General features: G+C 47.0%; 5 protein-coding genes and 1 pseudogene across 5 annotated transcripts; all 6 read left to right on the top strand.

Moving 5' to 3' along the window:
* The first annotated feature begins 1,242 nt into the window (after nucleotides 1–1,242).
* LOC124694954 lies at nucleotides 1,243–1,963 on the top strand (annotated as a pseudogene).
* A 408-nt stretch (nucleotides 1,964–2,371) lies between these two features.
* LOC124696564 (L10-interacting MYB domain-containing protein-like) lies at nucleotides 2,372–4,174 on the top strand. The gene is made up of 4 exons (XM_047229275.1): nucleotides 2,372–2,790; nucleotides 2,863–2,935; nucleotides 3,025–3,546; nucleotides 3,915–4,174. The coding sequence occupies exons 1-3, from the start codon at nucleotides 2,473–2,475 to the stop codon at nucleotides 3,543–3,545; spliced, it is 912 nt and encodes a 303-aa protein (XP_047085231.1). The 5' UTR covers nucleotides 2,372–2,472; the 3' UTR covers nucleotide 3,546; nucleotides 3,915–4,174.
* Nucleotides 4,175–15,567: 11,393 nt separating this feature from the next.
* LOC124694955 lies at nucleotides 15,568–23,338 on the top strand. Its single transcript, XM_047227875.1, has 11 exons — nucleotides 15,568–15,684; nucleotides 16,532–16,602; nucleotides 17,447–18,627; nucleotides 19,044–19,223; nucleotides 19,725–19,904; nucleotides 20,320–20,380; nucleotides 20,911–21,132; nucleotides 21,345–21,466; nucleotides 21,739–21,990; nucleotides 22,099–22,457; nucleotides 22,576–23,338. The coding sequence occupies exons 1-11, from the start codon at nucleotides 15,568–15,570 to the stop codon at nucleotides 22,918–22,920; spliced, it is 3,090 nt and encodes a 1,029-aa protein (XP_047083831.1). The 3' UTR covers nucleotides 22,921–23,338.
* Nucleotides 23,339–23,853: 515 nt separating this feature from the next.
* LOC124694956 lies at nucleotides 23,854–25,071 on the top strand. The gene has a single exon (XM_047227876.1). It carries the CDS (start codon nucleotides 23,854–23,856, stop codon nucleotides 25,069–25,071), a length of 1,218 nt encoding a protein of 405 aa, XP_047083832.1.
* A 22,988-nt stretch (nucleotides 25,072–48,059) lies between these two features.
* On the top strand, nucleotides 48,060–49,295 carry LOC124694958. Its single transcript, XM_047227878.1, has one exon. The coding sequence runs from the start codon at nucleotides 48,060–48,062 to the stop codon at nucleotides 49,293–49,295; it is 1,236 nt and encodes a 411-aa protein (XP_047083834.1).
* Nucleotides 49,296–54,652: 5,357 nt separating this feature from the next.
* On the top strand, nucleotides 54,653–55,903 carry LOC124694959. The gene has a single exon (XM_047227879.1). It carries the CDS (start codon nucleotides 54,653–54,655, stop codon nucleotides 55,901–55,903), a length of 1,251 nt encoding a protein of 416 aa, XP_047083835.1.
* The last annotated feature ends 15,580 nt before the right edge of the window (nucleotides 55,904–71,483 follow it).

Genomic DNA, 71,483 nt, shown 5'->3' on the forward strand with positions numbered 1-71,483 from the left:
AAGCTAGAGGTACTGCTGGATCGATTGAGCTCACAAATTGTGGCTATCTAGTGGATTTCAGGACACCAAATGTGGAGTTGGTTGCAGAGAATTTCATAAATAACTTAAACAAATGACTTAGCTGTTCTAGGTTTGTAGCTCTATGAATATATTCGTAGCTAGATGCTACACACCTCACCGCACCTGAAGATTCCAACTTCAGGACCGGCTATGTGCCTCAGGTCGAGCTAGAACTGCGGTAGTATTTCCTGACAAGGCAAGGATAAAAGATAGTTTGATGTCTAGATTAGTGACGATGTCATGGTACGAATGTGCACAATACTTGCCGGATGGAGTTTAGCTTGATTCTGTTTGTCGAAATCCCTTCATCATTGTTTGCTTATCGTCTTGTGACTGTTATTGCTGCAGAGGTTGTCGAGATCAAGGCCAGCCTGTGTCCCAAGATCCAGGTTTCTGCTCAGGACTGCCGGGTGAAGAAGGGTGGTGCTTTCACCGGTGAAATCAGGTTAGTATCCAGTTTACAGAGTTTAACACTTATTTACTCCTTGTTGGTTGGCAGAGTTTAACATTGGCAGCGGCACTATATTGGCACACCGTGCACTCTTTATTCAGTCCTCTGTTGGTTTTCACTTTTCTTCCCATGCGAATTCGTGGAGTTAAACTTGCAAAATAGATTCAGGACATGCATTGTTACCTTTTCCACTTTACATACATGATTACTTGTAGATTGGATTTTTGTATCGCTGGTGCTTACTGTATCTGGTCTGTTCATAGAAAAAAGGTTGTAGATTGGTAGCATTCTCTAATTTAATAGGTGCCTGCTAATGAATATAGTTTCTGTGCCTTATTGTTGGTTTCAGTTTAATACTTGGTTCATCCAGTGATATTTGTATTTATTTATTTTGGTCATCTCCTGTTTGCATCATCTCATGTTTGCATCATTCTCATGTTTGCATCATTCTTTGTCCTGTATACAACACTAGGCTTTAGTGAAAATTTCTGTAATTACTTGCAGATTAGCCTTGGTGCTTACTGTATCTGGTCTGTTCATAGAAAAGGAATAGTAGTAATACTTGCAGATTAGCATTAGTATGGGTATATGATCAAATTAACACACTGTGTAATACTTTAGTGAAAGTTTCTGTAATTACTTGCATATTAGCCTTGCTTACATACATGATTAGCCTTGTTTCTATAATGCTTTATTACATGCTTTTATACATTGCAGTCGACTTGCTAGTGATGGATTCTAGAATGGATAGAATTGGGAAGTTCATGTTGCAAGAAGAGGAAGATGACGATGAACTCTTCTTAGTTTGCTTCCTGCTCTATACTCTTCTATCTATGAGGAAAAGCGTCCAGTCCACACATCTTCTTTATCCGGTACTGAGCTGGTTAAGGAAATATTAGAAGGACATGAGAGTTGGTCTAAGGTTGAATTCCGGATGGAGCCTGAAATTTTCGGAGTCGTCTCGGATTATCTTAAGAGAGAGCGTCTATTGGAAGGCACAACAAGAGTAGATGTTGATGAGCAGTTGGGAATGTTCATGTATATGATCTCCCACAATGCTACCAATCAAGATTTGCAAAAAAAAGTTTCAACATAGTGTCTGAAAATGTAGTCCATAGGAAAGTCGAATGAAATTATCAACTTGATTCCACTTTTAGTCCAGAGATTTGTGAAGGTTCCAACTTCTCTCCAGCCTCACCCAAAGATAATGTCCAACCCACGGTTCTGGCCTTACTTTCAGGTTAACCACTATACATATATCTACTTCATCAATCTTTTTCAGACTTGTCCATAACTATTTTCTAAAATACCATGTTTTCTGTTTTTAATATGCAGAATTGCATTGGGGCAATCGATGGAACACATATCCCCATAACTATTGCTGAAGCAATAGCTGCGCCATATAGGAATAGAAAAGGAACCCTTTCTCAAAACATGATGGTCACCTATTGATGCACTTCTTCGAAACTATATCGAAAGGGCCATCGGAGTTTTGAAGAAGCGCTTTCCTCTTTTGAAAGTGGGCAATCATTATCCTATTGAATCTCAAATTAGGATCCATGCTGCATGTATTGTATTCCACAACATCATTAGATGTCAGAATGGAGATGAGGACTGGTTGGATCACCAACCACCACTTATTCCACCAGAAACGTATGTTGACGTTCCGGACGGAGATGATGCCCACCACCAACATCAAGCGGACTTAAAACAATGGAAATAATCTTAGAGATCAGATTGCGCTTCAGATGTGGGCTGATTATAACAATTAGTTGGATATGATCATTTGGCTGTATTAAGATGTGTAATTTATTTTTATTGTTGAACCTTTGGCTGTATTCTCTTGTTGAACCTCTGGATGTTAGTTGTGTGTTATTTGTTTGTGTTATACAAGACCATATTGTTATTAGTTGTGTGTTATTTGACTATGTTATATCATTTGTTGGTTTAATATTGTAGCTATGGTAAAAGAAACATCAAGAGCATCTTGGTCCCATTCATATGAGAGAGGTTTCGCTGAGCTACTAGTAGAGCACAATGTTCCAGTCTACAAAGGTCAGAATGGTTGGGTAGCAGAAGGGTGGAAGAGCATCGTATCAAAATTCAATCTCAAGTTTCCATCTGCTCAGTTCACAAAGCAGCAGATCCAGGAGAAAGAAAAGGACATGAAAGCCAATTACAAAGCAGTTCGAGATGCTCGGAAACAGAGTGGTACAGGCTGGGATGATTCGCTGAGTATGATAATTGCCGAGCCAATAATCTGGGAAAAACTGAAGAAGGTAAAAATAATTGCATTCCAATGCAGCTTTTGTTTTATGCAACATATTGATGCTGACCATGCTTTTTCATAGGACTATCCAAGGGTGAAGAGGTATGAAGGAAAGCCATTTTTGTTGTTCCCTATACTGGCTTCACTCTATGAAGGTATAGTTTCTTGTGCCACTCTATAAAATATAATTACTTTCTAGTTTATCGTGTGTTTATCTTGTGCTTAACTAGTTTGAATGGAGCAGGTAGTATTGCTACAGGAGATCTGAACTTTCTATCAATTCCTAGTGTGGACCTGACAAGTGATGTTGTTTCGCCCACCGACTCGTCTACAAATCAACATGGAATGTTAAATTCCTTCTCTACCACTCATGATGCTGGTCAATCCTCTAATATGCATGGTCAAGAGGCTGAACCGACAACAAGTGCTAGCTCTGGACAGAAAGTAGATGAGCCTGTGAAGAAGAAAAGGAAACAGAGTCAGATAGCTCAAGTACTTGAAGACTACGTGGACTTCAAAAAGCAACAAAGTCAGACATTTGTCGAAGAAATGAAGGAACCGAAGCAGAAAGACCAGTTCACCATTGCAAGTTGTGTGGCGATACTAGAAACAATAAAGGAAGAGGAACTTTCAATTGCAGAGAAGTTAAAGGCGCTGCGGCTTTTCAAATGCCAGCTCAATCGAGAGATTTTTCTCAATACAAAGGACCCAATCCTTCGGACTTTTTGGTTGAAAGAAGAAATCTCAGCGATGGAGAAAGCATAAGGTGCGAATTCTAAAACTTGTTTCGCTGATTGGTTGCGAGCATTAAGATCACAATAGTTGTTGTTTTGATCTGAAATCATGTGGTTTATTTCTTTTAAACTTGCCACCTGATTAATTGACTATGCAATTTGAAGGAAAAAATTAACCTTTTAGCTGATCCTCACTTTTTATGCCACTGTACAATATTTATGCCGCTGTACAATATTTAATATTTCAAGAATTAGCCCGTGCTACCTTGTAAGCTACCGAATAGGTGAGATGCCACCACAAATGGACACTCATATTTTATAACCACTTCTCAAAACTGTAATCTCGCTTTCCTGAGATATGCAAATTGATTTGACCGAGATGCTTCGATCCCTCTGCGCAGTATCTGGAGCTAATTCAACATGCAGAATGGCTATATGTTGCTATTCATTGTGTGTCCTGTGATGGTGTCGATGACGATCAGAATGTTTACAATTATGTTTGTGTGCCTTGTGATGGTTTTAATTCAAGACGCATTGAATGTTCTAAACGTATGATGTCGTGCCGGTTGTTTAAACTTATGTTTATTTGCCTTGAGACGTGTAGATTGATGTTTGCTTATGTTGTCGTGGTTGACTATGTTAGTTATTGCTAGTTATTTATGTATTTCAGAATCTGAGCATTCCTTGAATTTTCGGTATTAATTTGTATGCCTGAATTTTCGTATTTCCTGCGAAAGAATGCACTAATTTGACTTTATTTTCGAATTTTGCATCTCCTCTACTGTTCCCGTCCGTTCCCTTGCTCTGCTCTCCAAACAGCAATCGTTGTTGTTCCCGAGCGGGAGGGGAAAGCGGGGGTTCCCCGGTGCCCAGGGAAATTCCTATTGGGGGATTCGTTCCCTGGTTTAATTTGCCCCTACAACCAAACGAGCCCTAAAGCAATCACCTTTACCTTCCGCACCGCTAAAACTGAAAAAGACTAAAACTTGACGTAGCAATCATTCACCCCCCCCTCTTGTTCGCTACGATCCATTCAATTTCTTTAATGGTTTCCAATCAACATATTTCTATCCAAATATGACTGCTCCATTTATTGTGGCCATCACGTCTTTCCACCTATAGGGATCCCGCCAAACCTAACATAAAAGGTGTGCGCGGTAAAATACCAAAATTAATACTGTCACTACCTGTGCAAAAATATTACGTAAATATGCTTCAAAAATGCACTCATCAACTTCCCCAATGCTTTGCCTAAGGATAATTCTATTGTTTACTTTACACACTTTGCTTAATGCGATAATCTGTTGCTTGCAACTTAATACTAAAAGGGGTGCGGACGCTAACCGGAAGGTGGATTATTAGTCATAGACGCAGATATTGTAATACACAAATGAATCTCATAGTAGTCATCTTGTCATGTATGGTTTTTATTCTGTCAGTTGCCCAGCTGTAATTTGTTTTACCCAACATGTTATTTATCTTTATGAGAGATACCTCTAGTGAACTGTGGATCCCGATCCTTTCTTTTACACTGATAAAATCATCTACTACAAACACTTGTTATGTTTACTTACTGCAAACACTGTTCGCTTTAATTCCACTGCAAACAAATATCTCTTTCCACACTATATGGTTAATCCTTTGTTTTCAGTAAAACCGGTGAGATTGACAACCTCACTGTAAGTTGGGGCAAAGTATTTTGGTTGTGTTGTGTGCGGGTTCCACGTTGTTGCTGACGCCGACAGTGCGCCCTGCCAAAAGTCAGCTAGCAACACCTTCAGAAGTTATTTATTTCTCCTACCGGTCGATTCAACCTTGGTTTCTTACCGAGGAAAAACTTGCTACTGTGCTCATCATACCTTCCTCTTAGGGTTCCCCAACGGTGTGCTCTGCACTCATCACCGAGCGGCGATGCCGCGAGAGCTCCATTCCGATTGCTTTGTTTTCCTTTTTTTAATGTTATATTCAAAATTTTATGCATTCATGGATTGTTTTGCTTCATAGTAGAAAAATCAGGCAGGAGATGGTCGACAATGTTGATCAGGCGGTCCACGTCGGTTTGATTAGACGGTTGGCGACATGAGGTATTTGATCCCCTGGGGGACGCTCATCACGCACCACCGAAAGATTGTTAGAAGAAAAAAATATAAGAACAAATGTTTTAATGTTGTATAACCCTCTCTCACCAGAGGGTTTTAGTGATGGCGTGTATTTCACACGTTCGTTGGGCAACCCCAAGAGGAAGGTATGATGCGCACAGCAGCAAGTTTTCCCTCAGAAAGAAACCAAGGTTTATCGAACCAGGAGGAGCCAAGAAGCACGTTGAAGGTTGATGGCGGCGGGATGTAGTGCGGCGCAACACCAGGGATTCCGGCGCCAACGTGGAACCTGCACAACACAACCAAAGTACTTTGCCCCAACGAAACGAGTGAGGTTGTCAATCTCACCGGCTTGCTGTAACAAAGGATTAACCGTATTGTGTGGAAGATGATTGTTTGCAGAGAAAACAGTAAAAACAAGTATTGCAGACAGATTTGTATTTCAAGTATTAAAGAATGGACCGGGGTCCACAGCTCACTAGAGGTGTCTCTCCCATAAGATAAAAGCATGTTGGGTGAACAAATTACAGATCAGGCAATTGACAAATAGAGAGGGCATAACAATGCACATACATGTCATGATAAGTATAGTGAGATTTAATTGGGCATTACGACAAAGTACATAGACCGCCATCCAACCGCATCTATGCCTAAAAAGTCCACCTTCGGGTTATCGTCCGAACCCCTCCAGACATTAAGTTGCAAAGCAACAGACAATTGCATTAAGTATGGTGCGTAATGTAATCAACAACTACATCCTCGGACATAGCGCCAATGTTTTATCCCTAGTGGCAACAAGACACAGCACAACCTTAGAACTTTCCGTCACTCGTCCCGTGTGTCAATGCAGCATGAACCCACTATCGAGCATAAATACTCCCTCTTGGAGTTAAGAGCAAAAACTTGGCCGAGCCTCTACTAATAACGGAGAGCATGCAAGATCATAAACAACACATATGTAATAACTTGATAATTAACATAACATGGTATTCTCTATCCATCGGATCCCGACAAACACAACATAGAGTATTACAGATAGATGATCTTAATCATGTTAGGCAGCTCACAAGATCCAACAATGAAGCACAATGAGGAGAAGACAACCATCTAGCTACTGCTATGGACCCATAGTCCAGGGGTGAACTACTCACTCATCACTCCGGAGGCGACCATGGCGGTGTAGAGTCCTCCGGGAGATGAATCCCCTCTCGGCAGGGTGCCGGAGGAGATCTCCGGTAATCCCCCGAGATGGGATTGGCGGCGGCGGCGTCTCGCAAGGTTTTCCGTATCGTGGTTTTTCGCCTCGGGGTTTCGCGACGAAGGCTTTAAGTAGGCGGAAGGGCGGAGTCGGGGGCCGACGAGGGGCCCACACCACGAGGCAGCGCGGCCCCCTTGGCCGCGTCGCCTTGTGGTTTGGCCACCTCGTGGCCCCACTTCGTATGCTCTTCGGTCTTCCGGAAGGTTCGTGGCAAAATAGGCCCCCGGGTCTTCGTTTCGTCCAATTCCGAGAATATTTCGTTACTAGGATTTCTGAAACCAAAAACAGCAGAAAACAAAGAATCGGCACTTCGGCATCTTGTTAATAGGTTAGTTCCGGAAAATGCACGAATATGACATAAAGTGTGCATAAAACATGTAGGTATCATCAATAATATGGCATAGAACATAAGAAATTATCGATACGTCTGAGACGTATCAAGCATCCCCAAGCTTAGTTCTGCTCGTCCCGAGCAGGTAAAACGATAACAAAGATAATTTCTGAAGTGACATGGCATCATAACCTTGATCATACTATTTGTAAACATATGTAGTGGATGCAGCGATCAAAACAATGGTAATGTCATGAGTAAACAAGTGAATCATAAAGCAAAGACTTTTCATGAATAGTACTTCAAGACAAGCATCAATAAGTCTTGCATAAGAGTTAACTCATAAAGCAATAAATCAAAGTAAAGGTATTGAAGCAACACAAAGGAAGATTAAGTTTCAGCGGTTGCTTTCAACTTGTAACATGTATATCTCATGGATAGTTGTCAACATAGAGTAATATAACAAGTACAATATGCAAGTATGTAGGAATCAATGCACAGTTCACACAAGTGTTTGCTTCTTGAGGTGGAGAGAGATAGGTGAACTCGACTCAACATAAAAGTAAAAGAATGGTCCTTCAAAGAGGAAAGCATCGATTGCTATATTTGTGCTAGAGCTTTTTATTTTGAAAACATGAAACAATTTTGTCAACGGTAGTAATAAAGCATATGAGTTATGTAAATTATATCTTACAAGTTGCAAGCCTCATGCATAGTATACTAATAGTGCCCGCACCTTGTCCTAATTAGCTTGGACTACCGGATCTTTGCAATGCACATGTTTTAACCAAGTGTCACAATGGGGTACCTCCATGCCGCCTGTACAAAGGTCTAAGGAGAAAGCTCGCATTTTGGATTTCTCGCTTTTGATTATTCTCAACTTAGACATCCATACCGGGACAACATGGACAACAGATAATGGACTCCTCTTAAATGCATAAGCATGTGGCAACAATTATTATTCTCATATGAGATTGAGGATGTATGTCCAAAACTGAAACTTCCACCATGATTCATGGCTTTAGTTAGCGGCCCAATGTTCTTCTCTAACAATATGCATGCTCCAACCATTAAGGTGGTAGATCTCTCTTACTTCAGACAAGACGGACATGCATAGCAACTCACATGATATTCAACAAAGGATAGTTGATGGCGTCCCCGTAAGCATGGTTATCGCACAACAAGCAACTTAATAAGAGATAAAGTGCATAAGTACATATTCAATACCACAATAGTTTTTAAGCTATTTGTCCCATGAGCTATATATTGCAAAGGTGAATGATGAATTTTAAAGGTAGCACTCAAGCAATTTACTTTGGAATGGCGGAGAAATACCATGTAGTAGGTAGGTATGGTGGACACAAATGGCATAGTGGTTGGCTCAAGGATTTTGGATGCATGAGAAGTATTCCCTCTCGATACAAGGTTTAGGCTAGCAAGGTTATTTGAAACAAACACAAGGATGAACAGGTGCAGCAAAACTCACATAAAAGACATATTGTAAACATTATAAGACTCTACACCGTCTTCCTTGTTGTTCAAAACTCAATACTAGATGTTATCTAGACTCTAGAGAAACCAAATATGCAAACCAAATTATCAAGCTCTAAGTATTTCTTCATTAATGGGTGCAAAGTATATGATGCAAGAGCTTAAACATGAGCACAACAATTGCCAAGTATCAAATTATCCAAGACATTTTAGAGTTACTACATGTAGCATTTTCCAATTCCAACCATATAACAATTTAACGAAGAAGAAACTTCGCCATGAATACTATGAGTAGAGCCTAAGGACATATTTGTTCATATGCTACAGCGGAGCGTGTCTCTCTCCCATAAAGTGAATGCTAGGATCCATTTTATTCAAACAAAACAAAAAACAAAAACAAACCAACGCTCCAAGCAAAGTGCATAAGATGTGACGGAATAAAAATATAGTTTCGGGGAGGAACCTGATAATGTTGTCGATGAAGAAGGGGATGCCTTGGGCATCCCCAAGCTTAGACGCTTGAGTCTTCTTAGAATATGCAGGGGTGAACCACCGGGGCATCCCCAAGCTTAGAGCTTTCACTCTCCTTGATCATGTTGCATCATACTCCTCTCTTGATCCTTGAAAACTTCCTCCACACCAAACTCGAAACAACTCATTAGAGGGTTAGTGCACAATAAAAATTAACATGTTCAGAGGTGACACAATCATTCTTAACACTTCTGGACATTGCATAAAGCTACTGGACATTAATGGATCAAAGAAATTCATCCAACATAGCGAAAGAGGCAATGCGAAATAAAAGGCAGAATCTGTCAAAACAGAACAGTCCGTAAAGATGGATTTTATTAGGCCACCAGACTTGCTCAAATGAAAATTCTCAAATTGAATGAAAGTTGCGTACATATCTGAGGATCATGCACGTAAATTTTCTTAATTTTCTGAGCTACCTACAGGGAGGTAGACCCAGATTCGTGACAGCAAAGAAATCTGGAACTGCGCAGTAATCCAAATCTAGTACTTACTTTACTATCAAAGACTTTACTTGGCACAACAAAACATAAAACTAAGATAAGGAGAGGTTGCTACAGTAGTAAACAACTTCCAAGACACAAGTATAAAACAAAAATACTGTAGTAAAAACATGGGTTATCTCCCATAAGCGCTTTTCTTTAACGCCTTTCAGCTAGGCGCAGAAAGTGTATCAAGTGTTATCGCGAGATGAAGCATTGACATTACCTTGGGCTTTACCCTTACCTTTCTTGTCCCTACTCTTTGGCTTAGGTAATATATGACTAACCCCGGGTGTAGAGGTGAATTTTATGGTGCCTTCTCTCACGTCTATGACTGCTCCCAATAATTTCAGCAGGGATCTTCCGAGTGTGATTTGTCCTGTTCCTGCGCATTCAATGACAAGGTAATCAATGGATATTGTTATCCCAAGAATGGTTGTATGCACACCCGCAGCTACCCCTTTAGGAATTATAACAGAGTTATCAATAAGAGTTATTCCTTCTCCCCTTAAGTGAATTCCCAAAGTTTCAAAGATTTATGAATACCCTTAGGCATTAGGCAAAATTCAGTCATAATATCACAATTAGCACGAAGAGTTTGGTCACCTATGACAATTTTAATAGTAGGTTTCCACAATGAAGGTTCAGTAGTTCACTAAAACTTGATCAAGACGGTTACGAATGTATCCATAATTTTCATTTAAGCGAGATGCACTTGTCTCAAGAGTATTTAATCTATTATGAATGCTAATAAGGGCTGAATCAAAATTATTAGATGAATCATGTGATGCAACCAACTTCTTTATGGCATTAAAAGCTTGATCCCCATTACAATGGAGGAAATCTCCTCCCACTAGAGCATCCAAGGCATATCTATAGCGAATCATAAGACCAAAATAAAAATTACTAAGGAGCAAACTTAGAGTCATTTGAGGTTCAGTTTTACGATAAGAAGTAAAAATTCTAGACCAAGCATCCTTAAAACTCTCCTCATCCCCTTGTTTAAAAGTGAAGACTAATTCTTCAGGCGAAGAAGTAACAGGTTCAGAGCTAGACATGGTAACAAAAGTAACTAATTTTTTTGTATTTTTAATATAGAGTGCAAGACAATAAATAAAGCAAACTAGATAAAGTAAATGCAAGTAAACTAATTTTTTTGTGTGTTTGATATAGCAAACAAGATAGTAAATAAAGTAAAGCTAGCAACTAATTTTTTTGTGTTTTGATATAATGCAGCAAACAAAGTAGTAAATAAAATAAAGCAAAACAAAAACAAAGTAAAGAGGTTGAGAAGTGGAGACTCCCCTTGCAGCGTGTCTTGATCTCCCCGCAACGGCGCCGTAAAAGAGCTTGATGGCGTGTATTTCACACGTTCGTTGGGCAACCCCAAGAGGAAGGTATGATGCGCACAGCAGCAAGTTTTCCCTCGAAAGAAACCAAGGTTTATCGAACCAGGAGGAGCCAAGAAGCACGTTGAAGGTTGATGGCGGCGGGATGTAGTGCGGCGCAACACCGGGGATTCCGGCGCCAACGTGGAACCCGCACAACACAACCAAAGTACTTTGCCCCAACGAAACAGCTGAGGTTGTCAATCTCACCGGCTTGCCGTAACAAAGGATTAACCGTATTGTGTGGAAGATGATTGTTTGCAGAGAAAACAGTAAAAACAAGTATTGCAACGAGATTTGTATTTCAAGTATTAAAGAATGGACCGGGGTCCACAGCTCACTAGAGGTGTCTCTCCCATAAGATAAAAGCATGTTGGGTGAACAAATTACAGTCGGGCAATTGACAAATAGAGAGGACATAACAATGCACATACATGTCATGATAAGTATAGTGAGATTTAATTGGGCATTACGACAAAGTACATAGACCGCCATCCAACTGCATCTATGCCTAAAAAGTCCACCTTCGGGTTATCGTCTGAACCCCCTCCAAGTATTAAGTTGCAAAGCAACAGACAATTGCATTAAGTATGGTGCGTAATGTAATCAACAACTACATCCTCGGACATAGCGCCAATGTTTTATCCCTAGTGGCAACAAGCACAGCACAACCTTAGAACTTTCGTCACTCGTCCAGGTGTCAATGCAGGCATGAACCCACTATCGAGCATAAATACTCCCTCTTGGAGTTAAGAGCAAAAACTTGGCCAGAGCCTCTACTAATAACGGAGAGCATGCAAGATCATAAACAACACATATGTAATAACTTGATAATTAACATAACATGGTATTCTCTATCCATCGGATCCCGACAAACACAACATAGAGTATTACGGATAGATGATCTTGATCATGTTAGGCAGCTCACAAGATCCAACAATGAAGCACAATGAGGAGAAGACAACCATCTAGCTACTCGCTATGGACCCATAGTCCAGGGGTGAACTACTCACTCATCACTCCGGAGGCGACCATGGCGGTGTAGAGTCCTCCGGGAGATGAATCCCTCTCCGGCAGGGTGCCGGAGGAGATCTCCGGAATCCCCCGAGATGGGATTGGCGGCGGCGGCGTCTCGGAAGGTTTTCCGTATCGTGGTTTTTCGCCTCAGGGGTTTCGCGACGGAGGGTTTAAGTAGGCGGAAGGGCAGAGTCGGGGGGCTGACGAGGGGCCCACACCACAGGGCGGCGCGGGCCCCCCCTTGGCCGCGCCGCCTTGTGGTTTGGCCACCTCGTGGCCCCACTTCGTATGCTCTTCGGTCTTCTCGGAAGGTTCGTGGCAAAATAGGCCCCCGGGTCTTCGTTTCGTCCAATTCCGAGAATATTTCGTTACTAGGATTTCTGAAACCAAAAACAGCGAGAAAACAAGAATCGGCACTTCGGCATCTTGTTAATAGGTTAGTCCAGAAAATGCACGAATATGACATAAAGTGTGCATAAAACATGTAGGTATCATCAATAATATGGCATAGAACATAAGAAATTATCGATACGTCGGAGACGTATCATTTAGCTTCCGAGTGCACATAAATATACTATAAAAATAAGTTTTAACATGCCAAAATATTTTGAAAGAAAATTCGCGCGTACATCCGAACATTCTATATTCACATGGAAGTTTGCAGGAGACAAGAACATTTTATGTGCATGTGTAAAAAACAAAGAAATTTCTTGTAAATAGTTATTTTGGAGCATAAAAAATGTCTTTTTACACGAGACATAAAAATACTATTTTTTTTGAAAAACTTGTGTGCAAAAGAACATGCCCCAAGGTAGATGTTAATATTTTTTTCTTGTTTTTTGACATTTAATGTTTTTATTCAAATAATAGGTTTATATGGGAGCCGAATTGGATTTCCCTCTCCCACACTTTTTCTGAGAGAGTATAAACAAACACATTACCTAGCCAGTGCCTAGTGCCCAATGCCAAGATAGAAACTATATTGTTAAAATGGAAAAAAGATAAGCACAAACATTTTAATGTTTTAATACCTTCGTCACAGAAACTATATTTAAGTTTTATCTAAATTTAAATGTACTTCCAAAATACTACTAAACTATACTTCATCTCACACTTACTGAGAGAATAAAACAAACACATAACGTCTTAAACATAAGGCTTTAGCCCAACTCTAAATTAATAAATCAACCAACGGCACGTAAAAACGAGCTTATAGATAACTCAAAGGAAAATGCAACACAAACTAACAACCAATCGAAAAAGAGCACAACTTGAGACACCTAAAACACATCTAGGCATCGAGAACAGCTCCAGGAAGGCAGTGAGATTGGGGAGGCCACCAGAGTGTGTCGTCGTCTGCGCTTACTAGACATGACAATATCCAAAACCTTCGCCGCCTCCACCTCCTGAAAGGGACCCCTTGTCCCTGGCCTTGGATCGAAGCGCACCGTACCGTTGGGAGGTGAAGGAGTTCTCCCAAGAACACAACAGAACAACATGGGCTAGACTGCCAAGGGAGCAACCAGCGGAGAGACAGTGTGCTTCACCGAGATAATGAACAACACATGAGTAGCCACCACACTAGACCGAAACTGCAGGAAGAAGACACACCGAAGATGAAACAACGGAAGATGGCAGAGCCCACCCCACACGTGGATGAAAAGGACCACCACGACATGGACACACTCGCTCACCAGCCCATCGTCGCTGCCACCGTAAAGGGGAACCCTTTCCCCTTTTTCGTCCAGACTCGAGGACGTTGACCCACCAGCAAGCAGGGGCAATGGGGCCGCAGAGCAGGATGCCAGGCATCTGCTAGTCGACACAAGGAGAAGACTTTGCCGAATAGAGCAAGTCACCATGACCACCTTAGATGCCATTGTTCAATCCCTATCTACAGTCCCCAACACGACTCCTCCAAGAAGGGGTATGATGTCGCACTACCGTACCCCTAATCACGCGTGTTGTTCCTCCTTCTTCCTCCTCCCCTCTCTGAAAAACCCCAAATCCGATAAAGCCACCCCTTTTGCTGCGATCCACAACCTCCGTTGCCTCGCCGCCCGGACGACCGAGTACGATGGCCAACCCGAAACCACAACCATCGCCCGCCGCACGGCCAACGCCATCCAGACCACCCATGGCCGCTAGCTTCTAGAGCTCCCCCCAACACCTAGGAGACCGTCGGTGTAGAAAGCCCACCAAGCAGCCGCCATGGCCACGCCGACCCCGCATTGAGTTCCTCCACCGATTCCCCACGCGAGGAGCTAAGGACCTAGATCCCCGCTGCCCCCTTCACCGGTGTCGCGGGCTTTGGCTGGCAGCGCCTCTGGGGGCGGCGAGAAGGAGGGGAGGCGAAGGAAGAGAGCCAACGGCAGAGAGGATTAGGGTTCGCTCCCTCAGTCGCCAGGAGGAGACGACGCGAGGGGCGAAGCGTGTTTGGAAGGCGAACACATTTGCGTTGCCAAGATACCGCAAGGAGACATGTAGTAAGAAGTCGTTTGGAAGCCAGGCTTTCATTTCGTTTGTACCATTTTGAAATGAATACATGTATTCATTTCATTTACATTGTAATTCCGGAAATGGACACTTGTTTGGTTGCCACGAAAATTGCAAATGACAGCAGAATTCAATATTGAATTTGTAAATGGCTTCCATAGAGGAACGCAAATGACCGGTCTCAGCTCGGAATTGTGTTTACCCATGCCGCCATTTTGCTGGATTTGCTAAATAAAATGATGACCCAATTCTGTGACAACCAAACGTCCGACATATGGAATTCCAAAATAAATTTCAGGATTCTAGGCCCAAATCGATGGATACCAAACCACTTCTAACATTTAAACACTGAGGTAATTACTACTTGTCGATTCAATATCTATCTTATCCACACGTACAGTGGCGGCGAATCTCAATTGCGTGTAGGACCATGGAGTTCCACCATTTTGCTAGGCCAACTCCGATCAGACAGGACCCATCGGTAAAACCCATGGGCAAAAGCCGGCGCCTTCGCAATGCAGCACCAGCCGTTGTGACTGGTACCTGGTGGCAGCAGCAGCAGCTTGTCGCATGCAAGCAAGCCCAGGGCCGTCCGATCCACGCGTCCCGCCGGATGCGGCCTCGCGAACATGGCATCTGCCAGCCAGTTCACGCCGCTGCGGGCCCCACTCCCCGGTCCAGCAGCGTAGAACTAACGCGACCCACCGCGTCTCGTACGCCGCCGCCGTCGTCTGAGAATGACACCGCGGGCCCGCCGGCGCCGGACCCACCCGTCATCGGCGCGAGTGGAAAGCGGGCCGGTCCACTTTCCGTAAACGGGTATGTCGAGGCGGTCACGCAATGCCCAGGGACCCCTCAACATTTCCGCAACCGTCTCTCTTTCTCTCACAACAACCCAGAGCAGCTCAACTCCATTCACTCTCTCTCTGCGGCGATCGAGAGGGAGCGCGGCGGGATCCAATGGCGCAGGCGGCGATGCCCCCGGAGCCGAAGCTGCCCAACCCCTGCGCCGCTTTCCGCCCGCCGCCGCCGCCGCAGCCGCCCGCTCGCCGCCCCGGCGCCCCCGCGCGGCCCAAGGTGATCGATCGATCAACCCCGGCTTTCTCCGCCCCCCTCTTTCTCCTTTTCTTGGACGCATATCCTCGTCCCCCCACCCCCTGCCTGCTTCCCCGACCGTCGCCGCGCGCCGCGCGGAGGGCGTTGGTTAGGGCTTTCCGCCCGCGTACGGCCAGGAATGGACGGAAGGGGTTTTCTGTTCATGGAAGGAAGGGCTTCCCTGGGCTGGGGTTTTGTGTTGCCCCTACTACGTGTGCGGCGTCGGCTGCTCTCGAATCGATCGTCTCGCTACCCCCAATCTATACGGAACAGCTTCTCGCTTTCTCGGGGGTTTTCTTGTCCGTACACCGGTGCGGGACGATTTGGTGTAGCCTATAGTCAGAAAAGAAACAGCTTCTCTGTGGGACATTGTTCCCCGGCCCTGTGTTCTTTCCTCCATCCCGAGGTTAATTTCACCATCTACTACTTCACTGCGCTTGTCAGCTGCCCTGTTCCGAACTAAATATTGTACTGTGGGTACAGTAGCATTTAGCTCGATCTGCACTACCTATCTTGCCGGGGGTGCTACTGCTACCTTCATCTCTTGCTGCACTGTACTTGGTATCTTTCTTTGGTTAATTTGTTGCCTGTTATACATTGTACTTTGGGTGGTAGACTAGCATTTACTTCTGCACTATTGTACTTTGGGTAGAGTAGCATTTACTTCTGCGCTAGCTTATATTGTACTTTGGATGCAGCTGCCTAGCTAGTTTACCAACTGTCGCACTTGGATTAGGATTGCCATGCTTATATCATGCATGCCTTTCCCGGCTCCTAATAATGTTACAGGAATCGTGCAACATTGATTTATTTCTTTTTACTCTTGCAGGATGCACCTTGTGCAACCCCTGCTGGCGACAAAGGCCGTCCAGGGCAGTGCAACAAAGCTCCAGAGAACGTGTAAGTTATACAAGGAAATCAATTCCTTGTTTTCTTAAATAATGTCTTATGTTTTCCTTTTTCAAGGCGTACTCATTTAGCTTCTTCTTTACCTGCTCCCTTTGCTTGGAAAATCTTTGTCTGTGAACATACTAATTTCTACTTGCTTAACTTACAAGTTGCTTCACCGGAATTTGACTGTGTTAACAACAATTCTGTCATGGAGCTGATGAATCAGCTTATTGAGCTTACATCAGGATTTGGGTACACAAAAACCTCGGTCATGATCTAGATATGAGCTCAAGTGTTCAGTCCTGAAATGCTGGGCCAAGTGTTGATACTATCATCTCTTTTGTTTGCATGTTAATTAAGCTGTGCTTCATTTATGGTTCCTCTATCGCCGGGTTTATCGTCAAGCATGGTAAATGGAGTTATCTTTCAAAACCATGGCATGGTCATGATCTATTTGATTCATACATGCTTGAGCCGGATTATTGTGTGCTCAGCCTCGAGCAACAACGTTTTACCAGGGTCAATCTTTACCATGTATCTTGGAGTCTTGAATCTTGTCAGAAGGCACTAGATTTTGGCAAAATATTCGTCACCTTAACACTAAAGTACTCGAATAAATACCTTGAGGTTATATAACATCTGAACTAGGCAATGTGGAATTATTTAGGGTATGATATGTCATTTGTTTTATGGGAAGCTATGCTTTTGTTTGTTTAGGTTCTTGACATACTAGCAAGCCATTCATGTTATCTGGATTGCACTTAAATAACATTCTTGTCTTCTCCATTGCAATGTTTTTTTTTCTAGATGTATTTATTATAAAATTTATCGTAACTTCCTCTCTGTTTTACAGCGTGCAGAAGCCTTCTGGCGGGACATATTCAAGACCTGAAGCAAGAGTAAAGCTGATTCCTGCAGAAGAGATCACATATGTACGGCATGGAAAAACTTATGCTAGAACTGTTGGTTCAGATAAATTGGAGAAAAGACACCGCAGACGGAGTGTCACTCCTCCTCCCAGTTCACGTATAGTTTCCCTTGCGAGGTCGACACCACTTCCTCACAAGGCCACAGCGCCGCTTCCACCTCACAAGCCCACGTCACCACTTGCTCACAAGCCGACGTCGCCACTTGCTCACAAGCCGATGTCGCCACTTGCTCACAAGCCGACGTCGCCACTTGCTCACAAGCCGACGTCACCACTTGCTCACAAGCCAACGTCGCCACTTGCTCACAAGCCGATGTCGCCACTTTCTCACAAGCCGACGTCGCCACTTTCTCACAAGCCAACGTCGCCACTTGCTCACAAGCCGACGTCGCCATTTGCTCACAAGCCGACGTCGCCACTTGCTCACAAGCCGACGTCACCACTTGCTCACAAGCCTACGGCACCACCCCCACCTGTTGCCTCATGTATTTCTGTTAAGAGATCTGAGACAGCTGAAAACAACAGGCAAGTTGTTTCTCTCAAACGGACATCACCATTCTGCAAGGTTGTCCAGAGAGGTGCAGTTCCACCAGCTGTTTTGCGAAAAGAGTCAGAGATGAATCCCATCTCTCCTAGTTCTGTGCATGTGCTTCCTGCACATTCAACTAAGGTTGCTCTTGCTACAAAGGCAGAACCTTCTCCTAAGAGTGTCAGCACAGTTGATAACTTGTACTCTACAAGCAATCAGGCCACACTTGAATGTCAACGTCCAAAACGCAGTGCAGATCCTATTGTGGAAAAAGAACTTAATGTGAAACTTTCATTGCTGAGCCCAACATCTGTGCTTAGCATAAGTTCCAATGAGGTATGCCCAGATGCTAGATCAAGGCCTTCGTCCAGACCAAGTTTGTTTGATGGAAAATGCAAGCTGGCCTCACTGCAGCCTGAGATGAGCATGCCTCGAGCAAAATGCCCAGATTATACAACTCAAGCCACATGTGTTGAACAGTCTAATGATTTTGAAGCTGCTCCTTCCACTAAGGGTCATATCAGGGATGAACCACAAACAAACAAGGAAGCATATATTACCTGTAACATGTCTTCAGGTACAGTGAGGATCCTGATGGTAACCTTTTTATGTTTTTAATCTGAAAATCTAAGAAATACCATGATATTTGCACCTAGCTCCAATATTTGGATTTCTTATTTTCGGACTAACTTTGTCTACTATGTCGAGTATCCCTTCAGTCTTCATGAAAGGATACAAGAGCATTGCTTACTGTATTGCCCCAAACATTAGATCCAATGAAATAGAAGAATCATATAGGAAAAACAAACTGTTAACCCTTTAGATCTGTACATACCTTTCCATATGTGTATGGAGCTGTTTTATAGTTCAGTGCATGTATTTGTAAGGACAAATTTTGTAACACAAAATAACTGAATGATACTCTTCTGTCTATTGCTGAAATAGTTCTTTTGGAAAATTCTTCGTTATGACGTTTGATATTTTGGGAAACAGATGCCCCAGAAGTTTTACATAACAAACTGTACAAGAAACCAGATCAGTCAAAATCCACAACTCAAGCCCCACGTGTTGGACTGTCCAACGATTTTGAAGCTGGTCCATCCTCTAAGATCCATATCAAGAATGAGCCAGAAATAAATAATGAAGAATCACTTAGTTGTAACCTGTCTACAGGTACACACAGGTTTCTGATTTTTTCATATTTTTTCATCTACGTTTAAAATAAATACCATGCATGATATCTGCACCTAGTTCCAATATTTGAACTTCTGTTTTCAGACTTCTTTTGTTTACTATGTTGAGTATCTCTACATTCCTCATAAGAGTATTTTCCCTGAACATTAGATCCAAGAAAAACATAGTATCCATCCGGTCTCTTTTAATTGACTCGGATTTAGTACAACTTTGTAGATTATGGTCGTTACTTACAACTTTGTACTAAATTTGAGTCAATTAAAAAGGACCGGAGGGAGTAGATAGGAAACCCAACCTTTTATCCCTTTAAGACTTTTACGTATGTTTCCAATTTTTTAGAGTTTTTTTTGTAGTTCAGTGCATAAATTTGCAAGGACAGAATATCATAACACAAAATAATTACATGAGTCTTTCTTTATCTATTGCTGAGATAGTTCTCTTGGAAAATTCGTTATTGTGACATTTGGTGTCTGGAACCAGGTGCCCAAGCAATGGTACATACAGAACTGTACAATAAGCCATACCAACCAGAGTCCACAACTGCAGGCCCATGTGTTGAATTGTCTAATGATTTGGATGCTGTTCCTTCGACTAAATGCCATATCAGGAATGAGCGACAAACAAACCAGGAAGGATCAAATAGCTGTGACATGCCTTCAGGTACAGTGACGATCCTGACAGTAATATTTTTTCTATTTTTTTCAATGTATCTAAAATAATTGGCATGCATGATATTTGGTGCACTTAATTCCAATACTTTGGGTTTTCCTTTTTTTGACTTTTTTACTATGTTAAATATCCCTTCTGTCCTCATGAAAGGACCAAAGAGTATCGATTGCTTTTCGCCCTCAACGTTAGATCCAGGAAAACAGAGGAGTCAAATAGGAGAACCCAACTTTTAGCCTTTTTAGATTTGTACATCATGTTTCCCATACTTCTGTAGTATTGTTTAAAAGTTCAGTGCATGTCTTTAGAAGGATAGGATCAATGACACAACTGTATGTTCTTTTTGTCTCTTGCTGAAATATTTCTTGTACAAATTCGTCGTTAATGACATTTGGTATTTGGGAAACAGGCGCCTCATTAATTTTACATACAGAACCGCGCAAGACATGCCGACCAGACGCCTGCTGGAAGTAAGTACTTTAGTTTCACGCATTAGAATCTTGGAATTTAATTATCAGAATTGGTGGAATTTGTTTGCTGCATGAGTGTATTGATGTGAAATTTTTACCTGTCAAATTGAATGAAATTTTGTTTGGGACTGCTCAAGCGCAAAACTCAGTAACACCAGAAGTTTACCTGACAAAAGGGTGAAACACAACCCATGTGTGTGTGGCTTGAAACTTCTATACCATTTATACTGGACCTGCTATAAGCCTTTGAATCTTGTCTGATAGCCAGGTGATGACGGTTTATGTCTATACTGTTTATAATAAACCATTTATACTGTAGTTAATTAGCTGTATAGGCATCAATAAATTATGTCATCAGCTATATTATAGAAGAATGTTCATGTGCCAAGTGATACCGGTTTAAGCTTATTGAGATCGTCTGTGATTTCAAGGGGTTGAACTTCTAATCTAGTGCTGAATTAAGCCACAAGACGACCCTGTGGGGTTTTCACTTTAAGCTGAACACTCAGATTTGTATCTATTCTCTTTAGGGGCAAATTTGAAGTAACAGGAGAGCTAACGCACACTTGTGATGAGCTTGAAGCTCATTTCCCTCATGAAATTTTTATCAAAGTTTACGAAGCTTCAAAACAAATGCCTGAAGTCTTGAAGCTAGAGGCTCTACCTCTTTCTCATCTCTTGCCAAAAAAATTCAAGATGGAACCCCCTGATGCACATGATATTGGACTGTGCTTCATAAGCTCTCATGAAAGGTACACTCATCATCTTAGCTTCCACTTACATTAAATAAGCATCAGCAATGATAGACTAACTTGCAGCTATGCCAGATACCATATAAAAAGTCCCCACTTCTATTCCATACAACTAAATTCATGCAGCGGGGGACTTTTGGAGAATATCTAGAATTGTGTTCACAAGTATGAGCTAGCGTTATATAAGCCCATGTTTTCTATATTTATTGCAGGCCAAATAGAAACTTTGACCATCTCCTGGAGAAGATTTCTTCACATACTGGCTTGCGGGCTAACATCGGCATCACAGAGTTGCTAATATTTTCGTCCAAGTTGCTTACGGAAGATGATCAAAGTATGTCCACATGACTCTTACTAAGTGTTTTGGAAAAGGGTAAACCCCACACCACGGTTTTTTGGGTTAAAATCCACAGATAAATTCTACCACAGCTATTGCTGCTGTGTGGAAGATTTTAATTTGTAATGTTATGCTTGAAACTGCTTTATTTCATTTTCTTTCTGTGATCCGGATGTTTTGATAAGCTAGGAAATACCTGCTAAATGATTTCTGGAATGTTTGAAAAACTAGTATGCATGATCTAACTATTGTAGAGTTTGTTGTAACAGCAAAAGACGGAAAACTTTACTTTTGTGGAGTTTTCCGGAAGCATCTCAGAAAGAAGCAGCACCCAGCCAATAATGATACAGAGAAGGTGGAATGTAAGAAAAGTGGCATCATACTGGATTCAACTGGGGAGGAAGAGACAAGTGGGATTAACAAATGTATGCCCATGGTTAAAGCGCCTGATGCAAATGCTACCAGTAACGCAGCTCCCACTGTTTCTTTCTTCACTGGGTCTTGCAGTCCTGTCTCGGCAGGTAAAAACTTTTTTCGATTTTGTACATCTTGTTATCCAAGCAGTGCAGCTCCCATACTTACTTTTGTTGATTCGTGCTTTCTCACTGCATTTTCCTTGAATTATATAGGTTCTCCTTGTAAATCTGCTGCGAGAACTGCTGCTTGCGGAGGCCTTACGTTGGACTCGCCTCCAGGATTTCCTCTTGATGGCCCCCCTCCTGCGTTTACATCAGCACACCGCATGCTTCGTAGAGGGGAAACCGCAGAATCACAGATCGACTCTTGCAGCCTTATTTTGGATGATGTTCCTCCTGGGTTCACATCAGCACACCGCGGGTTACATTCCACTCTTTTCTCTGAGAAGTCTGCAATCAAATTCTCTCTGAATGTTACAAGGACTATTCAAACGCCGCCTGGGTTACCGGCATTCTCTAAGGCTAAGGATAAAATGACAGCGACTGGAAACATACATGTAAAGCATGATAAGGTGCAGCAATGTTCCAGTTCTTACTGCTTAGTTGTGCCTTAGTTATTCAAATAAAGTGCTTTTTTTCTTTGTTATGGCTTTCCTGTTAGTAAGAAGAAACTCATCTGTACTTGTGCAGGTTGACGTGCAAGTGGATGACGATTCCGAGGAGCGGCAGTTTCCGAAAATCAAGCGGCTCTCGGATATCCTGGGTTCCTCTTCTGCCTCCTCGAGCAACAACGACAGTATCTTGTCCAGACCTAGTAACTGCTCTGAAGTTTGCAGATCTGCTGCAGCTGTGCCAAGAGCGAGCAAGTTTCAAGAGGCGGGGCCTCCTGAGGTACAAAAACATTGCAGGAAGAGAGGCCAGCTGGAACTATCCGAGCCTTCTGGTGCCGAGGCGACCAAAAGGCTCAGGGTGAATGGACGCATCGCGCTGAACGGATCCGTGGACCGTCGTGTCCTCAATGGTGGCAAAAGATGATATGCAGCTACGCCTCCTCTTCAGGCCATGTGGCTAACGCATTTTCAGGTGGTATCGGTGGAACTGCTACTTCCAGACAGCGAGTAGTTTTATGTGTGTAGGTCGGTCTGGACAGCCAGTATTTTGGGTAGGAAACTGAAGCCTATTAGGTAGTGAATATGTCTAATGTTATGTCGAAATAAGTACTACCTCCGGCTCAGGCTGGAGAAGTATCGTTGTTGTTTTTGTAAAGTCTAAAGTGTCAAGTTTACGTGGTGCAAACTGGTGTTAACAGGATGTCAGACCGTCTGTGGTGCATGTATGTCTGAACTTTAACGACATCTGGTATATCCTCAACAAGGTGTGCGCATGACAGGCCCAAGCCTGACAGATAACGCTAACTGAAAAACAGATTCACACTAGAACGAGATTCCATCAATTTGTTTGTTTGTGAGAATCCATCCATTATTAGCTACTTTCAGTTTCACAGGAAGCTTGTAAGCAGTTGTTCAAAAATGAAAGTGAACAGATGATCCGAGAAGTCTAACTGAGTTTGCAAATTAAACTTGACCAAGATTTACAAAGTGTACTTTGATTCAGACTCGTTCACGCGCAAGGCTAAAGTATAGATCGAAACGTTGCTGGCAAGTCAGCCACCAGAAGAGAAGCACGGCTCGGATTCAAAACATGGAAACAACTGGGAGCATCAGTAGACATATTTTGTGTAGGCACAAAACATGGAAAGCCACCACCGCGTATTGAATTGGAAACCGATTCCAAACCCAAACCCAAACCCTCCGCCAATATTACGCGTGATTTCGATTATAAGTAGCTGAATGCCACTCCCCATCCGGCACCACTCCCTCTCCCGCCATCCAACCTAGCTTTCTCCCTCTCCCTCCCTCCCGCCATCCAAACTCCTCTACTTCCGCAGACCAGCTCCACGTCCGATCCATGGAGACGGACGGGCTCGAGGACTTCTACAAGCACCACCACTTCAAGCCTTCCAAGGAGGAGGCCGTCACCTACTTCCTGCCGCGCCTCCTCGCCGGCACGCCGCTGCCGCACGGCGCCGACGGCCTCATCCGCCGCGCCGACGTCTACGCCTGCGAGCCCAGGGACCTCGCCGCCCGGTTCGCGCCCGTGCCTAACGCCACCAGCACCGGCGACCGCTTCTTCTTCACGACCTGCAAGCGCAAGAGCGGGAACGACGCCCGGGTCGTCCGCCGCGCCGGGTCCGGCACATGGACCATCCAGACCACCGAGGACGTCTACCACGAGGGGGCCAAGGTCGGCGAGGCCAAGCAACTGTCGTTCAAGAAAGGGAAGACCACCACCGGCTGGGTCATGAAGGAGTACCGCTGCCTGCGTCCGGAGGCTGTCGTCGCCGACGGGGAGATGGTGCTCTGCAAGATCCATCTCGCTCAGCACGCGCCCGCCGCCGCCCGCCAAGAATCCGACGCGTACAAGCTGCTTCCTCAAGAACCAGCAGAGCCTGCACCCGCGCAACAATCGCACAAGAGGCCAGCGCCTACTGCCGCGGCCGCCGGTCCGCCCTGCTCCAAGAAGATGCGGATGGCAGCCCCCGTCCCGGAACCTGACTGCCCGAGCACGCACGCACAGAAGCTGTACGGTGTTTCCGTCCCAGCACCCGAGGAGATGGAGTACGAGGATTGTCCGGTGTGGTTCACGTCTGCCGCGCCCGTTTCATCGCCGGCTGCGTCCACGGAGGTGCCCCACGCGCCTGAAGCTGACGGCGACACGGGCCAGTTCTCGTGCACCATGGAAGAGCTTCTCGGGCCACAGCAACAACAGGAGCAAACTCTCCCCGTGGCCGTGGAAGATGAGGACTTCGACTGGGATTCACTTGACAGTGAATCAGAGCTCCACCTGCTGCTAAAGCCTTGGGATGATGATGACTGGGAGACAGCGCCACAAGAGGAGCAAACTACCCCGGTCGAGGCTGAGAAGAACAACATCCAACAGGTCGATACACACCAGCCTGCGCCATCAGCTAGCTGGGAGCTTCCAGAGGACCTGCGGAGCCTCTTGGCTGAGCACGACGACCAAGAAGCACTGCTCTACATGGGGTGCAGCTACAACACCGTAGCGGCGGCCTGCCTTCACGCTCCATCGCTTCAGGGATTCTTCTCGTTTGGAGCTGTCAATTAGATGCGGCCTTTGGTAGAATTCTTAGCTAAGTCTGCTGTATTCGAGGATACTGACCACTGCTATATTAATTTTTCTTGTATGGTCGTTACTTTCAGAGATGTAGTATGCTCATTCAAACTAAAATTGTTGTTCTTCGTAGCTCATCTGATCAAGGTTATGAAACTTCTGTCCGTGTCCACTGTCTTTTATTTACAAGTTTTGCTGTATCCTGATTGAGCATTCATGATGCAACCCGCAAAAAAATGAAAAAACAGCAAGCGTGATGCAGTTCTCGATTCGAACTTGCCAATGGATTCACAAGTCTAAGTCCTTTACAATGGAGCTGCCAAATTGTGAAACCTGAGGAAACTAGGACTAGAAAAACTCAACAACTCAGCAATGCGTTTGAATTTCACAGTAGTGTGGAGTCGCTTTGCAGGAGAACATCAGTTAGCTAGGCCACATGAATATTTTTTAGTTTTTTGTTTCCTTCTCTCTGCAACTCTTGGTTTTGCCATCTGCTGGTGCTTTCTTTGCTCTTCTTTAACAGTTCGGTCCTGACAGTGTACATCGCTTCGTCATACAACGGCCATGTCGAACAGATACTGCCATCTACAGTTATTTCCTCCTACTTTGTCTTCTCATCCAATGGACCGTGAAGCCAATGTGCCTTCCAAAAAATCGAATGCGAGACAAGCCGTTCTGTTGAGTAACCTTCCAGTTTCAGCTGTGATAAATAATTTAGGTAAATGAGCCATGAACTCGCTAGGAAAAGAATGGACACAGTAAAACTATCTGCAAAAACAGTGGATCAAAAGATTATGACGAAAATTACTTTGAGGACTACTTTTTCAACATGGAAGCCCCATGTCCTACAAACCTGCATAAGGTCGCCCTTTGATGCACCAAGGCTAAACAAAAATTATAGGATGACACACGGGCATCAAATGAGTTAATTACAAAAACCCACCACAATTGTGGCTAGGTTATCAAAAAGCCACCATCTTTTAATTTTTGACAAAAAAACCATGGTTCAGAATAATAACGTGATTTACCAGCACCAATATGTAGTAAGAGCCACTCTAAATGACTTAACCGAGATTATGATGTGTGAGGCCCATTGCCAGGCTGATGTGTCGATAGACAACATTCAAAGAGAGGGATGGCGAGCGATACTAAATTATCTGGGTTTTTTTTTTGTAAGTTTCCCCTCCACCCTGTATCTCTATCTTCTCTCTCCCTTTCTTCTCAACAGTCATGTGCTCCGTCACCGACCATGCTCCGCCGCGCTCGCTGGGGAGGTGCTCGCCGACGCGTTGGGCCGTGCTCGGCGTAGAATCAAGGCCCCTCTAATTCCTCCGTGCACCGATGGGATCCAAAGGGCAGCGCGTCCAGCACAACGTGGGCGAGCTCGGCGCGGGCAAGCGCAGTCAAGCGCCGGCCAAGGGTCGCTCCGGTGAGCTCGGCGTGGGGCACAACGACAGAACTCTGGACAGGGGCCACTCCGGTGAGCTCGGCGTGGGGCGGCGTCGGTGAGCGCTGGCCATGGATGGCGCGGCGACGCGGGCGAGCATCGTACAAAGGTCGGTGCAGGAGAGCTAACAGGGGCCGCGACAGCGAGCGCCAGCCACGGGCAGCGGCGCGGGCGAGTGCTGACCAAGGGGCATCGCGGGAGAGCTCTGTCCATGGCGACGCTGTGGTGGGGAGCCGAGTGGCGCTGGCGAGGGAGTGTTGCTCTGGCCGGATGATGAAAAGAAATAAGAACAGAAAAATAAATAAAACTGAAGGAAAAAAGAAAAAAGGGAGCTACATATTTGGGTCTAGATCTGAGAGTGGGAGGCTGACATATGGGTCTAGGAAAAGTGCAAAAAAAACACACATAATTTATAACTATCTAATGTTTGTTCTTGTCCGTTTCAATCTTTTCACGTCAGCCTGGCATTGTGCCTCACACATCATAATCTCGGTTGAGTCTCTTACGATATACTGGTAGTAGTTTGTCACGTTGTTACACTAAACCGGTGTTTTTTTGTCAAAAAATGAAAGATGATGGTTTTTTGATAACATAGTTGCAATTGTGGTGGGTTTTTGTAATTAGCTCGCATCAAATAGACTACATGTACACATATACAACGAACACATCGGTACTCCTTTTCATTAGCTAAAGCTGACGCTTTTGTGAGAGAAAGGAATGAAATCCATACAACAAAATCATCCCCCCTGGTAATAACATGCGCCAACAGCATTCCCAGTCCCATTCCGGACATTCTTGCAAGTGTCTACTGGCTGCCCTCCTGAGAAATCAAATGTACTCCTTTTGGCTACATTGAATAATATACCATCCAAATTGCATCTATAATTGTTGAGATTGTTCAAATGTACCTTTGCAGATATATCAGCTGCATTATTTGCATGTCCAAAATGTTGTGTTAATGCTGCTCTAGTTGCTCCACTAGCAACACCAGCTATACATAATGACCAACAAACTAGCTAAGAAAATAACCATCCAATTTTTCCTTAGAAGCTTCTAAATTATTGACATGTAAATTATCTTACTCAACGAGCGAGATAAGCTGTCTAAGCACACTATGACTATCAATGATGAAGGAAACAAAGGGCTTAAGAGATCCATCGACATCCCTGTAAAACAACAACAAACAGTGTATCATACTTTCATATTTATAGCATGTTCTTTGTATGGCTCAGATCATGTAAGGTATATGTCTAGGAACATGTTACACACAGAATTGTACCGTTAGGCTACTACAGAAGAATCCAGGAGAAATAAGTATGTATTACTCCTTACAATGTGTCAGCGGGGTGAGAACCGGGACCCCCATCCCGCCGGGCGCGTGGAAGAACGTACCACAACTCAAGACCAGGCACACCGCGCGTGGTGCTTCGTCGGGACAATGCTGGGCCCGAGGGTAGCCCCTTTCCTATGGCTGGAGTTGAGGGTTGGGAAGCCCCCGGTGGCAGATCTACTCAAAGATGTCATCGGCACGACCCCTACGACGCTTCCGAGGAGCCCGCCCCGAGATAAACTTCCCCGCAGGCCCAGAACCGCCTGGACGGGGTCTCCCCGGGAGGAAGAGCCCCCGGGCGGCACGCCCTACATGATCCCGGTGGTGCATGATCAACACCTGGCATGCTGCCCCTGCACCACCAATCAGCGTCACTGCGGAAGGCCCCCCCGCGGCCCCTGTGCCGGCATAGGATGGTGCAGGTCGACAAGACGATGTTGGACATCCCTCAGCGTTGGCCAGGTCACGTGGGCTGAGGGTCGCGGTTCATCCACTCTTGAGGTGGCTTTGGTGGCTGCCACTTGTGATGCATGCTCATTTTCCTTGTATGTTTCCCTTTTCTTATTAAAGGGAGGAGAGGAGAGATAGATCCTAGAGGGATGGAGAGTGCATAGAGGCTTGGGGGAAGGAGGAGAAGAAAGTTGTATCGGAGGCGTTGGAAGAGGGAGTCTCCGCTCCATATGTAAATTGTTCATTATAAAGAAGATCAGACAAGAAGTACGTAGGGGTTTTACATTTTGCACCCTGAACCAGGGTAACATCGTGTGTCCTTGTGTTGTGCGTGATCCCGTTTGCAGCGCCCAGTTCCCACTAGCTGAACAAAAAGGGGTGTAGACCCTCGGTGTCCGCCGTCCCTGGGACGCGACATCTTGCGCGCCAGGTAGGGAGGCACTCGCTTTGCTTCAGGATCGGTGTCCGCACGGTATATTCATAGAAGCGCCAAGCCCTTGGCCTGATTGCCCTAGGTGAGCTTCACATGTGCTCGCGTGTCGCCTCCCCCTTGGGGGAAGCGCCCGCTGAACTATGCGCAGGTCTGGGTGGAAGTCTCCGCTGAATGGCCCCGTCAAGCGCCGCGGTCAGGCGAGGAGAGAAGAAGAGAAGGTTCGTGGAGCGGGCATGGTGCCGCAACTCTGGCGACCACTGCATCAGGCCCGAGTGGCCCGCCACGCACCCAAAAAGAAGCGCTACCCTGCGAGGCATGTTCCGATTTCCCCCAGCCCGGGGAGATCCAAACTTTGCCGAGTGGAAGGACAGTGTGGAGAAGCTCCTCATGGATGTGGAGCAGGGCGAGCTAGGGCCATCCTCGGGAGGTTCCGCGGCCGGCGGGTCGGCGGGTCGGAAGCCCGCTCCCTTGGAGCCCCGCGGGAGTCTTACCTCCTAGAAGGGGAGGGTCGTACTGGGGGCTTGGGGAGGGAAGAGGCCCCCCGCGACGGGCCTACTAGGGGACCATTTTTACGCAAGGCATAGATCAAAATCTCACCAAGCAGGTTCCTCTCTTTGGCGACATGACTCGTTCTGTGACCATAGGTGCGCACCTGTCGCCGGAACGGGAGGAGGAATTGGTCGATTTCCTTCGGGAAAACGTTGATTTCTTTGCCTGGGACTCATCTTGCATGCCCGGGGTGCCCCGGGGAGGTGATCGAGCATAAGTTGGCCGTGGATCCAGCGGCCAGGCCTATCAATCAGAAGGTGCAACGCCATGCCCAAGACCGGCAAGACTTCATCATTCATGAGGTTCTGAAGCTGGAAGCTGCCGGGGTGGTTATCCGTATCCTGCATCTGACCTGGACCACAAACCTGGTCGTGGTGCCCAAACCCAACCTGAAGAAGCGGACGTGTGTGGATTTCACGGACCTGAATCGTGCTTGTCCAAAGGAACCGTTTCCTTTTGCCTCGCATAGACCAGATCATGGATTCCACCGCAGGCTGCGACCTGCTGTGTTTCCTGGACGCCTTTTCGAGGTATCATCAGATCCAAATGAAGGGAGAAGACGAAGAAAAAACAGCGTTCATTGATGCGTCCAAATTGCATCACTATTTTATATTATAATTTACTGTTATTCACTTATATATTTCATATTTAGAGATGATACTTATGTTATTTCATCTATTTTGCATGTTTGATGATTATTGGAGAATTAACTGCCGGAGTCAGAATTCTGCTGGAAAAAGGACCGTCAAGATACCATATTTGTGAAGATCAGCAATTCCCGGAAAATACCTAGAAATTCCTATTTTGCCAGATACCGGAGGAAGGCAAAAGGGGAGCCTGAGGTGGGCCAGGAGGGGCCCACACCACCCCTAGGCGCGGGCCACCCCTGGCCGTGCCTAGGATTGGTGGGGTGGCCCTAGCCCACCACTGACAGCATTCCTTCGCGCATTTCATCCCCCAAGAACCCTAAGCAGAGGGGAGACGAACAGAGAAATATTTCACCGTCGCGACGCGGCAGAAAACCATAGAGAGAGAAAAGCTCCCCTGCACGCAGAAATCTGTCGGGGGAAATTCCTTCCCTGAGGGGGGAAATCATGGTCATCGTCACCGTCATCGAGCTGGACTTCATCGGGATCATCATCATCATCATCATCATCATCATCATCATCATCATCATCATCATCATCATCATCATCATCATCATCATCATCATCATCATCATCATCATCATCATCATCATCTCCATCACCAGCACCATCATCTCCACCATGTCCACTCCGTCCCGCTGTAACATTTTGGGTTTGATCTTGTCTAGTTCTTAGGGGAAACTTTCCTAGTGTTAATTAGTCCTTGTAGTTGATGCTATTGAGTGAAACCATTGGATTAAGGTTTATGTCCAGATTGTTATTCATCATTATATCCCCTCTGATTATGATCCATATGATGTTTTGTCAGTAGTTCGTTTAGTTCTTGAGGAGATGGCAGAAGTTAAGATGTTAGTAGTGGAACTATGTTCAGTAATATTTAATGGTTTGATATTTAAGTTGTGGTGTTATTCTTCTAGTGGTGTCATGTGAACGTCGACTACATGATACTTCACATTTATGGGTCTAGTGGAATGCATCGTGTATTTGGCTACTAATTGTGGGGTTGCTGGAGTGACAGAAACCTAAACCCCCGTTGGGAAACCAATGCATGATGGAGTGTAGGATCTTAAGTTTAAGGCTGTGGTTAGATTTATCTTAATTACTTTCTTTAGTTGTCGATGCTTGCAAGGGGTATAATCACAAGTATGCATTAGTCCAAGTAGGGGTAGTGCATTAGTATAGGTTCACCCACACAACACCTACCAATCCGATAAAGATTATTCAGCCGCATGAAGCGAAAGCACTTGATGAAATTCAGGTGTGTCCTCAGGAACGTTGAGAAATCATAAGTAAAACAACCGGATTGTTCTTTGCTCTAGAAAGGATTGGGCCACTCGCTGCAATTATTATTACTGCTTTTTATTATTTACTCGTACTTTATTTATTTGCACTATCAGAAACCCCTAAAAATTTGTTTGCTAGTGTTTACAATGAATCCTTGATCAAAACTGCTTGTCAACACCTTCCGCTCCTCGTTGGGTTCGACACTCTTATTTATCGAAAGTACTACGATAACCCTCTATACTTGTGGGTCATCATTCATCACCCCCCCTGGGATGCTTCTGCACAGAGGAAGTGCGCCTTTGGTGTGCCATCGAGAAAGCTGATGGGTTTCTTGGTTTCACACCGAGGAATCGAGGCTAACCCGGATAAGATCAAAGCCATCGAGGACATGCAGATCCCCCGAAGGGTCAAGGATGTACAACGCATGAACGGTTGCATCACCGCTTTGGGCCGGTTCATCTCCCGACTAGGGGAGCGGGCCCTTCCTTTCTTCAAACTTTTGAAGTCGAAGGGGCCCGTTGATCGAGTGGACGCTTGAAGTGAAGCGATCGCTGAAGGAACTTAAGAAGTACTTGGCCTCGCCCCCGGTGCGGGTGGCGTCCGAGCCGGGAGAGCTTCTATTGCGGTACGGTGTAGCCACCAACCAGGTGGTCAGTGCCGTGCCAGTGGTGGAGCGGGAGGAACCCATGACCAAGGCGCCGCAATCCCTGCGAGATGCCCCTGAGGGAGGCTCGGCGGTGAAGGAGCAAGGTCCGCCTCGGGGAGTAGGCAAATAATGGACTGATCACATAAATTATCTCATATGTAAATAAATTATGTCCAACAGTACAATGATAATGCGTCAAATTCTAATTAGTAAGAAAACTAGGTACCTGATAAAAGGTGAACAATATGCCTCGGAGCATTCCTGTCAAATCTCTGAGAAACCACTGCCAGAAAACAAAGTATATTCAGAGAAAATAAGATAAACCCAATAAAATAAGAGAATGCAGGAAGAAGGTGCAGACCAGGCTGCCTAGTTATTGCAAATCGCACATAGCTCAGGCTGTATGTATTCACTCAACATCCATGCTTTGTCACAAGTAGCTTTTTTTTTTTTTTTGAGCTAATCCCACGGTATGATTGCTGCACCCCCATGGGGCTCTCACAGGCGTTTGGATTTTGGGCCGTCCGATCGAGCTGACGTGGCGCGATCTCCGCGGTCGCTTTCGTCCAGGGCAGCGAGGCCCTCGCTCGGTTCCGCATTTTATCCATGGGTCGGTGACGAGCCCGCGAGGCCCGTTCCGTTCGCTCCACTCTCACCCGCCTCCCACGTCCTCCTCTCCCCTCGTGCCCTCCCATCGCCGCCGCCGTCGCCGCCAGCCCCCAATCCCGTCGCCCCCAATCTCGGGCAAGGGAGGCAGTGAAAACCTAGCCGCCGCTGCCCAGTCCGCCCGCACGCCTCCCGCCCCCAATCCCCTTCACGCTCGCTCCCTCCCCAACCATCCCGCTCGATTCTCCCCCAATCTCCACCGGCCACCTCTCTCCCTCCCGCATCCCCGTCCCCTCCTCTTCTCTCCTGTGTCTCCCTCCTCCCTTTCTTCGCGATGCTAGCTCCGTCCTCCTCCATCCTCAACATTGCCGGGAGCAGTGGTGGCCGCCCACGATTGGAACAGCAGCACCAGCGGTTCACGGGCAGAGCACGACCAGAGGAAGTGGGCCAGAGAACGGCCGACCAGCAGCAGGGATCAAAGTGCGGACGACGGCGGAGCACAGGTGGGTTGGCGGCCTGCCTCTCCTAGCCTTATCTTCATTGAAAACCTGCAGGTTTCTCCCTCTCTTTCTCTGAAATATACATCAATTCATCCTCGCTAGATCCATTATCCTGATGCAAGACATGAAATGGCCAGGTTTTGAACTATGGATGCATCCAGATCTGAAGAAACGTCTTGTTTTTTCTTGTGCTCTATTGATGTAAAGGAGCACTTCTCATGTCGATTGTTTGTATTTTTCATTCAATTTTTTTGTTGGAATTGATCCAGGTCCAAACGAGATTGAGGGGAGATGAGGTAGATGTAGATGCCAGAAATTTTCCTCGGGAAGCCATGAAGAACTCGGTTTACTTTGGCTCTGGGCGGTTTCCCTTCATTCTTGCAAGGGATGTACATTCGGTTTGGTTTCCTTTTGGATTTCCGGTCATTTCGTCAATTTGTTTTGGTTAATTTCACTGCTAACTATTCACAGGTTAATCACACACTGATCTAAGATGGCAGGAGATGGCTTTTACATAGGAAAGCATCAGTTTCGTTGACTGGACACAAGGTAATTTTGGTATATATTTGAGTTGTGTTTTCTGGATATAGATAAATGGTTACGTGATAGGCCATAAGAATTTTGGTCCCGTACTAGCTAGATTAGTTTCTAATCTTTTATGACACGAGACCACGTCTATAGGTGATGTTCTTAAAGTTTATTTAGATTTATGCAAGCATGATGTTTTATCTCAGTCGGGCAAGACAACCAATCTCTATCGTTGCTGAAATATATGATCTGGGGAAGATGTTTTGTGTTGGATATTTTGAGACATGCATCACATAATATTTCTTAGATTTCTAGGATCATTTCTGAACTATCTTATAGCTCAAGTTTTTTACTCTTTTTTTCCTAATGACATATGTAAGATTTAAATTTATTGTTTGGAGTTTTGAACAGTATCATCAAGAGATGGGTGAGGAGATCGTGCTTCTGCATGGGTTGGATGGCTGACGCCAACACTTGTTCAGGTTATCACATTTAAGTGATTACTACCTTCTGCTGCTCTAGGGTTTTTAATTAGTATATTGGCAATGATAATTGCCTCGTCTCGAATTCGTTTATTTTGATCAATTTGTTGGTTTTGAGTTGTGTTGCTGTTGTGGATGCAGCCCAAAAAAAGAAGAGAAGGTTCTCCTTCATATTTGGGAGGTAAATAATTGATCTTCATTAAATTTTTTTGCATCATTATTCTAATTTGTTGCTGTCAACTTTCCTTATTTTATTAAGGGGTCTCCTTCAACATACTGTTTTTTAATTAGCTTATAGCTTAGAACAGATTATGATTTAGTTCAGAGCGGGGCTCCTTCATTAATTGGTTGGTTTTTAGCTCAGTTTATGTTGTGGCATTAAAACCAACATCTTATATTTACTAATTAGAGGCACCATAAAAGGCTCCACGTTAATCCACATCATTAGAATTATTAAAACCATTGGATCTAAAATATATGGTTAGATTAGCTTAAAGAGTCGTTATTTATAATGTACACTAAGTTGTTGGCACGTTACGGGTGCACGTTTAATCCTAGAAGGACACAAGGTTGGACCGGTAGTTTCAATATCTAACCATGATATATCTTCAGCCATTGGACTAAGAGCAGAGACCGCACAAGGTAAAAATAATCGAGGGGGTTTTCTCCCTCTAAAATCTGAACAACTTCTCTCATCTTCGTCTCTTTCCATCTAAGAATACATCCAATTGATTTTTTCCTAGACTGTGCGGCGGCGCGGTCAACCTGACAAAAATTCCGCCTCCCAATCGGCCGATCCATCTCCCATCGATTCCTTCTGTGCTAGCTCAAGGTGGACAATCAGTCTCGGCCTCCCGCAACGTGGTAGATGAAAACTTCAGCAGCAGCGTCGGCTGTCTCCAAGTTTGTCCATCCACATGCACGTGATCTTTGCTCCATCGTGCTTCACTAGGATCTGATGTCAATCTAGCGATTGCTGGTAACCTAAGGATTCGCCTCGAAATCTTTTCCTGTAATATTTGTTTGATCTATGAGTATTTAGCACACTACAAACTATTGTGCGTTGCTTTTTCATCTTCAAGACCGATTTTATTTGGCTTTGATCTGATATAGTATACCTACAACTTGAAAACTCATGTCGATCAAATGTTTTTTTTGGGCGGAGCAGTTCCAAGTAATTATTGTCACACGGCATGAGACATGTGAAATTTAACACAACATATTTAGTAGATGTGAGATGGCCAGGATTGTCGTATTTGCACACTCTCAAGGAGGCATCTGTTGTGGTATCATATCTTACTAATGCGTCTATTATTTTTTCCTCTTTTGACAGAAACAAAGGTTATGTCTTGCATGAAATATTTAATAACCAATTGCAGAGTGATGGTGATGTAGTACAAGTTTAACCTGATAATGGTGTATCTTTTTTCCGGTTCATACCAGCATGTAGGGTCCGGAAGATGTCTCACTCTTCAAACCATATCAGATCTTGAAGGTAAATGCTCCTTACATTTTTATGACATATTGTTAATTAGATCTCCCAGTTGACCATATCTTGAACTCAACATTTATGTATTGTCCACGTTTTATTCTTGCCAGTCTTATGTGATTTGCTTGATTGGTTAGTCCTAAATACTCCCTGTAAATGTAGCTCCATTTGTTCACAGCGGGAAGGATTGAATCCTATGCTCCAGAGTCACAAGAATATTAATCTTTAGGAGTTGATCCAGTCTTTATAAAAAAAGGAGTTGATCCAGTGCCACAAATAATTCGTAATTATCAGAATATATAGCAAGTCAGTGTATATAGATCTCAATTATGGTTTCTCACGGTATAAGATTTATTCAACAACTTTTAAGCAATCTTTCAGCCACCTGCTTTTGTACTTTATGTTCCAGCACAGGCAAGTAATGTATGACATGTCCGCCTAATACAATCAAGCAGGACGACATGGATCACCCCAGTGTATGTTCCACTTGGTTCCACTCCTTAGCTGCTCTATTTAGAGTTAATATACTGCTATAATTTTATTTTCAGGGTATAGAGAAGAAGCCATTCAGACAAGTCAAAGTCGCTGGCTAATGGCGATCTCTTATATGTGTCCAAGATTTGAGGATTTCATAAACTTGGTTACTGCTGTGCGAGTCCTCTACTCCTTTTCATCTAATGATTTCTTTCATGTACGTGATCGAATGAATGAAGGCATAAGTATCTTCGAAATTTCTAAATCGTTCGGACTATTAACTTCCTACAATGAGTTAGTGGTGCAGGCTTCAAGCTATCGGTCAATGGGTTTCTAGGTTCCCTTCATTTGCTTAGACTACTCTGGGCAACCTTACTCAGTTATGAACTCCACAAATATCATATGTGATATTTTCCTGGCAATTGGTTACCGCGCGGCTGACCATGCATGGCAACCTGAGTTCAGTAAAAAAAATTAACTGCACTTTAGCCTGTGCAAACGTATCTGATTGCTTTGCATATTAGAAAGTATAAGTACATGGTCCTTAGATAATTGTTTGTTATCTACAATTCGGATTTGGGGTCCACATTAAGTACTGTAGTATTTAGCTGATGCATAGGTCGATAGGTTGCAATAATCCGTGGTATGATAACTTCATGAAGTAAACCCAATTTTGAATGTGCGTGCTAGCGTACATGTGTGAGGTAAGCTGCAGTATGGCATATTCAGTAATAGGTATTTTGAATATATAGTTGATTTAATTATCATTGCAAGGATCAAAAAGAAAATCGAGGACTTTAGAGTCCAACGTATGTGTGTCTTCCACAAAAGTCCTCTAAACTTTTGTATTCCCTCCGTTTATAAAAAAAGCTTCTCAACTTTATCTATATACGGAGGTATATGGACATGTTTCGACTATAGATTCATCTATGTTTAGAAAAATATGTGAAGCGTTTTCTTAGGAACAGTGGGAGATGCGGCTTCCCCTATCCAACGCAAATGTGTCGTCCTCTCCTTGGTCTCTCCATGTGTCCCTTAAAAAAGGATAGCCTAAGCGTGTTTGATCCTCGCCATTTTCTTTTTGATTTGCCGATAGCGACATGGATTTAAAGTTGGAATCCATCTGACAGCTGACCTTCCTATGGCTCATCCATTGGATGGTGGAGAAGCTTCCTCTGTCTCCCCATGGTATAGGATAAGCAACCTAATGGTTCACTTGGTTCGGTTTTAGGGGATGAATTAACCATTTGAAACAACTATGGTATCCGAGGGCTTATCCCCATGGCATATTCAGTGATAAGAATGTCGTTGATTTTGGTGGTTCATGAAGTTTGACTCCATATTCCCTTTTGAATACAACAGAATATAATTGCTTAATGGTACTATTGCAAAAGCGTATTCATGAAATTTTACTTGATATCTAATTTTCTATTGTTTTCTTGACCAAAAGCAAAGCAGTGATACCTAATATATAATACAATTTAACTCTAATTCTATTGTGCGCTCAAATAAAGAATTCTACTCAATGGTATATGTTCTTTAAATTACTAGCCCGTGCGGATGCATAAACTGAATTATTACTATTTACATTGTTATTACTACATTAGCATTCAGGCAAACCATTCTGATGTGTAGAAACTATGATACATCAGTGTTGTTCTGGATTGCATTATTACTATTTGTATTACACATGGCTACATATTGTGGTTATCTATGTTTAACAGATGAATAAAGTTTTTTACTTCACATAAAGGCAATAACCTTGAGGAAACCTAAGATTTTTAATCCTGAGTTCGTTGCTCTTTCAGAGTTAAACTTCACACAACTTAATAAGCATAGTCAGGTTTGTTTTTCCTTGACCTATATGTGTCCGTTGTTTTCGTTTTCTATACTACTTAAAAATAATAGTAATCCAGATAGCTTTGACTTGAAAAATTAGCGTATGCCTCTTTGGATATTAAGGTGATTTAGCTGCTTATTTTATTTTATCTTCATGTTCCCTGTATTAAATAGTTGAAGTATTTGTGCCTATCTACAGCAAGAAAGAAGGTGCCGGCTACTTCAGTTATGTAAAGTTGCATTACATAGCTGACATTAAGCAGTGCTTCATTAGTGCCTCACCGGTGTTCCGGGACAAATTCTTAAAAAGGTCAAAATTGCCATACTTTTTACATACTCTTCTTGCAGGATATTTCATTGGTTCATGTCTAGACATGCTTTTATCGATTTTGTCAGGGAAGCATGGTCTGCCATCAGACTGATGTGCTGTCCTTCTTGGCTGGTAGTTTTTCTCATTGGTTGTATACGAAGACACATACAGATTGCCAGTCAACAATATTGGAAAGCGAGGATGATACAGTCACGACAGGGATTTGGGACAACTAAATTGTAAGTGCAGTTTACCTATGTAATATCTATCTTTTCTGCAGGTTGATTATTTTTTGGACATTTTAAGCACAACTGGTACTGATACACCAAATTCATGAAGGTGAAGAAACCTGCAGACATTGCTAATTAATGGAGCGAAATTGGCAGTGCATATATTTGGGGAAGCTAACTGTAAGTACAGCTGCCTATACGATATCTATGTTTTTCTCTGTATAGTTTCCTTATTTTGAGCAGAAGCAAACTGCTAAAAAAATTGGTTGATGGTATGAATTCGTGACATATTAACTCAACATTTAGATAGCTGCTACTTTTAGATATACTAAGTTAACATGGAGTTCATATTTCAGTAGACATGGGTGTTATTTTATTTTTGTTGCGATTTCTCCATCACTGATAAGCATGTATGCATGCCGATTGAAACTGCAGAATACCCATACTTCTTTATTGACTTATGTCGGTTAGGTGTAGCTTTCGTGTCGCTGGTAGTTCTCGGCTCCTGCGCTCTGTAAGTTAATACATTAGGTCAGGTGGTGCAGGCAAAATAAATTATTTGATTTGAGTTATCCTTTTGTCTTGCAAAGCATCCATCTTAATCATATGATACTATTATACTTCTGGGCTAACTGCAATATATTGGCACAGTAGGTTCCTCACATTTTAGAAAGACGTTGAGCAACTACATTATGCAGATCAGAATGTTTAAGTGTTATTTTATTCGGCACCATCTTAATCGCAAGTTAGTATTGTACTTCTGGCTAACTGCAATATATTGGCTCAGTTTGCATATTATATTCACTGCCTCACCGTTTTGAGTTTTGAAATATCTGTTAGCATACATCTTGCAAAATAAGAACGCTGAGACATATGTATCAACTGGGTTCACTACTTTGGTTTTATTTCTATAATTGAAATGTTTACCAGTCAACTCATAGTTTAACCAATCGGCTTCTTACAAAACCATTATCAAATGTATTTCTCTATCTTTCCTCACCTTTCATGCCTCCCCTCAATTTTTCTTCTCTTTCCCTTTGCTTATTTTATTTATCCTTTCTGTTTAGCCAGGCTAGGACATCACTGTTCGTGTCAGGAAATCAGTTTTGTAATTCTCTTGGAAGGTGACCGATGCGCAAGCGTTTCTGCAGAGTAGGTAGTCAAGAAGCATGTCACGGCCATCGCTGCTGTCACCAGCATGCGACGCTGGAACCAACACGGATGTGTGTAGCATCATGTGGAGGTCATCGATCGAGCGTGGGGATGTCGACTTTCCTCACCGTTTTGAGTTTTGAAATATCTGTTAGCATACATCTTGCAAAATAAGAACGCTGAGATATATGTATCAACTGGGTTCACTACTTTGGTTTTATTTCTATAATTGAAATGTTTACCAGTGAACTCATAGTTTAACCAATCGGCTTCTTACAAAACCATTATCAAATGTATTTCTCTATCTTTCCTCACCTTCCATCCTTGGAGAGTGGTTGGATTCGTCGAGCAGCCCACATGACAGGCAGTGTCGGCTGCCTTCCTCAAGAATACCTCGGGGGCGCATCCAGCTCTGGTTCCGGAGGTTCATTGCCGCCCCGCTGATGTTCATCCCCCCTTAGCCCGAGCAGCGGTGGCAGGATGCACCCTCAGCATCTACTGGTTCGTGGCTCTCAGATGCGTGGCAGCTTTCCCCAATAAATGGTTGCAGGTCGGACAAGGCTCACAGAGTAAGCTGTGTATGCATGCTGCGCGAGCTGGGCAGAAGGACATGCTAAATGTGATGAATCGGTGGTGCAGGCCATGGGGAGCATTGTAGTGTACTCGGTCTGCTTCAATTGTACTCGATCTGCTTGAATTGGGGAAAGGTGGTGGCAAGTAGTGTCACGGGAGAGAAAGAAAAAGCTGGAAGGGGATCTGACAGAATGCCTGTGACTGTTCGGTGTGGGAGTGTTGCTTCGCGCATGCCCATGTGGGAGTATCAGGAATAAGGGGTCAGGGTTGTGTCCTATCACTTCTGTGTAAATTGTGTGTATGTTTTTACTATGTTTTTACTTATTTAAATATAGAAATTACTGTTGGCTTATTCTGTAGTAGCTTTGGGTTCTCCTACAATAACTTTGAAAAACAGAGTTCCTTCCTTTTTCCTCTTTTTGGTTTTTGTACATAAGACTTTTTTATCTTTGAATAAAGTTTTGCTGTGGGGCTGTTGCCTCACAGTGGTTGGTCAAAAAAAAAAAAAAAAACTTTGAAAAACAGAGTACTTCCAACTTTTTTATTCGAGAAAAATACTATTCCTTATTGACAGCAATTCTGCAGTTATTCTAGAGTTTCCATGGTGCACTAATAGTGATTCTATGGTAGTAATTTTTCGGCAACGTTCTTCAGTGGTGATTGCCTTCCTCTACCATAACTTTAGGATATTCCTACCGTGACTTCGAGAAAACAAATACTCGACTATTTAGGAACTCTTTTATTTGAGAAAAATATGGCTATGTTCTTCTATTGATTTCTCATGGCAGTTCCGTTTCCACAATATTTTTTTTAAATGTTTTCATTAATTTCTACAAAAATACTTCATTATTCACCACCTCTTTTATACTCTATATACCACATTATACATACATTATTTATTGATTGCCTCATACCTTCTTTTATAATCTCTGTATGGCCATCGTAGGGTGTCTCTGTTATCTGTTATCCCTTCTATTCACAAAAAGATATTACGACCTTTTTTATTGATCACCTCACCTCTTTTGTTTGGGAAGAAAATATTCCTACATTCTCTTTTTAATCACTTCATGATCACTGTATGGGCGTACTCCACTATTGGTCTCATCTTCTTCTATTGATCGTATCATATCTTATTTTGTTGATCGTAAAGTAACTATGTACACCAAGAAGTAAACACCACTAGCGCGTAAATTATGTTGTATCACGGTGCTTTTTTCTTCCGTTTGATGTATGAACACAAAACTTAGACTACTAATATCCATACAAATTGGAGTCTGACTCCAAGAAGACGATCAGTCCAGTTACTGTTGGTTCTCAACCACACTATGTGGAAAAGGAATGCTTTTCATATTCATTTTGGGCTATTTGGTGAATTCTAAGTGTTTTATTGGGACTATCGCATGTTAATTTCTTTGATTATGTACAATTTCTTAGAATTCACCATACATTGGTCTTTCTAAAGATTAGAACATCACCGTTTTGCATCATTTCCAACCGATGGCAACCATTTTCTATTGGACTGTTTAAGCCACGCTTGATGTTGCTTACTTATTATCAATTTATATAAATACTAAATATAGTGGTTTACAGGCCATTTACAAGGCTAGGACGTGCGCCTGACTCGGGATTCCGGTTGACGCCCCATGGCTATTCGGCAGAAACGCTAACAAGGTCCATAGACAACTTTTGTAGATGTTTATTTTGTTGTTCCTTCCTTAGAACCCTATAATACTATTTTCATCGAATGTCAGTTACTATAATGTATTTCTCTATTTTCTTGGTTATATGCAAGTGTTTGTTGCTCCGTTTGTAGTTTCTTGTGTTGTATCATAACAATATCGTTTGCAAAACCTAAGAAATATATTATCATATTGACGGTTAAATTTTGTTGTTGTTATACAAAATAAACATCGGCTTGAGCTTCACGGGGTCGTGCGCCAAGGCGCACATCTAAATCTAGTTGTCACAAGTAGCTAGACACATCATTCGTGCACACGCACGTACGCCGGCCTGCGCGGAGCGAGAGCGAGGTCAAGCAGTGGTCAACGTGCGTGCTCAAAGAGAAGGACGCGGCTAGAGAGCACTCGGGTGCTAGTTAGTCCACCAAAGCACTCCTCTAAAAATAGAAAGTTTAGCACATGAAGATTAGATTATACATGCATTTAATGTTATATGATTTTTTTAAAAAAGTCATAACTTTTAAACCATTTGTCAAAATAGCAATCCGTTTTTGTCGTTGGACCTCTTACGACGAGATCTTCGAAACAAGATCTCATTTGTATATGTTTCGACATTTTTTTCTTTTCGAAAACCAACTTAGTTATTGCGAAAAATCAACTCTAGTATCCTGGCGAAGCAACTTCATACAAAGAGTTGGTTTCACTACTTTTTCTTTGTATATTTTGTGCCAACTTAGTTTCTATGATACTTGCTTAGCAAAAATTGTCATCAACACTAGTATTGAGACATCAAGTTTGCTCTACTGGTTGCCAATCATACTTTCTAGTACTGTTAGTAACTTGATTTTCGATGTACACAACTTAGTAGCAATGGAAATCTTCATATCAAACAGTTCGCAACTTTGGTGCAACTTGATAATAACGGTACACCATTTATACAAACAATGATGCTGGCTGATTTAGTACTAGCAGCAGGTAACTTAGACATGATGATACACAAGTTCATGATAATGGAGCCAAACTAGCGGTAGGAAACTTAGGCGTGTTGTTACATGAGATGCAACTTCAACGAAGTGGTAGCCATTCCCATTGTAGGCTAATTACTTCAACGTGCGTGCTCAAAGAGAATGACATGGACGTCCGGCCGCGTTCCCGTCCCAGGCTCCCAGCATGCCTCACGGAATCAAAACATGGAAAGTGAGCAGTATGAGTGATTTCGATTGGAAAGTGGAAACCGATTGGAAACAAAACATGGAAAGCCACCACCGCGTATTGAATTGGAAATCGACTCCAAACCCAAACCATCGGCCGCCAATATTACGCGTGATTTCGACTATAAGTAGCTGAATCCCACTCTCCATCCGGCACCACTCCCCTCTCCCTCTCCCGCCATCCAACCTAGCTTTCTTCCTCCCGCCATGCAGTCAACCTAGACGCAGAGCAGCTCCGCGTCAGATCCATGGAGGCGGACGGGCAGCTCGACGACTTCTACAGGCACCACCAGTTCAAGCCTTCCAAGGAGGAGGCTGTGACCTACTTCCTGCCGCGCCTCCTCGTCGGCACGCCGCTGCCGCACGGGGCCGACGGCCTCATCCGCCACGCCGACGTCTACGCCTGCGAGCCCAGGGACCTCGCCGCCCAGTTCGCGCCCGTGCCTAACGCCGCCAGCACCGGCGACCGCTTCTTCTTCACGACCTGCAGGCGCAAGAGCGGGAACGACGCCCGGGTCGTGCGCCGCGCCGGGGCCGGCACCTGGGCCGTCCAGACCACCGAGGACGTCTACCACGAGGGGGCCAAGGTCGGCGAGGCCAAGCACCTGTCCTTCAAGAAGGGCAAGACCACCACCGGATGGGTCATGAAGGAGTACCGCTGCCTGCGTCCGGAGGCCGTCGTCGCCGACGGGGAGATGGTGCTCTGCAAGATCCACCTGGCTCAGCATGCGCCCGCCGCCGCCCGCCAAGAATCCGACGCGTACAAGCTGCTTCCTCAAGAACCAGCACAGCCTGCGCCCGCGCAGCAATCGCACAAGAGGCCAGCGCCTGCTGCCGCCGCCGCCGCCGCCGATCCGCCCTGCTCCAAGAAGATGCGGATGGCAGCCCCCGTCCCGGATGTGCACGTACGCAAGATGTGGACGCCCTCTCCCGTCCCAGCACCCGTGGAGATGGAGTTCGAGGATTGTCCGGTGTGGTTCACGTCTGCCGCGCCCGTTTCATCGCCGGCTGCGTCCACGGAGGTGCCCCACGCGCCTGAAGCTGACGGCGACACGGGCCGGTTTTCTTGCACCATGGAAGAGCTTCTCGGGCCACAGCAACAACAGGAGCAAACTCTCCCCGTGGCCGTGGAAGATGAGGACTTCGACTGGGATTCACTTGACAATGAATCAGAGCTGCACCTGCTGCTAAAGCCTTGGGATGATGATGACTGGGAATCAGCGGCACAAGAGGAGCAAACTCCCCCGGTCGAGGCCGAGAAGAACAACATCCAACAGGTCGACACACACCAGCCTGCGCCATCAGCTAGCTGGGAGCTTCCAGAGGACCTGCGAAACCTCTTGGCTGATCACGACGACCAAGAAGCACTGCTCTACATGGGGTGCAGCTACAACACCGTAGCGGCGGCCTGCCTTCACGCTCCATCGCTTCAGGGATTCTTCTCGTTTGGAGCTGTCAATTAGATCCGAATTCTTTGCAAAGTGTAATGTGTTCAGGGATTCTTCTCATTTGGAGCTGTTAATTAGATCCGAATTCTTAGCAAAGTGTAATGTGTTCGATGTTACTACATTAACTCGTCTTGTATGGTCGTTACTTACAGCTGTAGTTCGCCCATTCAAACTAAAATTGTTGATGTTGTTCTCTTACCTGATCTGATCAATGTTCTGAAATTTCGGTCCCTGTCCACTGTTTTTTTTGTGATCCTAATTGAGCATTCATGATGCAACCCGCAAACAATTAAAATAAAAAAACAGCATGCGTGATGCAGTACTCGATTTGAACAATGCCAACGGATTCACAAGTCCAAGCCCTTTACAATGGAGCTGCCGAATTGTGCAACCTGACGAAACTAGGACTACAAAAAAATTCAACAATTCAGCAATGTGTTACAACTTCCAGTAGCGTGGAAACACGTTGCAGGAGAACATCAGGGCAACATGAATAATCTTTAGTGTTTTGTTTTCTTCTCTCTGCAACTCTTGATTTCATCATCTGCTGGTGCTTTCTTTGCTCTTCTTTTAACAGTTCGGTCCTGACAGTGCACATCCTTCGTTTATACAACACGGCCATGTCGAATACTCCCTCCATTTCCCTTTAATCGACGCGGATTTAATACTACAAAGTTTGGATCGGAGGGAGTAGATACTACCATCTATAGCTGTTTCCTACTACTTTATCTTCTCCATTCACCACCACTTTTTCTCCGGCTACGGCGGCTGGAACGGTAGGACATCGGCGTTCGGCGCTCGAGGTACAAGCGGCCGCAAGACAGCGAGGGCGGTTCCTCCTTCACTGCCGGCTCCTTCTTCGGACGAAGGGGCGCCGGTGCCAAGGAGGATGACCTAGCCCCATCGCGGATGCTGATTCCGCCACTCCGTCTCAGTGTAGGGTACGGCGTCGATCGTTGTTGGCCGATGGAGCTGTAGCCAGAGCGCGACGATACCAAAGAGCCGTGGGATCGGTCGCCGGGTAGGACACCGACCGGCGAGGAGGCTCCTGAGGCAGCCGCGGGAGGTAGCCATACGCAACATCTCATCGACCGCACGCCCGTGCTACCAGGCTCGCCGGCCGACGCGGTTTAACCGGCTGGAGTTGGGACCGGCAAACCTTGCAATCTCCGCCTCGCATTGCCGCTGGAACACGTCCACCCATTCGCGGGTTGACGGTGACCACTTTGGATGGGTGCGCTGCTGCGGCGTCATCTGTGTTCATCGCTTGTCGATGAGCGCGCGAAACTTTGCTCCGCCGGCAGCGGTGGGATGGTGTAGCCGGCGTTCGACAAATGCCACCGGTGCGGGAGGCGGTATTCCGGTAGCACGAGAAGGTGGTTCGGTAACACCTCCGCCTCGTCGAGGTTTAGGTTGTGTGACCTGTCTTCACTAACGCCGGTGCCGCTACCACCGGCCTCGTGATTGTGCGCCATGGAGGCAAAGAGGAGATGTCAGCGGCGGCTAGGGTTTGATGGAGGAGGGGAGTGGTGGAATGGGAGTACACGGGGAGGAACAGGCGGTTTATGGCGGGCGGAGGAGCGTTGTGTCGTCGCCGCGTGGAACTGGCGGGCGGCGTCCCGTCGTTTCGCCATCGCCTCCAGAACCGTTGCGCCCATTGAAGATGACGACCGCCCGCCTCCATGCGGGCATTTAATCGTGACTAGCGGTTACTCTCGCTGCTAGGACAGACTCACACGCATAATCTGACGTGGCGCGAGGCGTGGGCGCGCCCATTCGGCACCCCACGCTAAGCGGCCGGCACGGGGTTGCCGGCGATTGTATTGAGCTCTGCAACTAGCCAGCTACTTATTAGACGCGCTGGTGTGGGCCAAAAATCACACCGGACCTTCAAATTGCTATTGGGTCACTATCAGGAGATGCTCTAAGTGAAGAACAGATTCACAATACAACGAGTTTCAGAGAACCTATCTATTCGATTTTCTACTTTGAGAGGAAGCTTGTAAGAGCATCTCCACTCGTTTGGCCTCCCCACGCCGAAATCCGGATGAAACAACCGCCGAATTGGACGAAATTAATTCGTGGGGAGAACCATATTCCCAGTCGTCCACCCGGAGTTCGCCCGACAAAGTCGAAATTCAAACAAAACGCTGTCCCGCTACAAAATACGCCCAGGTCGGCAAAAGGATCAGCCACAAACCGGCAATCGGAGGGAAATTACACTGAAACAGGGGCGTCGGCAGTACCTTCTGGCACGGCGGTGTCTGACGGCCCAGTTTCGTCACACGCCGTGGTCGAAGCGGCGGCCGATGTCGACGTCGAAGTGGCGGCAGTCGACGTCGTAGACGGTGAGGGCGAAGCACTGGCCGGAGTGGGTCGGAGGATATCGGTGCGGTGACCCTCGTACCGAATCCTCGTCTCCTCGTCCATCAGGGTTGTGTTGCCGCCCATCAGAAACGCCAAGCCCGTGTTCCTCTTCTTCGCCGCGGTCGTCGTCTTCAGCAGGGCGATCCGGACGCCTTGGTTGGCGAGCATCTCCCTCCACCTGCCGTCGAACTTGCCGTCCCTCCCGGCGGCGTGCGTCCTCTTGGAACATGGCAGGCGACAACGGCGAGAAGCTCGAAGGGGAGAAAGCCGACGGGGAAGTGCTTGTACCTTGGATCGGCCACTGGCCGGGGAACATGGCGGCGGCGCCGCCGCCGCGAGGATGGCCCATGCTCATGGCCATGGAGACCTTCCTCGCTTGTTCGTCCTCCGCCGCCAACGCCGCCCTCTTCGCGTTGAGTTTCTTCTCCCTCTCCGCCCTGGCGCTTGTTTCGACCTGTCGTCGGAGCTCGTCCGCCGCCCACTGTGCGTTGGACACACCCGGCGGCCGCTCCTTCTTCGGCCGCGACTTCCTCGGCTTCGGCGGCATGGTGGTGGACGAGAAAGAGGAGGAGGAGGGGAATAGAGACGGCTACACAAATTCGGCGGAAGAGAATGGGGATATGGAAGCAAATTGGAGGGAAATCGACAGGATTTGGCGGTCCAGTCGCCGACTACGAGGGTCCACAATCCTCTTTCGCGCCAAATTCTTTCGTCCGGAGTCCCCGAGCGCGCCTCGGGGGACCGGGGATGGCGTGGGTTCGCCGGATGAATTTAGGCCCAAATCCAGACGAAATCGAGGAACCGGGGGCGCGACTGGACCGAATTACGCCGTCCGGATGGGAAAATCGTTGCTCGGGGGCCTCGTCGGGGAGACGAGTGGGGATGCTCCAAGCACTTTGTTTCAAAAAAAAAAAGTGAATACATGATCCGAGGAGTCTAACTGAGCTTGCTAATTAAACTTGACAAAGGATTTACAAACTGCACTTTGATTCGGACTCGTCCACACACCTGCAAGGCTAAAGTAGATCGAAACTTTGCTGGCAAGTTAGCCACGAGAAGAGCAGCACAGCTCGGATTCAAAACATGGAAACAACTGGGACACAAAACATGGAAACCCACCGTATTGAATTGGAAACCGATTCGAACATCTAAACCCAACCCTCTGGCAATATTTCCTAGTTTCCTTTCTAGTACGCGTGATTTCGATTATAAGTAGTTGAATCCCTCTCCCTCTCCCGCCATCCAACCTAGCTTTCTCCCTCCCGCCATCCAGTCAACCTAGACGCAGAGCAGCTCCGCGTCCGATCCATGGAGGCGGACGGGGAGCTCGACGACTTCTACAGGCACCACCAGTTCAAGCCTTCCAAGGAGGAGGCAATCACCTACTTCCTGCCGCGCCTCCTCGCCGGCACGCCGCTGCCGCACGGCGCCGACGGCCTCATCCGCCACGCCGACGTCTACGCCTGCGAGCCCAGGGACCTCGCTGCCCAGTTCGCGCCCGTGCCTAACGCCGCCAGCACCGGCGACCGCTTCTTCTTCACGACCTGCAGGCGCAAGAGCGGGAACGACGCCCGGGTCGTCCGCCGCGCCGGGGCCGGCACATGGACCATCCAGACCACCGAGGACGTCTACCACGAGGGGGCCAAGGTCGGCGAGGCCAAGCACCTGTCCTTCAAGAAGGGCAAGACCACCACCGGATGGGTCATGAAGGAGTACCGCTGCCTGCGTCCGGAGGCCGTCGTCGCCGGCGGGGAGATGGTGCTCTGCAAGATCCATCTCGCTCAGCACGCGCCCGCCGCCGCCCGCCAAGAATCCGATGCGTACAAGCTTCATCGTCAAGAGCCAGCACAGCCTGCACTCGCGCAGCAATCACACAAGAGGCCAGCGCCTGCTGCCGCGGCCGCCGGTCCGCCCTGCTCCAAGAAGATGCGGATGGCAGCCCCCGTCCCGGAACCTGACTGCCCGGTCACGCCTGCCGCGAGCACGCACGCACAGAAGCTGTACGGCGTTCCCGTCCCAGCACCCGAGGAGATGGAGTACGAGGGTTGTCCGGTGTGGTTCACGTCTGCCGCACCCGTTTCCTTGCCGGCTGCGTTCACGGAGGTGCCCCACGCGCCTGAAGCTGACGGTGACACGGGCCGGTTTTCTTGCACCATGGAAGAGCTTCTCGGGCTACAGCAACAACTGGAGCAAACTCTCCCCGTGTCCGTGGAAGATGAGGACTTCGACTGGGATTCACTTGACAGTGAATCGGAGCTGCACCTCCTGCTAAAGCCTTGGGATGATGATGACTGGGAGTCAGCGGCACAAGAGGAGCAAACACCCCCGGTCGAGGCTGAGAAGAACTACATCGAACAGGTCGACACACACCAGCCTGCGCCATCAGCTAGCTGGGAGCTTCGAGAGGACCTTCGAAACCTCTTGGCTGATCACGACGACCAAGAAGCACTGCTCTACATGGGGTGCAGCTACAACACCGTAGCGGCGGCCTGCCTTCACGCTCCATCGCTTCAGGGATTCTTCTCGTTTGGAGCTGTCAATTAGATGCGGTCTTTGGTAGAATTCTTATCTAAGTCTGCTGTATTCGAGGATACTGACCACTGCTATATTAATTTGTCTTGTATGGTCGTTACTTGCAGAGATGTAGCTCGCTCATTCAAACTAAAATTGTTGTTCTTGGTAGCTCATCTGATCTACAGAGGTTATGAAACTTCTGTCCGTGTCCACTGTCTTTTATTTACAAGTTTTGCTGTATCCTGATTGAGCATTCATGATGCAACCCGCAAAAAATGAAAAAACAGCAAGCGTGATGCCGTTCTCGATTCGAACTTGCCAATGGATTCACAAGTCTAAGTCCTTTGCAATGGAGCTGCCAAATTGTGAAACCTGAGGAAACTGGGACTAGAAAAATTCAACAACTCAGCAATGCGTTAGAATTTCACAGTAGTGTGGAGTCGCTTTGCAGGAGAACATCAGTTAGCTAGGCAACATGAATATTTTTTAGTTTTTTGTTTCCTTCTCTCTGCAACTCTTGGTTTTGCCATCTGCTGGTGCTTTCTTTGCTCTTCTTTAACAGTTCGGTCCTGACAGTGCATACAACACGGCCATGTCGAACAGATACTGCCATCTACAGTTATTTCCTCCTACTTTATCTTCTCATCCAATGGACCGTGAAGCCAATGTGCCTTCCAAACAATCGAATACGAGAGAAGCCGTTCTGTTGAGTAACCTTCCAGTTTCAGCTGTGATAAATAATTTAGGTAAATGAGCCATGAACTCGCTAGGAAAAGAATGGACACAGTAAAACTATCTGCAAAAACACTGGATCAAAAGACTATGACGAAAATAACTTTTGAGGAACTACTTTTTCAACATGGAAGCCCCATCAGAAATTCAATTCGGCACATGGGAGCATATACTCCTGCCACTCGAAAAACAATTTTGAAATGTCGAAAAAATTCGTACAAAAAATTTCTCGCTTACGTATCGACATTTTACGTGCGCACATCAAGTTTTACGAAAAACTGACATTTTTTGTGACTTGTATGAAAAAGAGAAACAAAACATCTCGTACACAACCTTTTTCTACATCAAAATTTGTCTTTTTTACCGATGACACTCAAAATGTCGGTTTTCTGTGGAACCACTTTGTGAACGTGTAGAATTTCGAAATGTACCCACTAAATTTTGTGTTTGAATTTTTCAACATTTTGAAAGTGTATTTAAAATGAAGTTTAACAACCGGGAGCATATGCTCCCGGGTGCCAAAACACCATTCCCCCGAAGCCCCATGTCCTACAAACCTGCATAAGGTCGCCCTTTGATGCACCAAGGCTAAACAAAAATTATAGGATGACATACGGGCATCAAATGAGTTAATTACAAAAACCCACCATAATTGTGGCTAGGTTATCAAAAAGGCACCATCTTTTATTTTTTGACAAAAAACCACCGGTTTCACTAGTATGTCGTAAGAGCCACTCTAAACGACTTAACCGAGATTATGATGTGTGAGGCCCACTGCCAGGCTAATGCGTCGATAGACAACATCCAAAGAGAGGGATGGCAAGTGATACTAAATTCTCTGGGTTTTTTTTTAAGTACCCCTCCACCCTGTGTCTCTATCTTCTCTCTCTCCCTTTCTTCTCAAGAATCCTGTGCTCCGCCGCCGACCATGCTCTGCCACGCTCGCTGGGGAGGTGCTCGCCGACGCGCTGGCCCATGTCCGGCGCCGAATCAAGGCCCACCTAATTCCTCTGTGCACCGATGGGATCCAAAGGGCAGCGCGTCCAGCACAACGTGGGCAAGCTCGGCGCGGGCAAGCGCATGCAAATGCCGGCCAAGGGTCACTCCGGTGAGCTCGGCATGGGGTTCGACGATAGAACTCTGGATAGGGGCCGCTCCGGTTAGCTTGGCGTGGGGCGGCATCGGCGAGCGCTAGCCATGGACGGCGCGGCGACGCGGGCGTGCGTCGGACAAGGGTCGACGCGGGAGATCTGATAGGGGCCGTGACAGCGAGCTCGGCGTGGGACGGCGACAACGATCGCCAGCCAGGGGCAGCGGCGGGCGAGCGCCGACCAAGGGGCAACGTGGGAGAGCTCCGTCCATGGCGACGTTGTGGTGAGGAGCCGAGTGGCGCCATCGAGGGGAGCCTGGCGAGGGAGTGCTGCTATGGCCGGATAAGAAAAAGAAATAAAAACGGAAAAATAAATAAAACTTTTTCTCAGGCCTACTTTATCTTCTCCATTCACCACCACTTTTTCTCCGGCTGCGGCGGCTGGAACGGTAGGACCGGCGGGAGGATCGGCGTTCGGCACTCGAGATACAAGCGGCTGCGAGGCGGCGAGGGTGGTTCCTCCTTCACCTCCGGCTCCTTCTTCGGATGGAGGGGCACCGGTGCCGAGGACGATGACCTAGCTCCATCACGGATCCTGATTCCGCCACTCCGTCTCGGCCTAGGGTAGGGCGCCGATCGTTGTTGGCCGCTGGAGCTTTTTTCGACAAAGAGCATATATTAATATCGAAAATACCAATTACACCCATCCTCTGCAACAATGCATTGTCCTAGCGGCCTTACAGATGCACACAGCCAAAAGAAGAAAGAAGAATTACAGAAAAAAAGGAAAGTCCCGCTACGGTAGTTTAATCATTGAAACAACAGCACTAACACCACCAAGACAGCACCATAAGTCCAAATTTTTCAAAAGTGCGCCTCCAAGAAGGGAAAAGTGCACAAGCGCTGTCGTCGCCCGATCAAAGATCTGGGTTTTCACCCTGAAGAAGGCCCTCACTCTCAAAACAATGCCTTCAACAAGGCCATTGTCAGGCACAACCAATTAAGGCCAGACCTTAGATTTTCACCCTGAAAGATAAGACTTTGGTCTTCTCCTGTGCAGTCGCCCCCACTTGCATGCCGCTGCTCCAAGTCATGAAACACCAAGCTAACTCCTCCTCGCCCCAAAGAACGGATCCTCCATTGCTAGTCCTCAGATCTCGGCCTTCATGACATTCTCTGCCAGCACCATGGAATAAGAACATGCCCCATGATATTAATAGCCAGCAGAGCTTCGAAGCGCTCCCTCTGAAACCAAACGGCCAGAGTAAAACATGGGTACACACGACCGAGTCCCACCCGATCCAGCAGTCTCCAGGCGTGAATCGCCCAAGGAAGATCGCCGGCGGCGCCTCCCAGAACCCGTCACTCTAGCCAGATCAATGGGGACACAGCTCTGGCAGATCATCATCTTGACACAAATTGGAATCCTAGGACCACCGCCTTTATTCAGGTCGCGTCCCCACGCCGGCGGCCATCGCAGGCTGGCCAAGGTTGCCACCGGAGACACCAAGCGCAGGCGCGTAGTCCGGAGACACCGCACACGCCTGGGCCTCACCGCAGCCGAGAGCCAGACCTCCACCACCGGCCGCCGAGAGGAGAGGAGAAGAGGACCTAGGGTTTCCCCCTGCAGCCCGCCCCCACCCCTCCCTCCGCCACCGGCAGGGCACACCACCCAGATCAACCCACCACCCATGGCCGCGCAACACCTCGGGAGTCTGGCGCACCGGCCATTGCCAAAGCGCGCCACCACCAAGCCGTCGCAGCACCATACAATCATCCAGGCCGAAGCCACCAGACCGTCGGAGCAGCGCCACCTTGGCTTGATCTTCTCCGTGCCGCGCAGCCGAGGAAGTCCCGAGCCTCACCCTCCACCATCGATCGAGGCCGCCGCCCCGGGATCCGCATACTCCGCCACCGCGAGGGACAGCCGAAGGCCCCCATCCCCTTTGGGAATGAGGTCCGCCGCCACAGCGGACCCAACCAGCGGCAGCGGCGGTGGGGGAGACAAGGCGGCGCCCGACAGCGGCTAGGGTTTGGGTCTCCCGCGCCGCCAGAGAGAGGCGACACGAGAGTCGGGCCTCCAGATATATAGCCGGAGCGCGATGACCCCGAAAGAGCCGTGGGATCGCTGGACATGGCCGCCGGGTAGGACACCGGCCGGCGAGGAGGCTCCCCAGGGAGCCGTGGGAGCTAGCCATACGCGACATCTCATCGACGGCACACCCGTGCCACCAGGCTCGCCGGCCGACGTGGTTGAACCTGCCGGAGTTGGGACCGGCAAACATGGCAATCTCCACCTCGCGTTGCCACTGGAACACGTTCACCCAGTCACGGGTTGACGGCGACCACCATGGCTGGGTGCGCAGATGCGGCGTCATCTGTGCTCATCGCTTGTCGATGAGCGCGCGGAACTCCACCCCCACCGGCAGCGGCGGGATGGCGTAGCCGGCGTTCGATAAATGCCACCCATGCGGGAGGCGGTACTCCGGTGGCACGAGAAGGCGGGTTCGGTAACACCTCCGCCTCGTCGAGGTTTAGGTTGTGCGACATGTCTTTACTAACGCCGGCCTCGTGATTGTGCGCCATGGAGGCGAAGAGGAAATGTCAGCGGCAGCTAGAGTTTGATGGAGGAGGGGAGTGGTGGAATGGGAGGACATGGGGAGAAACAGGCGGTTTATGGTGGGCGGAGGAGCGTTGTGTCGTTGCCGCGTGGAACTAGCGGCTGGCGTCCAGTAGTTTCGCCATCGCCTCCAGAACCGTCGCGCCCATTGAAGATGACGACCGGCCTCCTCTACGCGGACAGTTACTCTCGCTGCTAGGATGGACTAACACGCGTAATCCGACGTGGCGCGAGGCGTCGGCGCGCCCTTTCGGCACCCCACGCGAAGGGGCCGGCATGAGGTTACCGGCGATTGTATTGAGCTCTGCAACTAGCGGGCTACTTATTAGACGCGCTGGTGTGGCCCAAAAATCACACCGGACTTTCAAATTGCTATTGGGGTCACTATCAGGCGCGCGGGTGGAGATGCTATAACCGAAGAACGGATTCACAATACAACAACGAGATTCAGAGAACCTATCCATTCGATTAGCTACTTTGAGAGGAAGCTTTTAAGCACTTGTTTTAAAAAAAAGTGAATAGATGATCCGAGGAGTCTAACTGAGCTTCCTAATTAAACTTGACAAAGGATGTACAAACTGCACTTTGATTCGGACTCGTCCACACGCCTGCAAGGCTAAAGTAGATCGAAACTTTGCTGGCAAGTTAGCCACCAGAAGAGAAGCACGGCTCGGATTCAAAACATGGAAACAACTGGGACACAAAACATGGAAACCCACCGTATTGAATTGGAAACCGATTCGAAAATCTAAACCCAACCCTCTAGGCTCTGGCAATATTTCCTACTTTCCTTTCTAGTAGGCGTGATTTCGATCCTTATAAGTAGCTGAATCCCACTCTCCATCCGGCACCACTCCCCTCTCCCTCTCCCGCCATCCAACCTAGGTTTCTTGCTCCCGCCATCCAAACTCCTTCTCCACTTCGTTTCAACCCTGCGTCCCATCCATGGAGACGGACGGGCAGCAGCTCGACGACTTCTACAGGCACCACCAGTTCAAGCCTTCCAAGGAGGAGGCCGTGACCTACTTCCTGCCGCGCCTCCTCGCCGGCACGCCGCTGCCGCACGGCGCCGACAGCCTCATCCGCCACGCCGACGTCTACGCCTGCGAGCCCAGGGACCTCGCCGCCCAGTTCGCGCCCGTGCCTAACGCCGCCAGCACCGGCGACCGCTTCTTCTTCACGACCTGCAGGCGCAAGAGCGGGAACGACGCCCGGGTCGTGCGCCGCGCCGGGGCCGGCACCTGGGCCGTCCAGACCACCGAGGACGTCTACCACGAGGGGGCCAAGGTCGGCGAGGCCAAGCACCTGTCCTTCAAGAAGGGCAAGACCACCACCGGATGGGTCATGAAGGAGTACCGCTGCCTGCGTCCTGAGGCCGTCGTCGCCGGCGGGGAGATGGTGCTCTGCAAGATCCATCTCGCTCAGCACGCGCCCGCCGCCGCCCGCCAAGAATCCGACGCGTACAAGATGCTTCGTCAAGAACCAGCAGAGCCTACACCCACGCCACAATCGCACAAGAGGCCAGCGCCTGCTGCCGCGGCCGCCGGTCCGCCCTGCTCCAAGAAGATGCGGATGGCAGCCCCCGTCCCGGAACCTGAGTGCCCGGTCACGCCTGCCGCGAGCACGCACGCACAGAAGTCTCAGAAGCTGTACGGCGTTCCCGTCCCAGCACCCGAGGAGATGGAGTACGATGATTGTCCGGTGTGGTTCACGTCCGCCGCACCCGTTTCCTTGCCGGCTGCGTTCACGGAGGTGCCCCACGCGCCTGAAGCTGACGGCGACACGGGCCGGTTTTCTTGCACCATGGAAGAGCTTCTCGGGCTACAGCAACCACAGGAGCAAACTCTCCCCGTGGCCGTGGAAGATGAGGACTTCGACTGGGACTCACTAGACAGGGAATCAGAAGTGCACCTGCTGCTCAAGCCTTGGGATGATGATGATGGCTGGGAATCAGCGGCACAAGAGGAGCAAACTCCCCCGGTCGAGGCGGAGAAGAACAACATCCAACAGGTCGACACACACCAGCCTGCGCCATCAGCTAGCTGGGAGCTTCCAGAGGACCTGCGAAACCTCTTGGCTGATCACGACGACCAAGAAGCACTGCTCTACATGGGGTGCAGCTACAACACCGTAGCGGCGGCCTGCCTTCACGCTCCATCGCTTCAGGGATTCTTCTCGTTTGGAGCTGTCAATTAGATGAGGTCTTTGGTAGAATTCTTAGCTAAGTCTGCTGTATTCGAGGATACTGACCACTTCTATATTAATTTGTCTTGTATGGTCGTTACTTACAGAGATGTAGTTCCCTCATTCGTCAAACTAGTATTGTTGTTGACTTGTTGTTCTTAGCTCATCTGATCAATGTTATGAAACTTCTGTCCGTGTCCACTGTCATTTTTACTTACAAGTTTTACTGTATCCTAATTGAGCATTCATGACGCAACCCGCAAAAAACGAAAAAAAAAAACAGCATGCGTGATGCACTTCTCGATTCGAACATGACAAGTCCAAGCCCTTTACAATGGAGCTGCCTAATTGTCCAACCTGAGGAAACTAGGACTTGCAAGGGTAGCAGGAAGCATGTGATTTTTTTGAATGTACTAGGAGGCATTGGCGCCTGTGGCACAATATAAAAAGCGATGGAAGAGTTTTGTGTAGACTGATTTTTCTGTAAAGTCTGAAACTATCTTTGGAGTATAATACAGGTAACAACTATCTAGCTGTAGCAGTACCATACATATATACGATGGATTAAAGGGTGGAGGTTGTACATTTTACTGAACTATTTTGCAGGATGCCGATTCATATCTACACTGAGCTAGGCCAGACGGCGTCTCTGCATGTTATAGCAAAATTACATAGTGGAGGTAGTTAGCTTGAGGTGTGGAGGCTGAAGATACTGAGCGGCTTTGCTGATGGTACCCAAAATTAGCTGCCCGTTATTGAGTCGGGCAATCTGGGGGCCTGTCAGTACACTACATTTCTGTCCTCGTCCTTGAGACATATCGATGATTGCCACCTATGTGTGACACTGCTGAAAAGTGACGGGCGGGCTTTGTTGTCTGGGGTGACGTTGATGGTCAGTTCCGTTTTTGGTGTGGGGAGGCTGTGAACTGGAGCAAGTTTTTTTTTGTCGTCTGGGATCAAGAGCGGCGTTGGGAGGTCAAGAGCTGGAGCAGCCCTGTATCGGAAGGGATCGAGGGCTTAGCTTTTTTTGTCGAAGATGGAGTCCGTAAGGTGTTTTGTTTTCTTCTTCCTTTGCCATCAGCCTGTTGTTTTCTTTAAGGGTCCTCGCCCATGAATGAAATTTGTAGTATTCATCCCTTACTCCTAAAAAGGAACATAAGAAGTTCAGAATCAGAATCATTTATCTAAACCATATATACATTTATAATTGTGGTTCAGCCATAATGTAAATGAATGTTGTAAAATTAGCACTGCAACTGAACATAACATCTGAAAGTGAAACGAAGATAAGAAAAAATATTTTCAGTTACAATTTGCTTCCACCACTGAAAACCTGAGGTCTAAAAGAAGCGCTCATCATGCATGGAAATCAATAGTGGTATCTCAGATAGACCTAGTATAACCATCCGACAATTTCTTTAGGGGATTGTCTAATTGGTCATTTAAAGGCCAACCACCTAATCACCCAGCCACAGTTGAAACGTTGTACAATAACATTGGAAATCCTGTATACAAATAATCTGCTCAAGACATGGTTTGTGTGAATTGAACATATTCGTGAGCCAGAATGAAAGACAATGCACACACTGCTAATTAAACTACCCTATGGTTGTTGCCATGATATTCACACAATGACCAGGGTCTGATCATATTTCTAGGAAGGAAATCCTTTGTCTAAATCGGATTCATGCCATTTCAGTGCCAACACATATTGGACTACAAATAATACTAATGTCTAAGGATACGAGCACAAAATTTCCCCACTTCTATAGTAGTCTGTACTCTTTTATTTCCATAAGAATAATGCTATCTGAATAATAAAATTAACCCACTCAACCCTTAATTGGAGTGAAAATCGATCATGGTCATCAACCAGAAAGACCTACACTGTTCAAGTGTGCTATACCTACCATGATCCTGACAACATGTCCAGGGTCTTGTCATAGGAAGGCAAACATATATCTAAATGAGCTGAATATCGTTTCAGTGCTAGCACATATTGCCTTCCTGCAAGTGTTAATATATTTGAGGAAATGACCACACACTTAAGTTGGTTTCGGGGTGCATTCGGAAACGGAGGACGGTCCGGGAGGCCCTCACCGATAGACAGTGGATTGCTGACATGTGCGGGGCTTTCAGCAACCTGGCGCTGTGGCAATACATCTAGGTCTGGCGTTTGACGTGGGGCATTCAATTTGTTGACACTCCTAACAGGTTGTTGTGGCGGTGGATGGCACATGGTGTTTACACGAGTGCCTCCTGCTACAGAGTAATGTTACAGGGATCAATCTGGTCTCCGTCTTGGAAACTATCCCCCCCCCTCCCCCAAGGGTCAAATTCTTTCTATGGTTGGCCTGCCAGGATCGCCGATCGACTTGCCCGTCGCGGATTGCAACATCCTCCTCTGCGACCAGGAGATGGAGACTATGGAGCACATCCTAGTCAGATGCCCCTACTCTCGGATCACCTAGCATGAGGTACTGTCCTGGATTCGCTCGCCGGCAGCCATTCCGGCTGATGGGGTTTTGCTCGTTGATTGGTGGGATACAACCGTCCGAGCTTCCCCAAAGGCGGCCTGTAAGGGCATCTCCTCGGCGATCATGCTCACGGCTTGGTGGCTATGAAAGCGGCGGAATGGTATCATCTTCGATGGCGCGCGACCCGACCTTCGTGGCTTGCTTGACACGATAAAGGCGGATGCCAAATCATGGGCGACGGTGGGGGTTTCGGGGCTTGTGGCACTGCTCCCCACTGTGTAGTGTGTAGTGTGTCGTGTTGTACTCAGGTGTGGCCTCTCTAGGCTTGTATCAAACTCTCTCTATCAATGCATTAAGTTTTCTCGAAAAAAAGGAAATGGCCACACAATTTCCTCAGGTTTTGTATCTTATTGGTAGTGTGTAGCTACAGATTTTCAAAGATAGTCACATCCTAAAGGAAGAAGTGCATACTTATTTGTGGCCATTGTGCGAGTCATCTCGTCTTTCATCTTCCCATTTGCTGAAATCCACAGAGAACGCCCATCTAAAATACTCATCTTCCCTGCTGACGCAAGACTCAGAAAGAACCCTTTTCATGCAGTAACATCAGCACCATAACAACGAATCAACTCAGAACCACCATTAGTCACATCCAAGGATCATGTTTTTTCAAAACCCACCCCCACTCCACCCCAGCCCACGATCTCAACGGCGGGATATCGCGATGGTGGAGCGGAAGTGGTCGCTGGGGATGCTGCCTTTCGAGGAGCTGATGAAGATTGCCGAGGAAAGGGCCAAGCTGAGAGAGGAGGAGCAGGCGGCGGCGGAGCGGTGACAAACGAAGTTGCGGAAGAAACTGCTGATGCTGCAGATCTTCCTAGCTTCGCCGTGGGCTATAGAGATGGAGGCCGCAGCTGTCGGGGCTAGGGATCGAGGAGCAAATCGAGGTGGCGCAGGCGATGCTGGATCTCAGGGATCTAGACGACCCGATGCGGGAGATGGCGAGGCAAGGGCTTGCAGACTTGGAGGAGATGCCGTGATGCAGAGGTGATGGGACACCTGGTCGCCACTGGGCGGTGTTGGCACTTCTCCATGACTGGGCTCGTAAGGTGGATGCTGCTTCTGCAGGGGTCACAGAGGGCTTGGGAGCTTCTGCTTCTTGTGTACCTGTTATCACCAGATTTTGGCTAAATCAGGAGGTGGGCCGCGATCAAGATGGGCTTGGAAGATTACACATGGAAGATCTATGAAGCGGCCTTGCACGGAGAATTTGGGCTAGGTTGCCCGTGTATCTTTAATTATAGTAGATTGTATCTAGATTAAAAGTTAGAGTTTATCTCGTGCACGGTTTAGTGCACGCCCACATTAGAAAGTCCGCTGGACTATAAATATGTACCTAGGGTTTATGGAATAAACAACAACCAACGTTCAACCACAAACAAATCTTGGCGCATCGCCAACCCCTTCGTCTCGAGGGTTTCTACCGGTAAGCATCATGCTGCCTAGATCGCATCTTGCGATCTAGGCAGCACAAGCCTGCCCACGTTGTTCATGCGTTGCTCGTCATCGAAGCCTTTTTGATGGCGAGCAACGTAGTTATCTTAGACATGTTAGGGTTAGCATTGTTCTTCATATTACATGCTTTCGTAGTGCAACCCTTGCATGTCTAGCCGCCCTTACACCTATCTTAGGTGTAGGGGCGGCACCCCGCTTGATCATAGTTTAGTAGATCTGATCCGTTACGATTACTCCTTGTCCTACAAGGATTAGTTTAATATCTGCAATAGTTAGGCCTTACAAAGGGGGGGAGGATCCAGCGACACGTAGGGTGTCGTTCGTTGGCCCTAAGCAGGATGTTCCGGGGATCAACCTCGTGTTGGTTTTTAGGCCTTGTTTAGGATCGGCTTACGATCACCGTGCGTGGCCGCGAGGCCCAACTCTGGAGTAGGACGATCCGATTATGCGGTGAAAACCCTACATCGTCGTAGATCTCATTAGCTTTACCTTGATCAAGCAGGACCACCATATATTCGGACACCTCGTCCGAATCATGGGTGGATCGGCTCTTTGAGCCGATTCACAGGATAACCCGAGAGCCGATCGAGGCTCGTATTTAACGTTTACGTGTGTGCCCCGCAGGAAACTAAGCGAGGCATCATCCACACCTTCCCCGACCAGGTATAGGTCAGGTGGCACGCCCTGTGATAAACATCGGCGCGTGCGACCAGGAGGCTTTGCGGGCCGTCGCTCTGAGGGACTGGGGCCAGCCGCAGCCCTAGTTGTTCCCGGCTCTACGGTGTTGCCCGTCTCTGCCCGCCAGGGGGTTTCTGACGTCAACACATTCTGGCACGCCCGGTGGGACAGTCTTCGACATCCACAACATCGCCATCTACATCCGAGATGGCGGAAGACACTCCGGTCACGTACGAGGATCTGCCTGATGAGCTCAAGAAGAAGCATGACGAAATCAAGGCGGTCCTCGAAGCCGAACTCATCGGCTCTTTCCACCGAACCCGCGCCCATGGCGTCAGGTGGGAGGGTTTCACACCTGAAGGCGCACTCGATGGAGTGGACCTGTCCGCCCCGTCAGAAGAACGCACCAGGTCGCTGGAGTACGAGGATCTGCCCGAGGAGCTCAAAAGGAAACATGACGAGATCAAGGCAACCCTCGAAGCCGAACTCATCGGCTCCTCTGAGAAGACCCGGCCGCACGATATCAAGCTCGGTAGAAACTCAAGTCCGTCGCCTGGCGTCGACATGGTGGATCTCAGCCACTCCATAGGACAGCCAAAGTTCTCCTTTGGCGTCAACATGGCAGGGCTTGCAAGCCGCCATGGCAAAGACGAAGCAGAAAGCAGCCACGCTCGTGGCAAGGATGAAGAGGAGGCCGATCCACGCGACCGGCCCCGAGATGATGACAGGCGGTACCTGGCAGGGGAGGGAATAAGAAGCGTGCGGTATCAACGTCCACTCTCCGAGCACCTCCTCAACAAATGTGAGCAAGCAAGACGACCGACGTCGGCACTACGACGTAGATGATGAAAGGAATTGTCGGTCCGATGCGAGAGGTCGGAGGTACCGTCAACATGATAGAAGCAACGACGGGTACAATCGTCGCGGCTGAAGGAAGGTCAAGGGGGCAGGATGACATGGATAGGCACTGGGACTGTCCGTTCTTCAAACATTGCTGGGATTCAGGAATGAGCCGATTGCCAACAATCGAGAACTGCCCAGAATGCAAGCAAAGGAAGAAGGATGCCGCTATAGTATCTGTGTTCAAGCGTCTAGGGCCTCTCCCGCCTCGGAACAAACACGCTGAGTCCGCTCGGATGGAAGATCTCGAGGAACTAGAGGACGATGAGGAAAGAGATAAATATCATCGGCCCAGGTGGTGCCCTAATGGGCCCAGCCGTTCCCAAAAGCGAAGGGTTCAGCGTCTGCGTGGGTTGGAAGAAGCCGAAAGATTGTACCGCACACGCTAAGGAAGGCACGGCCTGATCCGGCCGCCAAAATCCGGCGAACTCCCGGATGAAGAGGGTCGGCCACAAAGAAAACAAGTGGCGCCCGCAGCAGGGAAAGCCGATGATGATACATCGGGCCGGCACAAACATGGTCTTCATTCTTCCAACGGAGTTTAGCGCTCCAAGATTGTATGAAGCACTCCGTGGCGCACTAGATCGCGGCCCACGGCCGGTCATCTTTGAGAAGCCAAAAGAAAGAAGTTACTGGCATCCGAAGGCCCCGTACTTGCGAGGCTACATCAATGGGCAGCCTGTCAACAAGATGTTGGTAGACACCGGAGCGGCAGTCAACATTATGCCATACTCCATGCTACGTCGGTTGGGGACGCTCCAGACTCGGATCCGATCAAGACCAACGTAACACCGAGCGATTTCAACGGCCAAGCATCTGATGCGCAAGGTGTTCTGAATGTGGATCTGACCGTAGGAAAAAAAACCGTCCCTACGACGTTCTTTATCGTCGACAGCAAGAGTACCTACGCCGTCCTACTAGGGAGGGATTGGATCCACGCCAATTGTTGCATTCCATCCACGATGCACCAATGCCTGATACAAAGGATGGAGATGAAGTAGAAGTCGTCCGTGCGGATGATTCAGTCGAGGTTTCAACAGCCGGCATGGACATTTGGGAGACATCAGGCCAAGAGCCGCTCTCAGGTATCAATTTGGACGACTGTGAGCGCATCGACGTGACAAAGAACGGGGTTAGGCTGGTTTTATCCACCGGCCTGACCGTGTAACAAAAGCAAATGTCGATGGATAAACGTGGCGAGACCGATCCTCGTGATCGGCCCCAAAAGATTTGTGAAGGGACATCACAAAACTTTCACCGAGAAAGTAACGGGAGGCCGATTCCAGCCGATCGGCCAAAATTATCCTCACCATCCATTCTCGCTCGGGTTCAACATGTTATCCAACGGAGCCAATACCATCAATTCTCTTGACAGAATCGGCTCCGGGGGGCACCCAGGTGGATAAAATACGAGGATATGCAGTGGAGGCGTCTCATCCTTTGATGATGGGTATTTGAGTATGGGGGCCGATACACAAATCGGCCGAAAATTCAAAAAATTTCGGAAGCATAGCCGATGGGCAGACATCGACTTAAGAATCAATGAACCCAGAGTTTGGAGGGCGTCAGAAATGCAAAGACATCCTCGCCGGTAGTTGCCGCAGCTCGCCGAAGATGATGAGCCGATCCGATCAACAAGGCGCAAGGATTGAACCGAAGAAGCTCGGGGCAGTTTGCCCCGAAGGATCCTTTGTCTGCAGGAAGCCGATTTTGTTGATTCGACGACAAGCCCAGGGCTCTGTCGTGGACACCTGCCTGAAGCTGGTAGATGGGCTGGTTAGATTCATAGTCAGGATTAACGATCCTTTTTGAGGTGTGTCATGATGCAGAGCCGATGCACGGTCATCGACCTTAGTACAAGTGCGCAAAGTTGCCAGGTCGCCAGTTCAGCAGTACTATCAGAGGAATGTTGGCATGCAAATCAGCCGCGACCATGGAGCTGTGGGTAATCATCCACCGTATCGACCGTCAACGGAAGAAAGGTGATCGGCTGGTGGCCCCGCAGATAGCTCTCTTGGACGTGATTGAGCCCGCCCCGAAATATCAATGATCTGGGGAACCGATTTGTTGGAATCGGTAGATGCGGCACCACAGTTGGAAGCGGGTGATGGTCCATTCTTTATCCTCGCCTTGGCTGAGGCTCGGGGGGCAGCTCGCCCTCGAAGGTTTAACCGATTTTGTCGAAATCGGCTCACTCTTCATAACAGCTCGTTCGAAAGACAGTGGATTGTTGCAGAAGGAAGCTGCTGGAGCTGAGCGAGCGGAATTCGGAGAGGATAATGCGGTAGAAGAATGTCTGAAATTTAATGTTAATAAGGAGGCCGGACATTATTTCAGGAGTTTTGCCGCTAGGTTTAACATGCCATCTTGAGAGATCTGCATTTGCAAGTCCTAGGATTTGCGCGATTATGGCTTGGCCTTGTTCGACAAGGAGTTTGGGTCCGGGTGGATCCATCTCGGAATTTATCGTGAGGAACCGACGCGCTGCCGTCGGCTTATTGGGCATTGACCAGGTTGACGATCGGCGGAATCGGTTCGAAGGACAATCGGCTAAATTATCCTAGAGGAAATCGGCAAAATCGAATTGGGGAATTTCTTCATTGATGTACCAGATTTCGTACACCGAAGGGATGATTGCTCTCAAAAGGGAGTGCTAAGGGGATACATTGCCCCGTCTACTTCTACTGATCCTAGCTAGGGGTCCTATCTACGGGCTGTTACAGCCCTCGTCATCGCCTTCATCGCCGCTGTCGGAGCTGCTCCCGGCTGGCTCGTCGTCGCTGCTCCAGCGGCCGCTGACAGGACCTTCGTTGTCCTCATCCTCCTCGTCGTCGTCGTCGCCGTCGCTGTCGAAGTCACTCAGATTCCCCGGCCAGGGGCAATGGCGCTTGGCCGGCGGCTCGTCGGGGAGGTCGTCGTCGTCATCCTCCTCCTCTTCCTCCTCCTTCACCTCCTCGGAGGTGGTGAAGTCTGCCCAGGAGAAGCGATCGTCATCGCTCTCCTCCTCCGGTTCCCCGTCAGCAAGGAAGCGGAGGTCGCTCTCCCCGTCGGTCAGGGATTTGTCATCCTCGGACCAAGCGGAGGAGTCGTGGTCCTCGTTGTCCCACGCCGTTGGGGCGAGGATGTCGAACGCCGCCTGCGTACCCCACGAGGGCGTCGACTCTCGGATGGGAGAGGACACGTGGGAAAGATCCGATGAAGAGGAAGAGGAAGAGGAAGAAGACATGGTTGCGAGAGGAGGGTTTTTTGGAGTGCTAATGCGGAAGGGGTGAAGAGGAGAACTGTTCGATGCGGTTAAATAAAAGGAGATGGGGGTTTTAATTTTCGAGCAGTTGTCGAGGGCATGGTGCCAAAACTGTCAAATCGTGCAGAGAAGTTGGGAAGGCAAGTCGTCATGATGAAGCATGCTGCGACAGTTCTGCTCTGCCATGACATGACCCCTCAGAGGAAAAAACAGGGTGGTTTTGAAATTATCATTACCAAAACCAGGGGGCATGTGTTATCACCAGATTTTGGCTAAATCAGGAGGTGGGCCGCGATCAAGATGGGCTTGGAAGATTACACATGGAAGATCTATGAAGCGGCCTTGCACGGAGAATTTGGGCTAGGTTGCCCGTGTATCTTTAATTATAGTAGATTGTATCTAGATTAAAAGTTAGAGTTTATCTCGTGCACGGTTTAGTGCACGCCCACATTAGAAAGTCCGCTGGACTATAAATATGTACCTAGGGTTTATGGAATAAACAACAACCAACGTTCAACCACAAACAAATCTTGGCGCATCGCCAACCCCTTCGTCTCGAGGGTTTCTACCGGTAAGCATCATGCTGCCTAGATTGCATCTTGCGATCTAGGCAGCACAAGCCTGCCCACGTTGTTCATGCGTTGCTCGTACTGAAGCCTTTTTGATGGCGAGCAACGTAGTTATCTTAGACATGTTAGGGTTAGCATTGTTCTTCATATTACATGCTTTCGTAGTGCAACCCTTGCATGTCTAGCCGCCCTTACACCTATCTTAGGTGTAGGGGCGGCACCCCGCTTGATCATAGTTTAGTAGATCTGATCCGTTACGATTACTCCTTGTCCTACAAGGATTAGTTTAATATCTGCAATAGTTAGGCCTTACAAAGGGGGGGAGGATCCAGCGGCACGTAGGGTGTCGTTCGTTGGCCCTAAGCGGGATGTTCCGGGATCAACCTCGTGTTGGTTTTTAGGCCTTGTTTAGGATCGGCTTACGATCACCGTGCGTGGCCGCGAGGCCCAACCTGGAGTAGGACGATCCGATTATGCGGTGAAAACCCTACATCGTCGTAGATCTCATTAGCTTTACCTTGATCAAGCAGGACCACCATATATTCGGACACCTCGTCTGAATCATGGGTGGATCGGCTCTTTGAGCCGATTCACAGGATAACCTGAGAGCCGATCGAGGCTCGTATTTAACGTTTACGTGTGTGCCTCCGCAGAAACTAAGCGAGGCATCATCCACACCTTCCCCGACCAGGTATAGGTCGGGTGGCACGCCCTTGTGATAAACATCGGCGCGTGCGACCAGGAGGCTTTGCGGGCCGTCGCTCGGAGGGACTGGGGCCAGCCGCAGCCCTAGTTGTTCCCGGCTCTACGGTGTTGCCCGTCTCTGCCCGCCAGGGGGTTTCTGACGTCAACAGTACCTCCGTTGTCGCCAGGCGCTCAACCTGATTCCATATTTGGGGGAAGCACCAAGGAAACTGCCATTACCAAAAATGGAGGAGGAACCAGAGGGCTCCCGCAGAGTCTTCCACCGAAGAACAGAGAGAGAGAAAGCGATGAGAGAGGCGGCGAAGGGGCTGGATTTGCTGAAGAAACCACCTGTGGGGATCATGGCACTGTCGGTGCCTCCGAATCAAAGGATGTCGGAGATGCTGGGGCCAAACCTGTCAGGCCGCCAACTCCAGCAAGATGGTCTCGGCCACCCAAGGAGGACTCAACTTATGTCAGCAGTTCCTATGACCCAGAGCGGAGGCTGCCACCGGTGAAGCAGGAGGATCTAACAACTATTTCTATAATGGCAAGGTTCAAGCAAATCACTAGGCGCCTGCTCGGAGAGAAGAAGTAGGTCCTGCTCGAGGAGCCCTTCAAGGAAGGGTGCAAGGAAATTCTCTGAAAGGTATGTGTCACAGAAGCAGCATTGCAAATCGTTTTCATATTCTTGAACACTTTTATGATGAGGAGAGTGAGGAGGGTGAAGACTTGACTGATGCATCTTGTCATGGTACCTCTCCTATCTTATTTGGTGATTATCTTGCCATTGCAGAGGATAGATGCGGCGACCCAACATACCACTGCATTTTGTAGTATACAAGTCGTTGATATGACATTCATGAAGGGACTTCTTCACAAATATCACATCCCTCAGAGTGGTACAACAGAAACATTGTAGGTCATAACACTCCACATTATTATTACAAACAAGGTTCTTAATCACTTGGTATTCTCACATGTCCGATGAGAACACCCTAAGAGCTTACTTAAGTACCATTACAACTTTGAACTAGAAAGTAGACAAGACGAGCTCAGCAAATTATTTAGGTAAGTCACTATGCTGCTCGGCTCTAGTATGTGATATGGGGTGGCCCGATCTTCTCAGTAAGCAACTGTGGTGATGATGATCACGGGATGAACACTGCGGAGATAACTTGATGAAGAGTGGATGATAACTTGTATGACACAACGAGATCTCTCGATTGGTCCCTGTCGCCAATGCAAAAGCTCTAAACCCTGCAAGATATTCGCAACTCCACACACTTGCGCACGTAGCCGCCGACCACGAAGCGGTAAGTTGCAACCGTCTAATTCCCAATGGAACAACAGATCACACAAGACTTTCAGTTTTACACCAAATCAATGCAATATGGTGTAGGGATTCAATAGAGTTGCAAAGCAATCAACTATGAACTAGGGTTTATCTTAAACGTGGTCTAAACCTAATTTGGGTGCATCCTGGGCACTTATATAAGGGTTCAGGACGACCTCAGGCCGAAATATTACAAGAATAACCGACCCAGATCGGGATCTGGTCGAGGCAGACTCGAACACGGCCGGTCTGGGGGCCGGTCGACCGGGCCTGGGACCGGGTCAGGCCGGTTGAAACCGGACCTGGCACCGGGTGGAAACCGGCTAAGCTTCCAGGCTTACTGGATGTGACCTGGCTAGCACAAGTGTAGTGTCCGGTTTGGACCGGGCTGATCCGGCGTGGCAGCCGGTCGGACCGGGGCTGGGACCGGGTGGCCTGGCGGCACGGCCGGTCTGAACTGCATCTCCTCCTCTCGCGCATGCCTCCCAGTCCTCCCTCGCGCGTCCATGGGATGTCTTCATGTCTAGCTCCATGTCCAGCTTCACGTCCAGCTGCTCCTCTCCTCCTCGTGCGATGCTTGCTCCCTCTTCATACCTGATCATACATAAGTAATAGGACTTAGGCAGTATAAAGTTCTCATCGATCAAAGTATCACTTAGGAACAAGTTCACCTGTTGTTTGAGTAGCTTCGCACGAGCTCGTGTCATTGGCCCAATCCTGACTTCATTGGACTTGAGCTTCACAGCAGCATCGTCTTCATCTTGCAATGACGGAAGTAATAGTGTGGTAGGGATGTCCTCATCATCTCCCCCCCTTTAAAAGGCGTCGACCTCGACGCTCCAAGGTCTTGTCTGTCATATGGTGTCAAATCAGCAACATTGAAAGAATTACTGACACCAAAATCATCAATTGGAAGATCTATAGAGTATGCATTATCATTGATCTTGGCAAGCACTTTGTAAGGACCAGCACCACGAGGAAGCAACTTGGACTTCCGCAGCTTTGGAAACCTATCCTTGCGAAAATTTACCCAGACCATATCACCAGGCTTGAACAACATCTCCTTGCGCTTCTTGTTCATCCTTGCAGCATTGCTCTTGCCTTTCTTTTCTATCAACTCTTTAATCTTCACATGAATCTTTCGCAAAAAATCTGCCCTCTTGGATGCCTCCATATTGACTCTCTCATGTATGGGTAGAGGCAACAAATCAAGCGGAGTAATGGGTTTGAAACCATACACCACCTCAAAAGGACACAGCTCTGTGGTAGAATGTACCGCCCTATTATAAGCAAACTCCACATGCGGCAAACAATCTTCCCACTCCTTCAGGTTCTTCTTGATCATGGATCTCAACAGTAGTGACAATGTTCTATTCACCACTTCAGTTTGAGCATCAGTTTGGGGATGACAAGTGGTACTCAAAACTAGCTTTGTCCCCAGCTTTCTCCAAAGCGTCTTCCAGAAGTAGCTCATAAACTTCACATCACGATCAGAAACAATAGTCTTCGGGACTCCGTGTAGACGTACAATCTCCCTGAAAAACATGTTAGCAATATGCGACACATCGTCGTTCTTGTGGCAGGCAATAAAATGTGACATCTTAGAGAATCTATCCACTACCACAAATATAGAATCATGGCCTCTCTTAGTAAGCGGCAAACCCAACAAAAAATCCATACTAATGTCTTCCCAAGGTGTAGTAGGTGCCGGTAAAGGAGTATACAAACCGTGAGGCTTCATCTTGGACTTGGACTTGTTGCAAGTAATGCACCTCTTCACATATCTGTCCACATCCCGCCTCATATTTGGCCAATAAAAGTGGTCAGCTAGCATGAGTAGCATCTTCTCACGCCCAAAGTGACCCATCAAACCTCCAGCATGATATTCCTGCAATAAGAACAAACGCACAGACGATTCTGGAACACATAGTTTGTTAGCTCTAAACAAGAACCCATCATGTATGTGATATTTTTCCCATGCTTTACCAATAGCACACAAGCGATATGGTTCAGCAAAATTATGATCAGTAGCATACAAATCACATAGTATCTCTAATCCAGGAATTTTAACATCAAGTTGAGTTAATAGCATATTCTTCCTAGATAGAGCATCAACAACAATATTATCTTTTCCCTTCTTATGCTTAATAATGTATGGAAAAGACTCAATGAACTCAACCCACTTAGCAAGACGCTTATGCAAAGTAGATTGAGCTTTCAGATATTTTAAAGCTTCATGATCAGAATGTATGATAAATTCTTTTGGCCACAAGTAATGTTGCCAAACCTCAAGAACTCTAATTAAAGCACATAATTCTTTATCATATATAGGATAGTTCAACTTAGCACCTAGAAAGTTTCTCGAAAAATATGCAATTGGGCGACCCTCTTGCATCAACACACCACCAATTCCAATACCACTAGCATCACATTCAATCTCAAATTGCTTATTGAAATCAGGAAGTGCAAGCAATGGTGCAGAAGTTAACAATCTTTCCAGTTCATCAAAAGCATGATCTTGGGCTGCGCCCCACTCAAAGACAACACCCTTTTTAGTCAAATCATTCAAAGGTGCAACAATAGTACTAAAGTTGGGCACAAATCTTCTATAAAACCCAGCTAGACCATGAAAACTTCGTACTTGACTCACATTCATGGGAGTAGACCAATTTTGAATTGCTTCAATTTTAGACACATCTACTTCTACTCAATGCTTAGAGACAACATAACCCAGAAATATGACCTTATCTTTGCAAAATGTGCACTTCTCAAGATTACCATAGAGTTTATTATCACGCAACACTTGCAAAACATGTCGAATATGTATAGTATGATCAGATTAATTGCGGCTGTAGATTAATATGTCATCAAAGTACACAACCACAAACTTGCCAATAAAATCACGCAAAACATGGTTCATTAGTCTCATGAAAGTGCTAGGTGCATTAGTCAAACCAAAATACATTACTAACCACTCATATAAACCAAATTTTGTTTTAAAGACTATTTTCCATTCATCCCCTTCTTTCATCCTAATTTGATGATAACCACTACGCAAATCAATTTTAGAGAAAATAGCAGCACCGCTCAATTCATCTAGCATATCCTCTAAACGGGGAATAGGATGATGATATCGAATAGTAATGTTGTTTATCGCTCTACAATCTACACACATGCTCCATGTACCATCTTTCTTAGGAACTAGAATAACAGGAACATCACAAGGACTAAGGCTTATGCGGATATAACCTTTGTCGAGTAGCGCTTGTACTTGATTCTGTATATCCTTCGTCTCTTCGGGATTCATTCTATATGGAGCCCTATTGGGCAGCGAAGCTCCGGGGATCAAGTCAATTTGATGCTCAATACCACGCAATGGTGGTAGTCCTGCGGCTACCTCCTCCGGAAACACGTCGCTGAATTCCTGCAATACATTAGAAACACTAAGAGGAATAGGGGTCATGTCGTTACAAACCAACACTGTACCCCTGTACATGACGAAAAGAGGCATGGGTGTAGGATCCTCACTAAATTCTCTCATATCTTCTTTGGTGGCTAATAAGACTAAGGAATTTACTCTCTCACTTTTCGTTATATCACTCACGGTATTACAATTCTCTCGCCGATCTATAGATGCATCCTCCAAGTTTACTTCAACTTTCTGACGAGATTCATTGACAATTTATTGTGGTGACATAGGCTGCAAATTGATTTTCTTGCCCTTGAACTCCCAAGTGATATGTCTTGCCCTTGAACTCCACAGAACGGTCATAGAGCCAAGGCCGACCCAATAGTAGGTGACACACCGTCATAGGAACCACATCAAAATCAATGGAATCCTTATACGGTCCAATCTCAAACTCAACACGCACCATGTGGTTTACCTTCCTCTCACCATTGTCGCTGAACCACTGAATATAGTATGGATGCGGGTGCGGTAGATACTTCAACTTCAGCTTGGTACACAACTCTTCGCTTGCTAAACTGCGGCAACTCCCGCCATCAATAATGACCTTGCAAGCCTTGTCAGGACCAACTAAAGCCTTTGTTTGGAACAAATTGCAGCGCTGAGTAGATGCACTTGGCAACACATTAAGAGCACGCTGAGACACAACAATAGTGCGAGCATCAGACGGATATGCATCTACACCATCACTGTCATAGTCATCATTTTCTAGAGCATATGGAT

The sequence above is a fragment of the Lolium rigidum genome, chromosome 3, assembly GCF_022539505.1.
Source record: "Lolium rigidum isolate FL_2022 chromosome 3, APGP_CSIRO_Lrig_0.1, whole genome shotgun sequence".
Classification (NCBI taxonomy): Eukaryota; Viridiplantae; Streptophyta; class Magnoliopsida; order Poales; family Poaceae; genus Lolium; species Lolium rigidum.

Excerpts from the sequence above, each read along its gene's own strand:
- LOC124696564 (XM_047229275.1), top strand. The coding sequence starts at position 2,473 with ATGGTAAAAGAAACATCAAGAGCATCTTGGTCCCATTCATATGAGAGA. Across the intron at positions 2,791-2,862 it reads TCTGGGAAAAACTGAAGAAG|GACTATCCAAGGGTGAAGAG; the intron begins GTAAAAATAATT and ends GCTTTTTCATAG. Across the intron at positions 2,936-3,024 it reads ACTGGCTTCACTCTATGAAG|GTAGTATTGCTACAGGAGAT; the intron begins GTATAGTTTCTT and ends TGAATGGAGCAG.
- LOC124694959 (XM_047227879.1), top strand. The coding sequence starts at position 54,653 with ATGGAGACGGACGGGCAGCAGCTCGACGACTTCTACAGGCACCACCAG.
- LOC124694956 (XM_047227876.1), top strand. The coding sequence starts at position 23,854 with ATGGAGACGGACGGGCTCGAGGACTTCTACAAGCACCACCACTTCAAG.
- LOC124694958 (XM_047227878.1), top strand. The coding sequence starts at position 48,060 with ATGGAGGCGGACGGGGAGCTCGACGACTTCTACAGGCACCACCAGTTC.
- LOC124694955 (XM_047227875.1), top strand. The coding sequence starts at position 15,568 with ATGGCGCAGGCGGCGATGCCCCCGGAGCCGAAGCTGCCCAACCCCTGC. Across the intron at positions 19,905-20,319 it reads TAGCTGTGACATGCCTTCAG|GCGCCTCATTAATTTTACAT; the intron begins GTACAGTGACGA and ends TTTGGGAAACAG. Across the intron at positions 20,381-20,910 it reads CGACCAGACGCCTGCTGGAA|GGGCAAATTTGAAGTAACAG; the intron begins GTAAGTACTTTA and ends TATTCTCTTTAG.